General features: G+C 41.9%; 1 protein-coding gene across 1 annotated transcript; it reads left to right on the top strand.

The window, feature by feature from the left end:
• Window positions 1-13,928: 13,928 nt before the first annotated feature.
• On the top strand, window positions 13,929-62,170 carry LOC308382117 (Fc receptor-like protein 5; the record flags this gene model as incomplete). Its single annotated transcript, XM_080859810.1, has 21 exons — window positions 13,929-13,957; window positions 15,561-15,622; window positions 17,110-17,367; window positions 17,545-17,814; window positions 17,992-18,258; window positions 52,254-52,523; window positions 52,785-53,051; window positions 53,168-53,368; window positions 53,569-53,841; window positions 54,594-54,926; window positions 55,035-55,313; window positions 55,555-55,809; window positions 55,891-56,007; window positions 56,141-56,159; window positions 56,742-56,791; window positions 57,062-57,142; window positions 57,267-57,329; window positions 59,909-59,977; window positions 61,653-61,715; window positions 61,988-62,053; window positions 62,157-62,170. The coding sequence occupies 21 exons, from the start codon at window positions 13,929-13,931 to the stop codon at window positions 62,168-62,170; spliced, it is 3,306 nt and encodes a 1,101-aa protein (XP_080715936.1).
• Window positions 62,171-72,089: the final 9,919 nt, after the last annotated feature.

Below are 72,089 nucleotides of genomic sequence, written 5' to 3'. Positions count from 1 at the left end.
TATGAGGGGCCACCCCACAAAGCAGATTATTTTGTGGATTTTCTGTCATGAACATGACTCAAGATTATGCTGTAATGACCTCTGCCTTTTGCAACGGGGTTTGTGCTTCTAATTCACGTCTTTCATGTAATTCCACATAGCACTGCGCATCGAGGTCCTGTTCATCCTGTGGGGACTGGAGTGTGAATGGAGTACTGTACATTATTGCTTATTTATTCAACTGGTGACTAACATGTACACTAAGGAATGGTCATTCTTCTTTAGTCTGTTCACTTTGCAGTTGGATTGAGGTTTGAGAATGATTGTTGCATATACAGAAAACATAAAAAAGAAGAAATTAACTGTGTTCAAACTGTGCCGTTTTCAAATCAAAGAAAATATCATAACTTTGAGTTGTGTGACTCCAGGCCTATAGGGGGCAGGTGACCCAGAAAGTGAGAGAGTGAGGTATATAGTTTTGGCAAGAGGGGAAAATGTTGAATAAACATTTTGGCTGTATGTCCTGTGTCCTTTCCTAGCCTTGACCTCGATTGAAAACGTCATAGGGGAAAGAGATAAAGGAGAATTCTTAAGGACTTAGGTAAAGTTTTTGTCCCTAGTAAAAATTTGGACTGAAAAAGAGTGGGAAAATATAGCTCAGGCTATAAATACCCAAATTATGTTTTAAAAGTAAGGATGCCCTTTGTGTCCTATGTTATGTTTTGGAGGTAAGGAGAATGAAATGTTTCTCGGACTGTGTTTTAGTGTCACTGTCACGCCTGAGTGATTCTCTGTGTCATTAGCTAAATGACAAGGATAGCATTGTGATTCTCCTGACTGAGTGTGACCCATGTGGTGGGTCCAGTTATTCAAACCCCTTCCTGTAGTATAATACTTAAACTCTAACTCTCTCTGGTCTAAGCAGAGGGGCGGGGGTATCTTTAAGTGAAGCTTTTGGTGTGGAGGAATATAACTTTGTTCCTGATTTTTCAACTATTGTCTGACTGAAGTATCCACTAATCTGTGGCATAAAATTACCATTAAGGTGAATGGAAAATGTTGGTACTTACCAAAGAGATAAGGGCATATGGAGAAGGGGATGTGCACTGTGCAGATAGTTACTGTGTCTCTGTACTTACTGTGCTTTTAACATAATTTTTAACCTCTTTTAAATTTCTCAAATTTTTGTTTCAGCTATGAATGTCAGACAGTGAGGCTCATGTTTTCCTGATGGTTGTTTTTCATAACAAATGGTGCCCTCTACTGGACAAGTCTAATCACATCTTATCACGTCATATTTTCTATCATGTCTTTTTTCGGGGTTAAACTTCTACTTTTTAACTCTTGTACAAATGCAACAATAATTGTTGGTGACCAATACAGTGAGGTGATTGATAAGGCATCACTGCTCATTGAAGTCTGTGTCTCTTTATGTCGGACTGAATGTTTGACAGACTTATTGTCTGAAGGCTGTGATCATTGAAATCTGCCTCTCTGCATGTTTGAATGTTTGACAGACTTATTGTCTGAAGGCTGTGATCATTGAAATCTGCCTCTCTGCATGTTTGAATGTTTGACAGACTTATTGTCTGAAGGCTGTGATCATTGAAATCTGCCTCTCTGCATGTTTGAATGTTTGACAGACTTATTGTCTGAAGGCTGTGATCATTGAAATCTGCCTCTCTGCATGTTTGAATGTTTGACAGACTTATTGTCTGAAGGCTGTGATCATTGAAATCTGCCTCTCTGCATGTTTGAATGTTTGACAGACTAACTGTCTGAAGGCTGTGATCATTGAAATAAAACAGGCCTTAACTACTATTGTGTTCAATTCAAAACATCTACGACATAAAGTTAAATATTCTTTACCTTGAGTGTTTGATTCAAGACACCTACGACGACATACAGTTCACTATTCTGTACCTTGAGTGTTCAATTCAAGACATCTGCGACACAAAGTTAAATATTCTTTACCTTGAGTGTTCAATTCAAGACATCTACCACATAAAGTTAACTATTCTTTACCTTGAGAGTGCACAGAGTACAGTTGTGGAACCACGGCTGCAATATGAAAAATGCAAACTATACATTAGGTATCATTTAAGTCATAGCTTTTGACACACATCTCTCTTTCTCAGTTGTCTTCATCTGTCATGCAAAACACACAGCATAAATTGCATCATCAATACATATGGACCACATTGCTAATGTCTGCTATTCACCACCATATAATTTACATATAATACTTTTCACCTGCTTATTATTTACATCTAAAGCGCTTGTCTCCGGTCCAATTTACCACGTGACCCTATTGATGACAACACAGCTACTTATCATTCCTCTTGACCAGCCCTATGGGTCACAAAAGCATTCTCCCTCATTTTTCAAAGATTTTAAATTTTCCTGCAATGGTTTATGATATATACATACATTGTAATTTTAGGACAAAAGCATGCAAACAGATACACTGCTAAAACAGCTGTTGTTTTATAAGAACAGAAATTCAAATATACAGTACTGTGTCAAATAGAACTCCTGTACTGCAGTGTGAAGCATGTGTCATACCATATATCCACCACCAGGGTTCAGTATTTAACATTATATCACTACTAGTGATGGGAAGTTCGGATCATTTTACCGACTCGAATCTTTGAATCTCGTTCAGTAAAATGAACGAATCTTTTTTCGAGTCACTCGTTCATTTTAACGGGGGGGGGGGGTGCTACTCAACATTTTTAAATTTTATAGACAATTCACTGGCGTAAATACGTCCACTACAAATACGTATCATATTTTCATGGAGGTTACTACATGTAAACCAGCAGATACTAATTCCTGCATTCAAATAATATTATATGAAAGTTTGGATGAAATGGTCATTTATTATCACATAAGCATTTAATGATCACGGCAAACAATTACGCTGCACTGAACTGTAAGTAAAGTTTTAAAAAGTTAAAATAACTAAACCTGTAATTATTTCTTGTGAACGAATATCATTCACGTCTTACTAACCATAGACACTCGGAAGTTAACTAGGTTAATAAGTCCTTTCTGTTTCCTCTTCTGAGCCTATGCAGGTTACGTGAAAAAATATCCAGAGCCCAGTCAAAATGAACGAAACATTTCGGTTTTCTCTAGCTTCCCATGCTGAGCCTATGCAGATCACGTGAAAAATGATCCAAATAGGCCCCTACTTGTATCCGGCAGATGACCTAATCGTTCACCTCCCGACCGTCTTTGGATCAACGTTTCGTTCATCTGCCGGATATCGTTCAATGATTCGTTCTTTTGCCGGATATCAGTCTTTCGTTCAATGATTCGTTCTTTCGCCAACCGTGTCTTTGGATCTATGATTCGTTCATCTGCCGGATATGGGTATTTCGTTCAATGATTCGTTCTTTTGCCGGATCGTTCAATGATTCGTTCTTTTGCCGGATCGTTCAATGTTTCGTTCTTTTGCCAAACGTGTCTGTTTCGTTCAATGATTCGTTCTTTTGACAACCGTGTCTTTGGATCTATGATTCGTTCATCTGCCGGATATGGATCGTTGGATCCTTTTCCACGTGACCTGCATAGGCTCAGTACAGTCAGCTAGAGGAAACAGAAATGATTCGTTCTTTTTCCGACTGGGTCTCTTGGATACGGGTTTTTGGACCTTTTTACGTGACCTGCATTCAACAAATCATTTCTGTTTCCTTGGCTTAGCCAATGCAACAGTCCCAGTTGTCCCGATGCGCGGTCATGAACGAGAAAAAGAACGAATCTTTTTTTGAGAGGACTCGTTACTCTCGAGTCGTTGTAAGGATTCGTTCAAAATGAACGAATCGTTCACGAACGACACATCACTAATCACTACAGTTTCTCAACCCCTCAACAAAAGCCCCATAACGGATGAACTGTGCAATATGTTTAAATCCCTGATTGTAACCCTACTGACAAACATAGAAGTAATCAGCAGTGATCATCTGACTAACCTTAAGGTCTTGCTTTCTCAGTAATCTATTTGTAACACTGTCAAAAATGTGTGGTGAACTCCTATGCAAGGTAAACAGCAGAGTAGGTTAGAGTCAAATGATAGTTCATATCTGTTCCGGATATTTTCTGATAAAAAGAAACATATACATGCAGGGGGAACCTTCATATACTTTAATGTGATATCAGTCATTATTTTATCTGTCATCTGTACAATTGGAGAATTGATAAAATATGAAGTAAAGCAAGAAAAAAAGGATCCCCATGGTGTCCTATTTGCAGAAGAAGTGGTTTTTAAAAAAAAACTAAAAAACGTGTATGTTTTTTTTAAAACCTAGTAGGACTGCTTACCATCTGCTTCCTCTCTGGCAATGTAGGCCTTATCCTGCTTTCTAACTGTCACCTAGCCCAATGTAGCCTTATCCCATGCTTTCAAACTGTAACCTAGCCCAATGTAGCTTTAGCCCATGCTTTCCAACTGTCACCTAGCCCAAACCCTGCTCTTCCTCTCTGTACCTGCCCAGCGATATCCCTGTGCTGTAATGTGCCTTGTGCGTGACAGTCATCTCCAGGCTAGTCTTTTGGACACAGAGAAACACACAAAGGAAAATGGAACGGGACATACAGTATGACACATGGAAGGGTCGCCTATAGCAGCAGTGCTAAGAGAGAAAACTGCAATGCCACCCCTTGCCACCAGGGGCTCTGAAATGAGTACCAGATCTCAATGCAGCAGCAGCATGGAGTATTTTGTATAGTAGTGCATCTTTTATTCATTTATTTTGTCACCCTCTCTGTTTTCTTATATATTTTTTCTTTATTTCACAGTTTTATTTTCCCCTGTGGAGTATCTTCTGTTCACTGCCCTAGCAATGACGTTTAAGTTACATTATATAGTTTAAGTATAATGATAGAACAAGTAGTCTGATGTTGAGCTGTCCTACCATGACAGGAGGATAATAAGGGGGGTAATAGTTTAGTGTTTTGACACATGCATGAAAACACTTCCCAAAATGTGCTGTGGGCTACAGTGCACTTTTTTTTTTACAAGGATAAACAAACCACTCTTTCACATGTCCGAATAGTCCCATGTTAGATTTTGAAATATGTTTAATGGCCCATAAAAAAGATTCTTAAATATTACCAAAAGCAAATTCACAGCTTGTTGCCTATGCAGTTCATCAAGTTGAACTGATGTTCTAATCTTACAAAAAAGAACCCAAAACAGCAGTTGGGAGGGGGGATATATAGTCCACATTTATTTCTGGATACTTGAAATCCTGCATAAAATGAACAGCAATTGTGCTCTGCCCCTTATCTACTGCACGTGAGAACTTCGACATTGATGTGTGGCTGAGATGGCCGTCGTTAATGGCGGTAGATCACATTCACTTGTTCCCATGTTGCTGAGTGAGATGACACACCTGGGCCCCTGTTTTGAGGATGATAACAGCTGTTTGAGAGGACGGCTGCACACACACTCACACACTCACACACTCACGTACAGACATACACACACACAAGCACACGCATAAACACACACACAGTGGCCATGCCTGCTGTTTGAGAGATATCCTAGTTCCTGATGTTCAGTCTGTGTTGTAAAAACAAAAAAACTCTTACTTCACACACTCAGTCAATCACACACACACACACACACACACACACACACACACACACACACACACACACACACACACACACACACAAACACACACACAGACACACACACACAAACACACGCATAAATACACACAGAGTGGCCATGCCTGCTGTTTGAGAGATATCCTAGTTCCTGATGTTCAGTTTGTGTTGTAAAAACAAAAAACTGCTACTTATTCTCACACACTCAGTCAATCACACACACACACACACACACAAACACACACACACACACACACACACACAAGTAGCCTGTAGCAGGCCCTCAAATACACACATGCATGCGTGCACGCACACATACACACTTACAGCAGGCCCACTCACAAACACGTGCGCACGTACACACACACACACAACCACACACACACACACACACACACACACACACACAAAACACACACACACACACACACAAACAAAACAGACACACACACACACACACACACACACACAAACACACTCAAAAACACAAACAAAAATACACACGTAGCCTACAGCATGTCCACAAACACACACACACACAAACACACACACACACACACAAACACACACAAAAATACACACACACACACACAAACACACACACACACACACACACACACACACACACACACACACACACAAACAAACACACGCACACAAACACCTACAATTTCCACACTTTTATTTGCCCCGGGTCGAGTGGACCTATATGTAATATAAATGTGTAGGGGGGGTTATGGTGTGCGGCCAATGAAAATGTGGTCTGAAAATGAGCGAAGGCCAATGAGTATGAGTTTGAACAAATAATGAATCGTATTATTTTTGTTTTGATAAAAAATTCAAACGGACCTGAACACCATAAAAGGGTTAAAACATATGTGAATTAACCTTGAAACCAATGAACCGAAGGCCATCTGAACCTGTCATAGTTAACATTCAATTTACACCACATACCTCAGAGACTTCAAACGCCGTCACCATTCGTTTTCTTCTTCTTAAAGGGACAGTGCTCACTTCCCCTTTAGCCCTGGCACTGTATGTCCTTTATTCATCACAATGTCTCCAATTGCATCATGGAAAACGCGACACACAAAATAACTGAGCACAACTGAACACTGCTTAACAGAACAGATGCATACACAGACACACAAAGGAGAAGAGGAACGCTGCCAAAGATGGTTATGGCCGGTCAGCTGTCAAATGGGGCTCAAAAATCCAATGTGTGATACCAAATGTGATAGCTTTACAGCAACTCAACGCAACTTACTTGTTTCAGTAATACAATACAGCACTTTTTGGAGGATAGGATTGCTATAATTTACACAGCATAACAAACTAAAAATATTTCCCAACCGGCTGGCTGGCTATTTATGCACATAGAGTACACTGTGAGAATCATCAAGAGAACTAAATACAATGCAGTTTGTCAATCTATTATATTACTGTCTTTCTCTTTGTCTGAATGTCTCTCTTACTCTACTTCTTGCATGTTTTCTTCTCTCTCTCCATCTCTTTATCACTCTCTATCTTGTCTATTGCTCTGCAAAAGTTATAATGAGCACAGTGATAGGAGGTGAGAGACTGTGGCTTTGGTCTGGTGTCCTGTCCATGCTGTGAGCTGTAGAAAGGGCACACAGACCATCTAGGGTAGAATACATGAGCAGAGGGGTTGCACTTGCAGTGGAAAAACTCTATTCATCACAATACTTATTATAATTATATATGATTCATAAAATTAACACAGTGACTTGAACTTTAAAGGAAATCTACTTATGAATCCAGACCAAATATTTAATTCTTTGAATCTGTTTCTTTGGTCCTTAAGGCCTTGTTCATTATTCACCACCACTGGTACCCTACTCTGATCCATCACTGCTCAAACTAAAATAACAAGGAGGCATTCGTGTGTTAAATACATCAAGCTTGTTTATCTCCAACTCCAACAGTTGATACTATAGACAAGGCAACTGAAAACAACAACACTCAAACCACACCAGGGGTATTTCATGAGAAAAGCCTGTAGTTTGCTCTTTTGATGTTCACACTTGTGCCACACCTTGTTTTAACTCTGTGGCTTTTGTCAGAACACAGCAGCTGTCAAACTGTCTCTTCTCTCTGCTTCCTCTTTCACAGAAGTAGGCTTGTCCATAATGTAACACATACAAAACACACAAAAGATACATTAAAAAAATACACAAGAACTCCACAACAGACTGCATGTTTTATTTATTGCTGTTTCTTTGTCATAAAAACAATGGGCCTCATTCTCGACAGCAGTTGGGAAGACTTTCCGAAGGATTTCAGAAGGAACTCCACTTCGGAAACATTTATGAAAACATTTGCATTCTCGTTATTTTCTTCTTCTGTGCTTTCTTCTGAACTTCAGACAACTTTCAGAACTCGAAATAGCAGTCGTAACTCTACCGGAATCTTCTCAAATGGGATTCCACGGGCCATCTTGTGGTTATTTGAGGAATCGCGTTGAGGAATGACATTTGAAAAAACTCCGTATTACAGTAAAAGGGTTAACGGGCGAATTTGTGAGAACCCGTTTGTGATTGCGTTCACGTCAACTCTACAGACATCCTCGGATTAAAATAATTATGATAATAATAAATACGAGAATATTTGTATCATTAACAATTACGTTTCACATTTATAGTCATAATTATATGAGGTAGTGTTTATTGTTACACTAGGTCTATATGGCTCGTAGCTTGACTGTTCTCTCCCTTGTACGTCACTTTGGACAAAGGCTGCGTCTGCTAAGAGCCTGATTGTGAATGACATGAACACTGCAAATGTAAGTGAATAAATAAATAAACACTAAACTCAATCTCTAAGAATTCAGGCATGCATTTATTGCAATTTTTACTACTACTGGTGGCCAGTCTTCACCCCTATGGTGGCCATTTCGAAGGACAGGACGGACTACAATTTATACTCGTAGGGACCGGTCTTCACAGCTATTGTGCCTATTTTTCGATTAAAAAAAAGAAAGTGACTACTTAAATGTGTTTTACGGACTTCGGACGTTCAACGTTATACAATATCTCCACCTTATTAATGAAAACCTGTTACGAGGTGGATTCGGGAGATTGCGACAGCACACGTTTCTAAAATTGCGTCTCCTAATAAGGAGCTGGCAGGGCGTGTATGTATGCAAATCCACTTTCACGAGAACGCGCATCAATCTAAGAAGCTAATCGGAAGGAACCCAGCTGAGAAGACTTCGGCTGCTTATGAACACATTTTCAAGCGTGCGGGAATGCAGCGGAAGCGTTTCTCTTACGTTGTTTTTGCGAAGTCGTGTAAGAAACATTTCTGAAGAATTACAGAAAAAGGTCGAGAATGAGGCCCAATGTGTTTCTTAGATGATCTGGAAGAGACATACCAGTGGTGTAGAATAAAAGTGGCAACAAGCTGAAGACCAGTCAGAGGAAGCCCATCTGCCTCTGTCTGACATGAGGGATGCAGGCCTTCCTCTTCTCCACCCCAACCACACAGAAGACAAACACCTTGTAGAACCTGATAATGTAATAATTTCCTGATAACGTAATAACCCTGATAATGTAATAAAAAATCCCTCATAAGTCCCTAAAAGATGTAATAAAACCTGATAATGTAATAATATCCCAATAATGTAATGAAGTGCATTTCCCAATAATGTAACAATCGCCTTACCAATAATGTAATAAAATGTTACATTAATTGGAAGTTATTACATTATCAGGTTAGCCTCAATTTTGCAGAACCTGATAATGTAATAAATTCCTGATATTGTAAAAACTTTGGTCAGTGCTGAAATGTTGGGACACCAGTTATTCAGACCAAGTAGTAATGCTGTGTAGACAACCACCCACTATTGTTTTGCTCATATTGCCACACAAAATCAAAAGAGAATTTGATATAAATCAAATAGCGAAATGTCAGCTATTGATGATCAATGAGGACTTAGAAACTCAATGTTCTATGTGCACGTTAGCTGCCGGTCTATAACATACCAAAATGTTCTTATTTTTTCTCTATTAGTTGATTACCACTGAATATCCCTTTCACCATTGTAAAAATTGTGCATTCGCAATCATATAAAATATATACTGTATCTGCTTATAGTGAAGCAGCAGGTCTCTGGACAGCTTCACTGTTTGGACCTCTGAAACTGGAGACCTGATGCTACAGCACCAACCAAAGTTATTACAATATCAGGTAATTATTACATTATCAGGTTCTGCAAAATTGAGGCTATCCTGCACTTTATTACATTATCGGGGTATTATTACATTATCAGGTTTTATTACATGTTTTAGGGACTTATGAAGGAATTTGTATTACATTATCGGGAGTTATTACATTATCGGGAAATTATTACATTATCAGGTTCTACACACCTTCCTTTCATCAGAGCTGAAGAAGTATGAATCTATCCACTGCTATAGTGACATATTCACAAATCAGCTGTTGTTAGAGTCTGATATGATCATCTGCATGTATAAATGTTATCACAGTAGGGGGTACCTCTAGTACCTCTAGTGCAATGCAACCCTCACTATTAACTCTCAAGCACGTCGTTCACATTCATAGGTATTTGTGTGTTCTCCTGTTTCAGTTCCTTCTTCTGCATGACTTCTAGAGGTTAAAAGAAATGGACATTTAGAGGCTGACACTCACTGGAGAAAACAAGTTGAGTATTTGTCCAACCTGCTTTGTCTGTTGTACATCTAACTATTTAATCACTCAGTCAAACAGGCATATACATAAATAAATAAATAAATAAATACATATGTCATCACCACCTTTCTCACTTTCTGTACAACTTTAATCCTCCCATGTTCTGTCAGTGTGTGTGGGGGCGGGGTGTGTGGGTGTGGAGGTGTTGTCTGTCTCTTGTTCGTCTCTTTATCCTGCATCTCACTCAGTAACTGAAAGGCACACAGTATGGAGCTCTCTCCTCTAGGCCTGCTGTTCGGTGAGTTATGCCTGTCTATGTTTGGGTTCTGGAAGTTTCTCTGTACCTTTCTCTGTATGAGTGTGCATATGTAGGCCTAGTTAGACCACATTATTTGTTTTACAGTTTACTGCTCTTACAGTGTGACATCAGGCAAAATACATTTACAAAATAGATGATTATCCTCTTCTTTACCGTATGGCTCTCACAGAGTGTTACGGCCAAAAAGAAAGCATATCTGTAGTGTTTGGGAATTTAAAGTTGCCCATTGCAGACATTTCTACAGTTTCTAAAGGTGTGAGCACAAACACCTGTAGATGTGCCTGCATTTGGATGTGTGCATGCATATGTTCTTAAGAGTGTCTGTGCTGTAAAGAAAGTGCATGGAAGTGCAAAACCTCATTGCAGCAAAATGTTCCTGTTTCTTTTTGACAATGAAATGTTACCCTTTCATACAGATATTCTTTCATCACCTCAAGGCTTTTGGGCTTGTTTCTGTATGTCATATGATCACAGTGATTACTGTAAGTGGAGTTTGCCTGAATCTGAATTTTGAATGTTGTAATAATATGCATGTGAGTCTTCCAGTGCTAATATTACAATTCTAAAACTTAGACAGGAAGAATGGTTTCAACCACAAGTCACATGTTTGCAAACGTTATGATTTCTTTCATGTCTGGATGCCTGTTAGAAATGCTGTTTAAGTTTTCTGCTGTACTTTATTAATCCTGAGGGAAATTAAGGTTATCCATAGTAGCTTATACACTTCCTCACAGACATACATACAGAAATCAGGGCTTATACACTACCTCACAGATATACATACACAAATCACATACACATAGGGCTTATACACTACCTCACAGACATGCAAACATAAATCATATACACATGTGCTTGTATCATAGTGCAACGTTCTTGTGCTTGTGTGTGTGTGTGTGTGTGTTGATGGTGCAAAGAGATATAAGTTGTTCAGTCTGTGCAAGGGGCTAGTATAGCCAGTAGAGGGATGGATGGACAGTGGGATGGTAATTAATAGAAGAGATTAGAATAGAAGGGCAGACTGAGGTAGACTCATGCAGATAAGTCCATCTCCCTCCCCCTCCCCTTCTGCGTGGCGCTATGCAGCTGAATGGCCCTGGGGACAAAGGACTTCCTCAGCCTGTCCGATGAGCTTGACAGTGACAGGAGTCTGCCACTGAATATGCTCTTCTGTCTGTTAAGGGTACTGTGTAGTGGGTGGTTGACATTGTCCAAGATAGACAGCAACCTACTCAGGGTCCTTCTCTACGCCACCGTTGTAAGGCAGTCCAGTTTGGTGCCCACAACAGCTCCCGCCTTCCTCACCAGCCTGTCTAGTTGCCCCGCATCCCTCTTCTTTATGCTGCCTCCCCAGCACACCACAGCATAAAAGAGGACGCTGGCAACCACAGACTGGAAAAACATGCGCAGAAGTTTGTTGCAGACATTGAAGGACCTCAACCTCCGGAGGAAGTACAGCCAACTCTGACCCTTCTTGTAGAGTGCATCTATGTTGGCTGACCAGTCCAGTTTATTGTCTAGATGCATTCCTAGGTATTTGTAAGTGTTGACCACCTTCTCACTGACCCCCTCGATGGAGACTGGTAGCAGAGGAGGCTGAGACCTCCTAAAGGTGTTCAGCTGCAGGTGGTTGTGCCTGCACCACTGCACAAAGTTGTCCACCAGGCTCCAGTACTCACCCGCCTGTCCATCCCTGATATATCCCACAACAGCAGAGTCATCAGAGAACTTCTGTACGTGGCATAACTCCGTGTTGTAGGTGAAGTCTGATGTGTACAGGGTGAACAGGAATGGTGAGAGCACCGTCCCCTGTGGAGCCCCGGTGCTGCACAACACAGTCTCAGATATGCAGTCTTTTAGCCTGACAAACTGTGGCCTCTCCGTCAGGTATTCGGTGATCCAGGATACCAGCTGGACATTCACACCCATCTGCACAAGCTTGTCACTAAAGGCACTGTGTGGTCGCCTGGGGGAGGGGTGCAGCTGTGGAGAGTGGCAGAGGGCTGGAAGCTGGATGGAGTGGGGCCACACTGGCTGTGGTCAGAGCAGGGGGGAGGGATGGGGCGGTTGTGGCATGCAGTGAGCAGTTAGCAGCACCTGATGGGGGGGATGCAGGAGTAGGTCATTTAAGCCTAGAGCTGGGTTGTCAAACCTGTTGTAGAAAAGGTTAAACTGATCTGCCCTCACCACACCCCCCTCAACAGTGCTGCTGCTCTTTTTGCAGCCTGTGATGGTTTTCATGCCACACTTCTCTCATGTTGTTCTCCTGCAGCTTCTGCTCCACCTTCCTTCTGTATTCCATTCTGTATGTAAACAGGACAAACAAACTTAAAAAAACTAAAAAAGACACATGACAACGGATCTGCTTGGAAAAGCTGCCACTTGCGTCGGCACGTTGCTAGGAGACGTGTCTGAGTGTATCTGAGTGCTAACTGATGTATCTGAGTGCTCTAAAACAGAAAAAAACATCACTTAAAAATGTTTACTCAAAACTACAGAAAATGAAAGTCAAATCATCCTTTGGCTTACACATTGCTTTAAACTACCATAAAGGTAGCAAAGTCATATAGTAAGATGCCATCTGGTACTGCCAACCTATTCAATCATTTTGGACCATTGTTATTGAGACAATATCCACCATCCTAGAATGCAGAGTCCCCATGTCTCCGACACTTTGCCTCTTAGGAAAAACTTCAGAAATCCCCGTCCTGTCAAAACACAAAATCCCAGTACTCGTCTCTCTAGCTATCATTAAGAAAGCCTCATATTTGGCTATTATATGCATAATCACAAACACACACACAAACACATACACACACATATACACACGCTCAATTACACCTCTTCTCTCTCTCTCTCTCTCTCTCTTTCTCTCTCCAGCTTATACCTCCCTTTTCTCACAAACACCCACACGCAGTCTTCAACATAATCCCTATTAATGCAGGCACATCTCATCTCCCTTAATTCACACAGATTTCCTCCATCAATTAATTATCTTCCCCTGTCGACTCTTATCTTTCCCATTGTCATGGGTTGGTAAAGTAGTACCCTCAACAATCCCACCGCAACTATAGAATGTCTTGTGTATTTGTTTGTTGGCCTTTCCGCTTGCCTGTCTGTTGTTGTGTCTACTTGTCTGTCTGTTGGTCTGTCTGTGTGTCTGCTTGTCTGTCTGCTTGCTTGTCTGTTTGTTGTGTCTACTTGTCTGTCTGTTGGTCTGTCTGTGTGTCTGCTTGTCTGTCTGCTTGCTTGTCTGTTTGTTGCTTTATGCAAAACAAAGGAAATGGGGCTTGTCACACTGTCCCATGGTCCAGGCGCTTTCATTCGCTTCTGTTAATAGATGGAAGATGAGCTGCTGCCAGTTAGCTTGTGAGTGGCACACTCTATGGTAGCACATCTTTCTTGAATGTACAGTATGTACTATACACAAGAATCCTGCAGGGCCCCTGGTCATAATGGTGTGTTCACTAAACCTCAGCCTTCAAATATTAAACTCCTAGCTTTAAAGCAACACTATGCAACAATTTGACACTTTTTGAAGTATGGTTTCATACACAACCAGTTTTGGTACCATTCTCAAATTAATTTTGATGGCATATTGACATGTGAAAGACAGATAAACATCTGTGACTTTCCCACTAGCCATCCAGGATATGCCCTATGCAGTGTTGTACCTGAACGCGTTCATTGAACGAAAGTTCATGAACTCGTTCATAATTTAAGCGTGAACTGAACGTACAGTATTACTGCCTGATGAACGATACTATGAACACGTTCATTCTGGTGTCTGTGAACGGCACGTTCACTCTTTTAAATTTCGTTCAATAAGGAGCCAGAAGAGACTTTCAGGCGGAAAATACACCGTTAATAGTCTTGGATGCAATCGCTGCGTGGGCTTTCCTGTCTAAGCCTGGCAAGTGTGACAGCGCCAAAGTTGCGTAGATGCCGAGAGCGGTACTGCAGACATATAGAGCTTTACAAAAATTATAGCTCGCAACATATTGAAAAAAATAACTGAACTAGTTCATTTTTTGGAGCTGTGAACTTAGTTCAAAATTTTGAATTATGAACTATGAACTGAACTAGTTCTTTTAAAAGTTGTGAACTATGAACAGAACTAGTTAATGCAGAAAGTGAACTTCCCAACACTGGCCCTATGTAGTTCAATGTTCCAGCCTGGAAGGCCCTGCAAAAATGGAAGAAAAGCTTTCACATCATGACATTGCCAGCTATACAGCCAAAAGACACCCGTTAGTGTGTAGGCACGCTTCTATAAGTGCCAGCTGGGCTGTAAGTGGTGTCTTTGTCTTACTATTTACAGTTGTACTTATTTATTTGGGTTTTACATTACATCCAGTTTGACTGAGACTTCTAACATTTAAGCTTTCTGTTTATTGTATTAATAAACTCTGAACTGTGCCATTACATCAAGCAATTGGCTTTTGTTTATTATTATTATAATTTGGTAGTTTGCACACATGGTAATATTTCACTTGAAAGTGGAAGTATAGCTGATAAAATCGCTATTCAAAGGAAGCAGGTGCAAACTTTGCTGGGTGCAGAATATAAATGCTTGCAGAAAAAAGAAACAAACACATTCAAATGCATCACCTCCCACATCAGTGGTGTGTAAGGGTGGCAACAGATTACACTTAGGGAAATAATGATGTCTAATTTAAAATAAGCTCCTATCTTTAGCTTCAATGGGGAATGTAATCAATTGGATCCTCCAGTATTTGTCTATGATGTCTGTGTTCACTATGCATATACAGCTTAAATCTGTGCTCTATGAACTTAATGCCTTTGATCAGAGATGTGTGAGTCATTGGCACTGATAGATGAGATGTTGAAACATTAAGGAAGGATATTTATGATCACTTGGCTTTGTTTTGGAACAGACATGTGGCTATTGACTTGTTGGATTGTGGTGTATTTGATGATTGTGCTTACTTTGATCTGTGTATGGATTGAGGATCTCTCTGTGTCTTTGTGTTCCAGTGCTGATCTTGTATTCCTACTCTGCACATGCTGAAGGTGAGATTAATTCATTTTAGTAAATTGCTTTCAAGATTCACACATTACAATGAGTATGTATTTTACAATTAGAGCTGTCAATAGATTAAAAATTAACTAATTAAACTTATTGAAATGCATTAATCTCGATTAATCTTGATTCAAAGTTTGTTTCTCTTCTTAAAACTAAATCTTATAGGTTAACGAGTAATCACTTCAGACAGCGTGTATTTTAGTATTTTAATTGTATTTTTTGGAAAACACAATGGTGCCCCTCGAAAGTAAATCGTAAGAATAGTCCCCTGAAGCATTTTGAATCAGCCCACCGTCCTCAACTATGTTGATAGGCCGACAGTCACTGGCTACCCAAGCTGCTAAAGCGTTGGTAACCTTTTATCGAACCGGTCTGGCCTAGTTATTTTCCTAAAGAAGTCGTAGAGTGTGGGTTGGTGACTATCTAACCTGGGACTGCTTTCTGTCGGGTGCTTATTATTAAGGTGATAACTTAAAGACGAGCTGCCTCCGTGATAGCAAAATTCAGCTTGATAAATGCTACATACCACTTTAGTTTTGTCGATTGTTCCGTCATTTTGCCTCTTAAACAGAAACTTTCCGCTCAACAATCCCTCAGCTCTCTCCATCTTCAACTAAACCGTATCGGTCTCTCCTATATAACTGACTGCGGTTTGGTGTTGGAGGTCAACGTACACTGGAAGTAAACAAAGTTGCGTTAACTGCGTTAAAATAATTTCTTGCATTAATCTCGGCCACAATAATCTCATAGATTAACGCGTTAACTTTGACAGCACTAAAAATAAAATTATTCTTTTAAATTAGAATTGTGATAATGGTTTGAATTCATACTGACTGCAGTCTCTGCCTCCTGTCCATCCAACTGATTTATTAGAAATACATATTTGCCACTGACACATGTAGGCTGCAAAGCCAGTTCAGGGGGAAAGGCTCTGTATACTTTGATCAGAGAGAGACATCTGAATTATTTCCAGTGTGACTGACTGTAAACCCACGTAGTGCTGTTGTCATTTGGGAGGGTGATACGTTTGGATGTTACATACTCACCATTATGTTTCTGCAAACACATCAGAATATGCAATGTGTGGGTGTGTGTGTGTGCTAGCAAGTGTCTCAAATAGCAAGTTTTATATCATCTGTTGCAACAGTGTATCCTGCTTTCTGTGATGTTCAGAAATCAATGATCTACTTACTGCCACAAACCCTGAGCAATATAAAGTTAAATGACAGTGATGACATAATAATGACTCAGCAATGAATGTGTCAACATCATGTGTGCATCATATCTTTATTTCTTTCCATGTTATATGGTCAGTCTTATTACAATTAAATAGTCTATAATTAAATTCTGCCATATTTCATTCAGAAGCATTTGGTATATCTTCAGAGCTAAAACTATTTCTTCAGCATTTGATTTGAAGAACTACGATAATCTCTTCACATCTCCACATCATTTTTGTCATGTGATTTAACAGAGACTCCCAAAGCTGTTCTTGTACTGGACCCTGGCCAATCACAGTTCTACAGTGGAGAGACTGTCACTCTCAGATGCAGCATAGAGGGACAGGACACCTCAAGATGGTACCGCTGGCTTAGAGATGGTCATGTGGTTCGGGAATGGAGTAACAATAATGAATATACAATACAGTCTCTGGTTGTGTCCGATAGCGGTAACTATACCTGCACTGATGGTCAAAATGTCCAGAGTGAGACTGTAAAACTGCACGTATCTGGTATGTGAGCACCACTGAATTTGAACCCTATCACTTTTTCTGAACTGAAATGACATCTTATCAGCAATAATTATACCTCACAAGACATTTGTGTAACTTCTTTGGAGGTCAGTCTGGATACATAAAAAAAAAGCAGAATTATGGGTTGATTTTCACCTTTTTGCTTTACTTCAATAGCCCTGCCCACAGCTACACTGACTGTAGAGCCACAGAGTCCAGTGTTCACTGGAGAGACAGTCACTCTGAAGTGTGCGATAGAGCCTGAGGGTGTCTGGAAGTATAAGTGGTATAAAGACAGAAACAGTAATCTCCTTCTTCAGTCTGACACCAGCACACACACCATCACAGTGTCTGAGTCTGATGCGGGTCAATACTGGTGTCAGGGAGAGAAGAGAGACAGGCCTGTATCATCACAGATGAGTGGAAGTGTTTATCTTACTGTTAAAGGTGAGTTACATCTTTAGAGTGTGATTATTTATAGTCTCCATTTGGTCTTTTTCCATTGCAGGAAGTACTCAGTGGTGGCAGTGTTGATGAGGATGTGTTTTTCTTTTTTTGCTTCAACCTCATCTGACATTTAAAAATCTGTGATCTTGATGTGTTTCATGTGATTTGCCTCCACAGCTCTGCCTGAAGCTACACTGGCTGTAGTGTCTCCTCACAGTCCATACTACCCTGGAGAGACAGTCACTCTGAGGTGTGACATAGCAGGGTACAGAGATTGGGATCAGTATGACTGGTATAAAGACAATAATCCAATAACCGGCCAGAATATGAAGACCATCATCATCTCTCCTCCCGATCAAGCTGTCCAGTACACATGTGAGGGACGTAGAGGAGGTCAACCAAAGAAGTCTCAGTGCAGTGACCCCGTCTCTATCATTCACACAGGTGAATACAGTCTACTTAAAATAGCTGAAATGAATGCAAGATCAGTTAACATAACAAAGTGTGTGTGTGTGTGTGTGTGTGTGTGTGTGTGTGAAAGAGTGTTACACCATATCTCACTTTATTTAGATGTGTTTGACAATGACTATATTTTATGCTCTTCAGCATCAAAGCCCAAACTCACATTAAGTCCAGCTCACCAGCTCCTCACAGGAGACTCAGTGACTCTGACATGTGAGTTGGGTGTTTCCTCTGGTTTGGTGTTCTACTGGTACAGAGACACACAGACCTCTGATCCTATGACCCAGACTGATGGAAACTCCTACAGCATCAACTCTGTTAAAGTCTATGATGGAGGACAGTACTGGTGCAGAGCTGGGAGAGGAGACCCAGTCTATCACACACAGTATAGTGATGCAGTTGAGATAAAGGTTACAGGTTAGTTTGGTTCATTACAGGATATATAGAGATTATTCATAGCCTGACTGTATTCTTAAAATCAGTGTAGTATAATGTATATGATTCAATGTATGTTATGATATTCATACTTTTAATGTGCAGAATGTTTCAAAATGAAGTTGGATTAGTGGTCCAGTGGTTACCTATACAATTATAATGTATGTATATGTTTAATTCAAAAAACAAATAAAAAGTAATTCAGAATTGTAATTCTTCTTTGACAGAAAGACCAAAAGCTTCTGTTACCCTTAAATCAAACTGGACAGATTTCTTCAGTGGAGAAAAGGTCTCTCTCAGATGTGACATAAAGAGTGGGGAGAGCAGTGACTGGGGGTACAGCTGGTTTAGAAATGGAGAGACACTCTACAGGGATGGAGTCTATACGCCTGAAAAGGTATATGAAATCAATCCATCACAAAGTGGTAACTACACTTGTAAAGGACAAAGGAAACGTGATGAAAAAGAATCAGAAGAAAGTGCTGCTGTTGATATTACAGTTTCTTCAGGTCAGTATGTGATCATTGAATTTCCATTTACTCTCTATATTAAATGTGTATTTAATTGACACATGTTGAAAGTGTGTTTGCAAACTGTATTGGAATACGAATTGTCAGGTGACAAAGACATTTTTTTTACACTGATTGCTGCATCATTTGTTGATGTATCATATCTGAAGGCCGTACCTGTGGAAGCTGTTGTGTTGCACTTCACAACTTTCGATTCTTCTTAAACAGAAAAAGCCCAGGCAGTTCTGGGTTCCCTTTCACAGATGTGGCTGACTGAAGGAGACTCAGTGACTCTGAGCTGTGAGGTTACAGGCTCCACTACAGGCTGGAGATTCCACTGGTACAAGACTGCCCCCTACAGTCCTGAGTTGGTATATATGAAACATGAGAGCAAGGTGTATTATCTACAGCTGGTCTCAGACAGAATCAGTGGAGCTGGAGGCTCCTACACTCTTAGCCCAGCTGCTCTTAGACACACAGGGGTTTTTGTGTGCAGAGCAGAGAGAGGAGAGCCGGCCTATCACACAGAGTTCAGCCACCTTCAGCCCCTCTGGGTCACAGGTGAGATAAACACTCTCTATGTGTAGAACCAGGTATCCAGTTTCAGGACGTAGAGTGTCTCTTGGGGACTTTTATTTCTACCTGTTTGTTTTTACTGTCTGTCTCAGGTGTGTCTCCTCCAGCTTCTGTGATCATCCACTCAAACTGGACCCAGATCTTTGCAGGCGAGTCTCTCTCACTGAGCTGTGGGGTTCAGGGCAACTCTACTGGATGGAGACTGAGGTGGTTCACAGGCATAGGAGGGATATCAAAGTGTCCCACTCTCTGGATATCAGAAACAGGATCCACCTGCAGCACCAGCTCAGTATATACATATGATAGTGGAGTTTACTGGTGTCAGTCTGAGTCTGGAGAGCAGAGTAATCCTGTCAACATCACAGTGCATGGTGAGTGTAATCAGGCATCATTTGATAATGTCTGAACATGTGTAGCATTGCTTCTTTTTAGTATAATTAATTCTGTTATTTTAAATATAATTTATCTGATATAAATTTCCTCACGGTGGTTTGGCAGTGAAGGAATTGTTTGTAATTTGTCAGATCCCTTTTGAATCATCTGAAATTTGAAACTTTAAGTGCTGTTGGTAGGCTTACTATGTTAATAAATTAACCAACTGATCTTCTGTGTACAGCTGGTGATGTGATCCTGGAGAGTCCTGCCCATCCTGTGACTGAGGGAGATCCTCTGACCCTGCGCTGTAGATATCGCCGTCAGCCATCAAACATCAGTGCTGACTTCTATAAAGATGGGACACTCCTCCAGACCTCCACCACAGGGGAGATGACCATCCCTGCAGTTTCAGAGTCACATGAAGGAGTCTATAGGTGCAGGTACCCAGAGAAAGGAGATTCACCAGAGAGTTGGGTCACAGTCAGAGGTTGGAAAGGTTAGTAGTTATGTATTGGTTTTTATCAGTGGAATTAGATTTTCAGTGACGGCCATGTTGATGTGCGTTGTTGTGTTATAAGTTTCAGATTCTGAGTCCTCTAGTGTGGTGGTAGCAGTGGGCGTAGTGGTGGGACTGCTTATAGCCTTTGCTCTGGTCATTTTACTAGTCCTACTGTATCGCTCACGCAAGGTCAAAGGTAAGAGAAGAGCAATACGTTCATCTGGAAATCAGTGATGCACCTGAGATATTGAATGTATTCAATGCAAATTAACAGTCTCTTTTTAGTTTAAATTAATGTAAAAAGAAGAATACTTGACATAACAATGTCATCTGAAATTTTGTCTCCTAAGATTCAGGTTCAGTTTCAGTGACACCAAACCCGTAAGTTTTTTGTTCTTTACAATGCTACATTTTTAAAATGGGAAGCTGAGACTTGTTCTGAAATTCAGGTCATGGATTGTCTGTGTGTATGTGTGTGTGCGTGTGTGTGCGTGTGTGTGTGTGTGTGTGTGTGTGTGTGTGTGCGTGCGCGGGCGCGTGCGTGTGCGTGTGCATGTGCGTGTGTGTGTGTTTAGCTGTGGGCATGGCTGTGGAGGAAAACATCATTAACAGACAAAGACAATTTACTGATTGACTCCTACTGTGTGAATCAAGAAACAGGCTTCTGGTGTCACAGAACACCTAGAACATATTTAACAGGAAAGAGTTATATATTAATTAACATTATACTATAAATATAAATATATATATCCCTCTATGGTACGCATTATGATCCCAATGGCAAAAAAAATGTTGCATAGTTTTTCTAGCTTAAAATGGACTCTAATAACAAAATCAACAAAGTTTTTAAAAAAATATGTTTTTATTTAAGTTTTATAAATGTGTTGCCTCAAGGCAACTCTGTACCATCGTGGTACAAAAAACAATATTTCATCTAATAACACAAAAGATACATCAAATCTCCTAAAAAACACTTTACAATTCAACAAAACACTTAAACAAAGATAGGTTTGAGGTGCCTGACATAAAATAAATGTCATTCTTCCTTAGAAAGCATTTACAAATATGAGCCGTTGCCCTCAGGCAACATTGTATTATTACGGAAGAGTAAGATATGTATTGATTAAAACTGGCAGAAACTCAAAAATGATTCCGTAATGATACAGTGTTGCTTCAGGGCAACATACCCTTTTTTCGTTATTTACTAAATAATGAATGTTTATAGTTTTCCTGAAATGGTTGAAAATACTTCTCTTCATCAGTGAATGATGTTCAGATTTCTTTGAGGGGGTTGGATTGGTGAAAAATGGTGAAAAACACTAGCCTGACGATGTCATACTCATAATTCTAGTCAGAATATGAGTCTGATACTGAACCATTGGGCTGTGATTATGGGGCGTGTTTCAACAAACCAGGAAAGAAAATGCCTCTTCGCTGAATTGTATACCTAGAACCAATCAGAGCAACGTAGTATTACCATCTGATAGATTAAACTTTTACCTGATCCCGTAGGAAGGACGTCAAAAACATATTTTCAATCGACAAATGCCTTGATCGTGTTTCTCTGTTCCTCTTTCAAAATGAATGCGCTGTCATGTCTGTTGAGATATGCCTGCTCACGTTACTTAATTAGCACTCAAGGCTAGAAGCTACCATTTGTTTCAATGTTTTTTTTGTCTACGCGTTAGCATAACCTATCAATAATGGTCTAGAGTGCTTCAGTTAAGACCTACAATCCTCGGCAACATTCGTGTTGCACATACACAACTAACCGAGTAAATGTAGACATAAAAAAAAGTCGTGTAGATAGCTTAAATCATATAAAATATGTCCCACTAAGCTCCCGAGACGGCGCCATCTTTGTTCGATGTATATTCTATCTATCTAATCAACTCAAGTGTTGGTTGGTCATCTGTCCATCAACGTATAAAGCCCGCCCTTACAATTTGATTGGTTTAGATTGCTTTCTCAACTTTTTCGAAAACTTAAATCTCTCCCAACTAGCTCAAGTCCAGACTGAATCTCCCAGACCAAAAATTTTGTGGGCGGAGTTTAGGCTGGTATCCAGGCTAGAAAAACACACTTTCAGACAGGAGAAATATGACGATCTGACATGTGGCCGCATGGGCAGTAAGAGAACTCAAAATCTGTTCCTGTAGAGCACGTGACCACCAATCTGCATTTTCATTGGTTTCTCAAGGGTATAGACCACCTTTAAAAATGCCTCCTTTTTTTCTTACAAGGTCAAAAAGTCCATGTTGCTTCAAGGCAACACCTTGCCATAGAGGGATATAGGACCATATCACAGAAAGATTGTCATAAACTATAGGTCCACCAAAACTACCATGACCCCTGAATGAATCTTTTATTTACTTCTTTACAGAGTAACACATGATAAAAAAAATATCCTACAATCACACACAGAGACACACACATACACAATGATCATTTCATATATTTACTTATACATTTTAATATGGCTATGAATATTGTCTATGAGGTAAAGAAAAAGTAAAACTGAAGCTTATAAACATCTCAAGTCTTAAACAGATAGATGGCAAGATTCATGACAATGAAAATGTGAAGTGTCAAAAGTGATTGTTAAAGTACAATACAGTTTTATTTCAAAGGTGTCACCTCAACATCATTCATCATCACTTTGACAGACATTATAGACAGATCTGTGTGTCCCTGTAGAGACCAGCAGCAGCAGCAGATGAGGACCAATCAGAGTTCAGACCAGGACCAGAGTCAGTCTGCAGGAAGAGGGGGATCTGAGTCAGAGTATATGCCTCTGCAGAGCAGTAAGATTCACTCTTTTGGTACAGTGTATGGTGTATGTGTTATATATGTTAATATATTGGGTTTCTTACTTATTAGAGACTTCCTTGTTATAACAATTATGGCAAACTGCAATTGTGGGATGAACAGTTGTCACAGGATGGTGAGGTGAGGTATGGTTACTGGAGCATCTTAGTTATAGGAATGAATCCCTCTCAGTGTAATCATTTCAATCTTTTTCTCTCCATAGGAAGTACTGATGTCTATGACACTATCACCCCCCTATATATGCCACTGCAGAGAGGTTAGTGCGTTCATATGTTAAAATATCTGGACAGATTCATTGAACTCTTTGTGCACTATTATGGGTTCATTTCTATAACCCATTTCAATCTGAGACAGGTGCTACAGATGTCTACGAAACTATTCAATCATCCAAGGACTCTCAAGAAGGTATACATATTGTTCAACTAAAAATGTATATACTATCTTTCTACCATCTGCAGAAGCATTCACACTGACAAACTACTGGTACTACTACTACTACTACTACTAATAATAATAATAAGAATAAGAATAATAATAAAGCTGTATTTGTATAGCACCTTTCATACAAAAAAATGCGGCTCAAAGTGCTTTACATAGAGACACAATCAGGAGCATTCACAAAATAAAAGAATCCAACACAAACAGTAACATTTCACACATTTCAAATATGTAAAGATGTAAAAGATCTAAAACAATCAGGGACACATCACACAATAAAAGATATAAAAGAGAAAAAGAGAAAAAATATATAAGAGATATAAAATAATCTAAAAGATCATAACTGGTTTGTATAATGAAAATGCATAGAATATTTCAAAAGTTATTATTGTTGTTATGTGTTATGGACCTGACATTGATAATCTTACAAAAAGATAGATGTGGAGTGTATGAAGACAATCCTCCTAGCTTCTGTCTTCTTCTCTAGATGATGAGGAAGAATATGATGATGTGGTTCCCTCCGACACTAGAGCAGAGGAACACGTGTAACTGAGGAAAAGAAAGGGAGAGGTCAGAGCAGGCCACCGTAGGCCTGAACAAAATGAATATCAGACAGTTGAGTGATGAATAATAACACATCAGTATTGGTATTTGCTGAAACAGTAATTATACAAGCAGTGTGTATATTGTGTACCTTATATCAGTTATTTTGGAGGCAATGAAACTCTATTTTTCCCCTTTTAGATGATTTAACATCCATAAAGCTTCTTGTATCTGTTACAAAGGCTAAGGATTTCCCAAACGTTCAAGAGGGACGGCTGTTTTTCGCTTCTATTTTTTCATGCCTTTGAGCAACTATTTGAAATAGAGCATTTGTGCTCTCTATGTTTTTTCTAAAACAATGTTTTTTCCTCAAATGTGTAACTTATAAATGTAAACAGCCACATACCTCTATGAATATGTTTGGAAAGGACAGAATAACAACAATGGTCTAATCAATCCACAGTTGCCTTAAAACTGTGAAGGGCTCAAAGAGTTCAACTCCCATAAGGTACGCTAGGTGTCAGCCAATTAGCCTCTGTGTTACTGTAAGTATTTACATATATATCTCAACATCATAACCCCTTTTTTTATTTTAATGCATTTTTACAAGTTCACTTTATTGTCTGTAGACTTATAAGATGTGTCATATAATTTATTTTGGAGACAATCAAACTCTTTTCCTTTAAGATGATATGCTATAACATCCATAATGCCCCATGTGCCTGTTACCAAGGCTTAGGACTTCCCTAACATCCAAGAGACTCACGGCTGGATTTGATTCTACTTTTTACTTATGTGCTTTCGAGCATTTATTTTACAGTAAATCTATACGTTTGTGTTCTCATTGTGTTTTCTAAAGCGATGTAATTTTTTCACGTGTGTGTTATTTGTAAAATGCCTTTACTGTTGAATTGTATTTATTTCTCTCTATGGGAAATCACCACAGAATGACCATGTACAGAATTGGTGTGTGTTTATAAAAATGAGTAACACAACTTGTTGCAACTTGTATGTAATGTGACATAATGAATATGCTTGGAAAAGAACAGAATAAGGGCAATCACTCCTTAATTTGAGTTGTTTCAAGACGGTATAAAACTTTAAGTTCATGTCCCATAACATACAATAGGTGGCAGCCATTTAACTCATGTGTTACTGGAGTTACTTATTGCTCAACATCATAACACCTTTCCATTCTAATGCATTTTTCCAAGGTCATTTTATCTGCTGTAGACTTATTTAGCAAATTATAGGCATTGTTGATTGCTTATTACTAAATTATCTTTATATATTTTATTAAACCTTTATTCATTAAAAATAAATTACTTTGAACAGTATGACTGTCTCATATGCTTGTTTTTATTACACATAGTATATTTGTATATATTTTGTATTCAAATTTACATTTTATTGTCTGTTTTCATTAAATATGTATTTTGTATATTGGAAATAAACGTAATTCATTAATACTCTCTTGTGTTTTTTTTACCTGGGGTAGGCAGAAATAAATAGTCCCTGTTGGTGGAAAACAATGGGCCCCTCATTCTCGATCATTTTCTGAAATTCTTCTGAAATGTGTCCTACACGACTTCGTAAAAACGACGTAAGGGAAACACTTACGCCGCATTCCTGCACCCTTGAAAATGCATTCATAAGCAGCCGAAGTCTTCTCAACTGCGTTCCCCCCGGATTAGTTTCTTAAATTGATGCGCATTCTCGTGAAAGTGGATTTGCATAAATACACGCCTCGCCAGTTCTTTATTAGGGCACGCAACCGTAGAAATGTATGCGTTCGGAATCCACGAATCCACACAAAAGCACCTCGTAAGGCAAGTCATGTCTAAGCAGAAAGGGAGCAAAAAACGCAGATTTAACTTAACCGGTGCAGACATGGAGGTACTGCAGGACGTTATGTGTCGATTCTATTCCACTATTTAACGCAATTGGGGATAGTATTTATTCACTTACATTTGCTGTGTTTGTGTACATTTACATTCACATTCAGTCATTTAGCAGGCGACTTTGTCCAAAGCGACGTACAAGGGAAAAACAGTCAAGCTACAAGCAATAGAGACCTAGTGTAACAATAAATACTACTTTACATAAGAAATAGAAAAACGAGGTAGAAAAGAAAAAAGAAGTGCAGGAATGCAACTGCTGTAAGTGCAGGTGAAGCACTAATCGAAGTGTCAGTTAGGAAGGGAGGTGCTCTCTGAAGAGTTAGGTCTTCAAAAGCTTCTTAAAGGTAGTCTGGTAGTGCTAGCTAGGCAGTTCATTCCACCAACGTGGATCTACAAATGAGAATAGTCTGGATAAGCATCCTGGTGTAGTTCTTTTATTTATTTAATGACATCACAATGCCTCGTAGAATCATGACTATGTGACAATGTGAAACGCTATTGTTAATGATACACATATTTTCGTATTTATTATTATTATTATAATTATTTTAATCCGAGGATAGCTGTAGAGTTAATGTGACCGCAATCACCAACAGTTTCTCACAAATTCAACCATTAACCTTTTTAACACAGACTATTTTTTCAAATGCGATTCCCCGCGGGCCATCTTGTAGTTACTTGAGGAAACGCATTGAGGAATCGCATTTGAGAAGACTCCGGCAAACTTACGACAGCTATTTCGCGTTCTGAAAGTCTTCTGAAGTTCAGAAAAAATCCCAGATGAGAAAACTATCGAGAATGGCAAATGTTTTCCTAAATCCACCGAAGTGGAGTTTAGAAGAAAGTCCTTAAATTCTTCTCAACTGCGTTCGAGAATGAGGCCCAATGTCTTTTTTTATCATATGGACTTTGGCTTTAAGACACCTGGGGGTCAGTCAGAATGTGCTTGATTACAGATGAGGAACATGGTTAGAGATGGCTGCATCAGTCAGATCTCACATCACAGCTAAAACCAAAGAACTAGCATGAATGAGAAGTGTGACGGCCCGCCTCTTTTGGGTTGCTGGGTGGGCTGTTTGGCTGTCTCTTGTATTACAGATGACCCGCAGGTCAGCTATTGGGAACACCTGGGACTGGGGTCACTGCCAGTCACACTGATTCATTGGGAGATTGCCCCGGAGATCCTGACGGATATTGAGAGCGAAAGAGAGATTGAGAGAGAGAGAGAGAGATTGAGAGAGAGAGAGATGGTTATTGTTCTCGTGGCGGCTGGGCCCGAGTTGAAAAACAACTGGACCAGAGAAAGGTAAGTGAACGACGTACTGGTGTTATTGTGTCGGAGCTACGGAAATTGTTCCCCTGTTAGGCACAGCAGCGTTACTCCTTTGAATTCTGCTGTTTTTTTTGTTTTTAGGCACGCTGGAGTAATTTTTGGTCTTCCCTCTTTTATTGAATTTTGCTTCTTTTGTTGGTCGGCTGTTCTTTCCAACTGAGATACCTTTTGTTAAGAGCAAGCACAATGGTGACAGGGGCAAGAAAAAAAACTGTAAATCATGAAGGAACCGTAAGCAGAACCTGGGCACAAAAGGGGGGCCTATATGCTTGAGGTTGGCCGGAAAGAGTTTCAAAGTGTGTGTGTTGGGGGGAAAGGGGTTGAGTGTACTCATAGGGCTACTGTTACGGGTAAGAAGAGTAGGAACAGTAAAAACATGTTGGTGGTGAGAGATCAGATGCATAGACAGACTCACAAAGGAGGAAATTAACGCTGTCAAAGATGGTTATGGCCTCCTGTGGTGGGCAGGTTTACCAACTACCAGGCTGACCTTGTTGTATGTGCTGCACTTATAGCCAAATGTCAGATACTGCTAAGTGGTAGAGTCCTAAACCTCCGGGCACAACCTCCTGGTTAAAATATTAATGTAATTTCTGCATCTTGAAATAATTAAAAACACAGTCAGGGGATCCATGAAGAAATTGAACAGAACCTGGGATCCCTTCTTATTGCTCATGAACCGTCTAACATTAATTGACACTGGCTAATACACCCCCCCCCCCCCCCCCCCCCCCTTTCATCTTCCCATCTTTTTTATTTATTTAATTTAACCTATAAAAATCTGTTTGATACACTGATCAATTTTATATTTGTATGTTCTCAATAGGACACGGGTGGTTGGCAGGTACCACATTTGTTTCCTGTTCATGTGTGGTCACTCCTATTTTGAGAAAAATGCAAGACCCCTCCCTTTATGTGGTCAATTCCTTAACAGTCAGTTTGTAATATGCTTTGTGGTTTGACCAATAAACACATTATTTAAAAAAGATGGTTAGTTGTCAAAATGGGGCTTAAACATCCAATAAATGATAATTTGTCAGCAACGGTAAATCAATTGTGGCTTTGTCAAAATGTACACTGTTATAATGAGCACAGTGGGAGGAGGTGAGATATTGTGGTTTTGGTCTGGTATCCTGTCCGTGCTGTGAGCTGTGGTTCGAAAGGACACACACCAGCTACTTCATGGAATAGATGAGCAGAGCGGTTGCACATGCAGTGGAAAAACACTGTTCATCACAATCATAATTCTAATTAAATATGATTCATATAATTTACACCATGACTTTGAACTGTAAAGAAAATCTACTTATGAATCCAGACCAAATATGTAATACTGTGTGAGGAGGTGACCAGGCTGGCCACTCCCCCAACACATCCTGGGTGATGTGTGCGGGGTACGGGTTGACTGGATAGACATAGCCCGAATCAGTTCTGTCAGCTCAGATGCCCATACTGGCTTCTCCAGGCTAGCGTTGGTGCCTACTGCCAATCTTGTTATGGGCATGCTCTCACTGTGGCTACCTCCAGCTGGTGCACCACACACAAACTCCATCTCCACTGCCAACTCCAATGCAGCCTGCAGAGATTGAGGGTGCTCCAGCTGTACGTGCACAACTGCTCAGTGGTGGACAGAGCTCTGATCTCTTTGTAACAGGTGGAACCAACCATAGGAAAAAGTTATATTAAATGTATTATTTAATTAAAGCTTCAAACAATTATTTCACACTGAAACACTTTCCACCCTGTTCATGACAATATTCTTAACACAGATACCTGTCCTACTCACCGGTGAGTTCTTCTAACTGAAACAAAAGGCACAATAGCCGGAACACAAAATATCATTTCCCCGTATCGACACGCACCAAATCCACTGTGTGTTAATAACACTAGCAAATATATTCATAAATGCATTAAACCTATACATAAATGCAACAAAAGAACGTTTTGCCCATTAAACACATTCCACAATCAAAATTCAATGTTTTTCACATTCAGTATGCTGTTCGTTGCAATTCACTGTTCTGTTCAACGTATAGTTCAAAATGGTCGAGCCACGGTCATCAAAGTGTATGGAAATGTTCCTAAGATGGATATTACCGTCCCGGACACTTTGCAGCTCATTGACAATGTGGAGTCACATGTGGCAGGGTACTACTTACAAACCACACCATCAATCAGTGGCGTGGGAGAGGGAGGGAGAGGGAGAGCGAGAGCGAGTGTGCTGCAGGCACATCAGGGGCTGTAGTCGTGGAAACGGCTAGCTGTCCTCGTTCGCTGGCGTGGTGTAGTCTCCGATGTTGGCGACGAGCTAGTTTCTAATATAAAAACACTTTGCTCACTAGCTAGGACATTCCACCTCACACTACAACGTGCTATACTTCTTAGCATTAACACCGGGCGATCTTCAGAGCTGGTGATGTAGATTATTGCTTCCTCCACACGGCCACTCTACCGTAATTCATCCGTAACACGGACACGAACAAACCTAACAAACTTGGAGCTAAACTTGCAATTAACTGACTTATCCTACCGTCACTCTTTCTCAATCACATGTGGGCTCTCCGGGCACCGCCATCTTCTCTCTTAACTTTCTCCGTCTGCCCCTTGTCCCGCCCCCTCCGCTCTCTCCATTGGCCAGTGCACCAACTCTCCAGTCCCTGATTGGCTGGGCCTTTGGCCAAGTTCTGTGGTTCTATTGGGTGCAGGGGCTGAATATAATTATGTCCACACTCTGGCTGTACCCCTACATCTTGCCAGTTCGCTCTGCACATCAGGTGGCATGTGTGCGTATGCCCGCCGAGTGAGGCTCTTAATGTCATTTGCTAATGCCCGCAGGGGCTCCCCTGGGAGTTTGTGCCTGTTGCTGAGTTAAGTTTTTAGCAGGCCAGTTGCGGTTGCGTATTTATCGGATCAAAAAAATTGCGGAATACCGGAAATCACACGACGTCATAATAACAGGTTAGAACTAAAGGTTATACTGAATAACCCCTGTTCTCTGATTCATTGAGTGGAGAGATCCACCTATGGGAGGGACATCCGTACCCGACCTCTGCAGAAGCAACCAATTGCACCAAGTCTGGCTTTGACAGACAGCAGCGCGAATCCGATGACACAGGTAGCTCCGCCCCGCTACCGTGATATAAATTCTGAGGTAGCGCTGCACTTCTTCAGTAGACAATTCGCTTCTCGTGAAGCAAGCGGGGCATACTCGGTGGATCTCTCCACTCAATGAATCAGAGAACAGGGGTTATTCAGTATAACCTTTAGTTCTCTTTCATCATCTCGTGTTCGAGATCCACCTATGGGAGAGATCTGGACAGCTCCCCGATTGCCCTTTGCCTACCAAGACACTGTCAGCCTCAGATGGTCTCCACGCCGAGGCGTCCCCTCGGCGCAGTGGTGCCAGACACATCCAAAGTGATAGCACAATCACAATACTGTCCCAGCAGATAATGGGATGTTGTTTATGACAATAATATTGTTTATGTCAGTGGGGGAAATGCAGTAGCGTAACGAACGTGGGGGTGCGACTCAAGCCGATCCCACGCTCAGAACAGAATGAGAAACCGGCGTTCTTGTAACATCCAGCCGGTAAAATCTCACAAAGGTATCCGGACTAGTCCAGCTAGCTGCGGAACATACCTGTTGCACGGAAATCCCCTGAAACACAGCCCATGAAGCAGCCATCCCTCGCGTAGAGTGAGCTCTCAAGCCCGCTGGAGGTTGCAGCCCCTTTGAATCGTACGCGCTCGTTATGGCTTCGACAAGCCAGTGAGACAGGCGCTGCTTAGAAATGGGCATCCCTTTCCGCGGGGGGGCCCAGGAGACAAAGAGCTGGTCGCTCTGCCTAAAACTCCTGGTTCTGTCCATGTACGTTCTTAAGGCACGAACGGGGCATAAGTTGTTCAACCTTCGCTCTTCCGCTGATGCAAAAGGGGGCGGGTGAAAGGCTATGAGCTCTATCACCTCGCAAGAGAACGTAGGGAAGCATTTCGGTACAAATGCCGGGTTAGGCTTAAGAAAAACCTTATCCCCATTGGGCGAGAACTGAGTGCATGAGGTGTGCACCGAAAATGCATGCAAGTCACTAACACGTTTGGCCGAGGCCAGTGCTAGCAATAGGGCCGTCTTGAGTGACAGCAATTTCAAGCTTATATCCCCAATAGGTTCAAATGGCTGTCGTGACAGCGCATCCAGAACCAAAGGGAGATCCCATGACGGGACGAGCTTTTTCGAGATTGGCAACGAGCGTCGCACACCCTTCATGTACCTGCGTACTAACGGGTGCCGACCTACCGTGTCATCATTGAAACCAAAGTGACACGCAGATATAGCCGCCAAATACACCTTAATGGTGGAGAAAGATTTCCCTTCCTCTTTAAGGTCTTGTAGAAAGCTGAGAATATCAGAGACAGAGCACTGATATGACACCAAATGACGCACGTCACACCACTTTTCAAAGACTCGCCACTTATAGTCGTACAGAGACCTAGTGGAGAAAGCCCTTGCGCTCTGAATGGTGGCTACTACGTTGGGCGTTAATCCCAACGCAGACAGGTTTAGCCTTTCACGGGCCAGGCCCAGAGCGCCACCCGGTCTGGGTGGTTGTGGTGAATTTCCCCTTTCGCCTGCGATAGCAGGTCCGAACGTATTGGGAGCGCCATCGGGTGCGCGTACAGCAGGGTTACTATCTCCGCCATCCATGGGGCTTTGTGCCATCTGGGTGCTACCAGAATTAACATTAGACCCTGTTCCCTCACTCGGGCGAGAGTGGGAAGAATCAGACACAGAGGGGGGAAGGCATAGAGGAGCACTTTGGGCCACTGGTGAGCTAGTGCGTCTACGCCGAGGGGCGCGTCCTTGTCCTGAAGCGAGAAGTACATAGGACAATGGGCGTTTTCGCGCGAGGCGAAGAGATCTACGGCTGCTCTGCCGTATCTCACCCAAATCATTTCCACTATCTGAGGGTGGAGGCGCCACTCTCCGAACAGTGGGTTCCCCCTCGATAGCAGATCTGCCCCGGTGTTCATTATCCCTGGGACGTGTGTTGCGCGTAACGACAGAAAGTGCGGACTGCTCCACAGCAGCAGGTCGCGTGCCAGGCAGTGTAGAGCAGAGGAGCGCATTCCTCCTTGTCGATTGATATAGGCCACCGCAGTGGTATTGTCGCAGCGGATCAATACATGGTGGCCCTGTAGGCGGGGCAGAAAATGTTTGAGAGCTAACCAAACAGTCAGGAGCTCCAGGTAATTTATGTGATACGAGTTTAACCAATCCGGCCAAACACCGTTCACCGTCCTGCCCTCCTGGGTTGCACCCCAGCCCGTCAGGGAGGCGTCTGTCGTCATGACTTTCCTCACGTTCACTGCCCCCAGGGGAGTGCCGTGGGAATAAAACTCCGCGGATTTCCAGTGGCGCAGTGATGCAGTGCATTTGTGCGATACCTTCACATCGCGACGGAGATCGCGCATTGGGTCGAGGCGGAGAGATGCAATCCATTTCATGAATTCTCTCATTCTCAATAGCCCCAACGGCAGGACCTGTATAGCGGAAGCCATCAGGCCCTGTAGTCTCAGGCATGTGCGGAACTTCACCTTTGTTCCCTCTCTGAACAGTGTGAGACAGTTCATTAGAGAACGAATGCGTTCTTGTGACAAGCGAGCTTGCATAGACACCGAATTCAGCTCCAGCCCTATGAATGTGACCATCTGGGAGGGAGTGAAGTTGCTCTTGGCATAGTTCACCATGAAGCCTAAGGAGTCTATGTGTGTCCGCACCTGTTGTGTGTCCCGTAACACCTGGTCTCTGGAGCTGGCTAGTATGAGCCAGTCGTCCAAATACGTCAATATTCTTATCCCCGCAAGACGTAGGGGGGCTAGCCCCGCTTCCACACACAGACAGAATGTTCTGGGGCTGAGGGCAAGCCCGAAAGGAAGAACCGTGCATTCGTAGCATTTGCCTTGGTAAGCAAAGCGTAGAAACTTTCTGTGGGGGGGATAGACGCGAATGTGGTGAAAAGCGTCTGTCAAATCGATCGATGTAAACCAATCGTTTTGTTGTATTGAGCGTGATAGAGTGTTGAACATTAACATCTTGAAATGATATCGTCTCAAATGTTTGTTTAACACCCTCAGGTCCAGAATAGGACGGAGTGAACCGTCTTTCTTCGGAATCAAAAAGTAACGGGAAAAGAAACCCTGATTTGCTTCGCTTAGGGGAACCTCCCGAATTGCTCCTTTTAATAAAAGGGAGTTGATTTCCTCCTCTAGGAAGTGGCCTGAGCCCTCTTCCGTCTGAGAGAAAATTATACCGTTGAAAAGTGGGGGTCTTTTGCAAAACTGTAGGCGGTAGCCTTTCTCTATAGTTCTGACAACCCACTCGGGGGCGGCCGTGGCTTTCCACGCGGTGACGTGTAGTGAAAGCCTGCCCGCCGACTCCGTCGGCACCTGAGCGTGAGGAGTGAGCGCTCTCATGTGCGCTGCAATGTCGCCATCTGGTGGCTGAGTCATTGACAGCGTTGGCTTTGGCCTCATAGTGCCTGTTTTCTGATACATTTCGTTCAAACACACGGCCGTAGCCTTTATTGGGAATGTGAACGTGGTGTAGTGCAAACGGTGTGGTAACCCTTTCAAAGCACTGGACATTCCCCCATCCCCCTTCTTTAACGCGCTCTGGCGTGGGGATAACGGGCTCTCTCCTCTCAGCACGGAGAACGGTGCTGGAATTTTTGTGAACACTGGGGAGGTGGAACACTCCCCACCCGCTTCAAGTCTTCTCCTCTTCAGCGGGGGAACACTTAGGTGCGAGTCCAATGGGCTGGCAGCCCAAGAACCTGGACGGAGCCCCGAGAGTAGGCGGTCAGGTAAACCGCTTCCTCTTGGGATCGTTAGGGGTGGGTGGCTTCTTAGCCGCGGCTGCAGCAAAAGACGCCTTGCCCCACGGCTTAGCCTGCTGCTGCTGCTGCTGCTGCTGCTGCTGCTGGGGCTGTTGTGGTCCCGGGCGGGGACCGCCACCGCGAGGTCTGTAGCCCCTATTGGGACCTTGTTGCGGGCGGTTAAATGGCGCCTGCTGGGGTCGGGGAGACGGCGGTGGGCGAGGGGCTATTTTCCTCGGCAAGCAAAGTTTAAACGCCTCGTCCTCCTTCCTCTTGTCGTCGCAGCGTTGCTGCATGAGTGCGACTGCTGGACCAAAAAGAGCCTGGCCTGACTCCACGGCAGCCCCTGCAATGCGCCTCTTCTCGTTGTCGGGTAGACCAGAGAGGTTGAGCCATAACGCCCGTTCACCCACGACGGACAGGGCCATGGAGCGCCCACAGGCTTGGACTGCCTGGCGGGCATTTCGCAGGACCAGATCATTCACTGTGACAATCTCCTTCCACAGGGCTGGTGTGGCGCTGCCGTCCTGGAGCATCCTGCTCATGTCCTCCATTAGTTCAGCTTGGTAAGCTGACAAGAGGGAGGAAACATTCAGCGCTCTTACGGCGAGCGAGTTAGCTCGGTAAGAGCTCTGAAAAATGGACGCTGAAAACCGATCCATTTTGTTAGGGAGGGTAGGCTTAGGCGGGGCGAGCAGCCCTCCCTGAGAAGGGGTGAGATGCCTGGCAATCGACGGCTCGATTGTAGGTGGCTCACCCATGCCAAGGGTGGACATGTCCTTCACGTCCAATCCCGTGAGACCGTGCTTCAGGTCAAGCGGGTCTCCCCAGTGGTGCTTCATATGTTTTGCACACGCGGGAAGAACCGGCAAGAGCTGTCTCTTAGGACCTGGAGGTAAGCACAAGAGTTTGCCGTCGTAGACGTCTCTCTCCTGGTCAGCCGGGTTAATGAGAGCCGGCCACTCGACATTTAGACGGGAGGCAGCCCGTTCACACACCTCCATTAGCACCTGATGAGGCAGGGTGGAAGACTGTGGGTACTGGGCTGGAGCGAGGGGTTCATCCTCCTCCGAGGCCTCTGATTCGTCCATCAGACTAACCTCCTCAGCCGCGCCGGGCAGTTCGAGCTGGGGCGGTGGGGGAAGGTCCAAACTGAATTCGGACGCGTTCTGCTCGGACTGGTCAGCCCAACTGAGCAGAGCCGGGCCCTGGAGGGTATCCGGGGCCTTCATTACTTCGTCGTCTCCCTCTTGGTCAGACCAATGCTGGTCTTCGACGCTCTGAGTAGTTGCAATTTTAAGCCTCCGGCATAGGAGCTTTCTAGGCAGAGCCATGCAGTCACTACAACTCTCAGGGAGAGAAAGCGCCTCTTGGGCGTGCTTATAGCCCATACAAACTACACAGAAGGGATGGGCATCCCTGGCCGCAATGAGGGCACCACATGCGGCCGGGCAGGCACGCGATGTGGGCTCCTGGGCGAGAGCTGGTGTAGCGGGCTTCGAGAGAGACATGAGGTTGGGCAACCTGATGGCAAGCTCGACGAAGAAAGTATTAGCTTTCAAGCAGTAAGCTGGAGAGCTTCTGGAAAACTTTTTTTTTTTTTTTTTTTTTTTTTACAGTAAACTGACCGAAAACGTCGTCAATCACGCCCGGCGGAGGCGAATCCGGTGGGCTACTGGATATGTCCTCCTGCGGGCAGTTCAGTGAAAGCGAGCAAATTACGGTCAATTTGCGCAGAGTAGTTAAGGGTCTCGATCCGCGAGAAGCGAATGTCATCTGAAGAAGTGCAGCGCTACCTCAGAATTTATATCACGGTAGCGGGGCGGAGCTACCTGTGTCATCGGATTCGCGCTGCTGTCTGTCAAAGCCAGACTTGGTGCAATTGGTTGCTTCTGCAGAGGTCGGGTACGGATGTCCCTCCCATAGGTGGATCTCGAACACGAGATGATGAAAGAGAACTACGTTGTACGGTGAGCAGGCTTTGGGAGCGCTAATATTTTACATATTTTATTACGTTTTATTAAGTATTGATTGTATATAAATTTATATAGTTTGTAATAACTGAGTTTTGTTGGTAAAAAACGGTAGTGGGTTGACGATGGAGGTTGATTTGTAAATGATTTAACTAACATAAATTATATTTTAGCTGCAACCAGTTGGATTTTATGCTATTTTTCAGAGTTGAATGCAGTCGTTGTTGCAGCATAGCTTTTTGGATAGTAATTGTTTTCATTTGTGAATGCAGGTATGTGGTTTGTACATAATGTACATTTTTAAGAATGTGTATGTATATATGTATGTATATATATTGCAAGTTTTCAGAAATGTTCAAACTATACGATCATGCAGTGCGCTATGCCAGTGCTGTCTGTCTTGGTTTTGATAAAATGCTATGCAACGCATAAATACCTGTTTATTATTTGTTGTATTGAGTGGGGGTGGGGAGTGAGAGAGGGGTCTGTATAAGATAGATATATAGATAGGCCATTTACTTGAGGACATTTGTGAACCATAAATCAACACAGTACCATGTTTTACTAGAAACACACATGTTCAAGAATTTCAAACTGTACAGCAAGTATACTCATTCCTTCATGTGTTTATGTGTTATGGCAGTGCCTAAAATGAATTAACTGTCCTTGCTAGCTAAGTACCATTAGGTTGACAAGCAAAAGTGCCACTGCATTAACTTAGCACAAACAAAAGCATTCATTATAAAGCAACATGGGTATCTTGTTTTACTTCAACATCATTGGAAATATTATAGTTGACTCGAAAAGTTGTTTTTATGATTTCAGCATGACGGCCTACTCTATTTGATGATCTGTGTTTGCTAGTTGTTGGTAATTGTTGATAGTTCATGATTGTTGGTTGATTAATTTTTCTTTTCTTTGTTGGGGGGCTTCTGACTCGGAGGGTCCCATCATGGGTTGAGTGTCCGGTCATTTCCTCCAACTTGAGTCCGAGTTGCTCCTTCATGGACGTGAGGTATTGTTCATCCTGGAGGTTGTAGGTCATGTTTGACATTTCTTTGAGCAGGCTGGCACATTCCCTCTGCAGGTTTCTCACTCTCTTCTTCTGCTTTTCAGGGAGATCACCGTATACTGGTGGTGATGTTGTGGGTGAGGGTGACGGTGGATCTTCTGTGGATGGTATCTCTTCTGTGGATGGTGAGCTGCTGTTGACGTCTCCCTCACTTGGACTGCAGGTACTTTCAGACAGGAGTACACTATCAAGGGAGAAGAGGGGATTGTCCCTATATACTGCTGAGAGCTTCTCCCAGCCCCATTCTGGTTTAATGTTGAATACAGAGCAGAAATGCTTACATGGCAACTTGTGCCTTACCCAATCTCTGCATGTGCAGGATGGCATGCTGGTATAGGCTCCGAAGTTGACCGTGTGCTGTAGGCCGCGCTCGCTGCTGCTCTTAACATGGAAGATTCCCGGGCCAATGGGGATGATGTCATTTTCCTCATAGGCGCGTGCTTCCTGCAGCCTTGCCATGATGTGGAGCACTATCCCTCTCGGCCTGTCCTTTAGGTAGGTGGGTAAGCTGGTATGGTATTTTCGAAAGTAAGAACTATAAGAAACATTCAGTTGAACGTACCTAGGATGATAGAAGAAAGAACCAGATAAACGGCAAGGAAATAAACATTTACACTCAAGACACTCATAAATTCATAGTCACTTGTACAAGTAATGTGTCATTATGGAGGAAAATCTAAATGTTTCTCAATGAATAAGATCAGTAACAATACGTTTAGATAAAGAATATTGATCACACATTTACATTGTTTTGACCAACTCAAATGATGATGCAAGATCATTTTAAAATTTCTACTTCAGCTTACTTCCGATATGCCGTTGGCAGGAAGTCTGTGATAACTGCTGTCAGCATTTCACTTAGGCTTCTTTTGTTTCGGCCATCAAGGTGCGAGTACTTTAATGTTTCATTTTGCCTCTCCACCCCGTTGTTAGTGTAGATGGCCACCTTAAGGTCTTCATCCTTAAAAGCTTGCACCCACCTCTGTACAGTGGCGGCGCCAGAGATTTTTTTCTGGTGGTGCTATGGGGGTGCTCGGCGTTTTACTGAGGGTGCTATGAAATTAGGGTGATAGCATATGAGTCTCATTTTTCTCTACTACAACACCTCCCCACCATATCGTCACATATGTGTACACGTTTGATCTCTAATGCGTCTTTGAGGTACATAAAAAGCGTCATTCAAATCAATCGTATTATTATTATCATTAGGCTACTTCTGACGGACGCGTACAAAGCTGCGTTCCTCTCCGACGGTCAAAATGGATGCAGCATGTTATAGATAAGGTAATCCCAAATACTTCACTTACTTCAGTGTGGATTAAAGTTTGCGATGACTACCAGGTCACCACTACCATGTGCGACAAATTAAACTAAACATACCAAGTTCAATATACTTCTAACTAAAGACGGCAGATTAGAATATCAGATAGAATTAACTTAAACAGGCAAAGAGTCAGAAATGCTTTCAAAAAGTGTATATTATTTTAGGTCACAATCAATAAAAACATGAATGAGACCAAACAGTAGGCACTCAAAACCACAATAATAAGAGATCAAAAAGTGTATCAAAAAGTGCACACAAAACGATGCTTAAAACATCCCTTAATTGTTTCCTAATCATTTTTTGCCATTACATTGATGATCTCATTCTGCACGTCATGGTGCACATACTTTGCATTTGACGGGTTGTTATCTAACTTTTTCTGAACGGTTTTATCAAATTTTCAAATTACAGATAGCAACTCGCGGACATTACCCCTGTTTGCTGAATCCTCATCTTCAATGTGGCCTCGCTGTGAGATCCCCTGACAAGCAGTGTAGCGCAAGCTTTCCACAACATTTTTGTAATATTGGTCTTTTCGGACCATCCTGGGCGTTCATGCGTTAGTCACCCAGGGTGCTAGCAGCATGGCTAGCAGCGCCCTCAGTAGAGGTGAAGGGTTGACTTGGACCAGGACGTTCCTCTTCTTCTACATCAGAATCAGAATCCAATACCTCTTGCATTTTTTCTTCCTCTTGAACATCTTATTCAACTCGAGGAAATTTGCGGATCAAATACCGATCCATTTTCGTGATTTTGTGAACGCTTGACTTAGAATTGACCGATCGCGAGGATTACTGTCACTTAGCCTACTACTCATTGAACAATCACGTTCACGCGCAAAGTGTCTGTGTCGTGCTACGTGAACAATCTGTTTATTTCAATCTGTTATTTTCTTTTGTGATTAAAATATTATTATCACACAATACATTTTATTAAGAACTCAGAATGAAATTAAATAACAATAATAGGCCTAAATAAACCATTATTTTCTTGGGGGTGCTATGGGGGTGCTATGGCCAATCTAGGGGGTGCTCTAGCACCCCCTAGCCCCCCCCCGGCGCCGCCACTGCCTCTGTATACGACAGAAAAGATGGCACAAACACTTAAATGATTAGGGGTTAGGATAAGCAGTTTTACGTAAAAAAATAAGTATAATTTTACATGTTTTATGGTTAGGGTAACGTTGGGGGGGCGGGGCACCACCCTAATATCATTGGCCGTTGGGGGGGCGGGGCGCCACACTAATATCATTGTAGGGGAAACACTGATATTAGCCTTACAATACACACCTTAATACAGGTATCGTCGAGCCACTTGTTGGAAAACCATTTCTGCAACCTCCCGTTGTTCTTCCAGACTTCTGCCTCGTGAAGCTGGGACAGGCATCTCTGGTACTCCTCGGGTGTGGTGGCAGCTGCAACGTCCCTCAGGAGGTTGAGCACCTCGTGCTGCACGTGACTCACACCATGGTCTTTCTTTCTCACCCATTCCCAGGGGCGCAGATAGGTTTTTGAAACTGGGGGGGACGAGGGGGGCGCTATTACACTCAGCCATGACATAACCTATCAAACATAATTGCCCATCATTGCAAGAAAATAAAGCGTATTGGTACTACTGCTTCTAATCACTCACCAAGCATGCCACATGACGGATGCAAAAATGGTTTTATTTAAACAGGAATTGACTTTAAGTACACAGATTCTTTAAGCAAACCAAAAGAGCAGGCTGTAAACACACACAAACACGAACAGCAAAGCCTACGTATATACAAAAATACAATTGTAAATAAGTACTCTACATGACTTTTCAATAAGGGGCAGTCATGGGTAAGTGGAGTGCTGTGTCACAATGACAATGGGAGTTGGAGTTTCCCAATGGGGCTTACACTTCAATAAATGGCCTCAAATGCAGAAACAGATTATAGGAAGGATCCAAAAACCTCCCTCCTCCGATCCTTGCCCTGAATATATTGCTGGGCAATGTCTTTCTTGTTCAGACTGTCCAGCCTCTCTTGGTGGATGTGGCACACTGCCATTCCATTAAGCCTTTTTTGGGTCGTGGTGGACCGCAACCACGTTTTAAGTCTGCGTAGGCCACTGAAACTCCTTTCTGCCTCAGCAGATGATGCAGGCACAACCATCAATAGTCGGACCACTGTCTCAACTTGCGGAAAAAGGGCGCGAACTTCCACAGGCATTGCTCTTAAGGTCTGTGCAGCATCTGCAGTGGTTTTGCAATTGTATTTGTTCTTGAACATAGCCAATTGAATCTTCAAATCTTCCCACTGGAGCTCAGGATATTTCTCTGCATTTCTCTGGGTATCTCCTCCTATATTGCTTGCAGTGGGGGTCAGCAGCAAGGTCTCCAATTCCTTCAGTGATTCTATCCCAGGCTGCATAAACCTGTCTGTAAGTTGTGTGTCTACTTTGTCCAGGACTTTGTAGAACTCCACTCTGTGGTACTCCACAGCAGATGCTGGCCTGTGTGCAGGTGCTGTTCCAGAATACCTCTTAGGGGGCCTATGTGTTCGAGGTAGAGCAATGGGATCTAGAGATAGCTTCTCAGCCATATCCTCTGCTTCCTTGAAGATTGCCTCAAAGTGGTCTGGCTTTCTTTTGGCTCGTAAACTCTCTTGGACAACAGAGACTGCAGAGACCATGCCCTCCACTGTCTGGGTGCTTTTCTGGAGAGATTTATTCAGCACTTCCAGTTCACTGACCACATCTAAGGCCAGCATGAGCCCCAGTACAACATTGCCTTGCTGCAGCCTAACATGCAGGCCCTCTGCCCGACTTGCAGATTCCGAATTGCTTAAAGACATCTGATCTAGTGATTGCAGCACTGTGCCATATTGCCCGAGAGCAGCACGGATAGCAGGGGCGCGCACTGTCCACCTTGTGGGACATAAAGGCCTGATAGACTGCACTGGCCCTTCTCCTTCAGATGCGGCAATGGCTTTGAATTGGTCTTTCAGTTTGCCAGACTGACCAAAAAATGTGCCAAGATCATGAATCCAGTCAAGGGCATTTCTTATGAAAGGGGAGGCTGAGCAAGCTTGTTGTGTAACTAAATTCACACAGTGTGCACCACAATGTATAAATGGTGCTAATGGCTGGCTTCTTTGGATCACTGCTTGTGCGCCTGCATATTTGCCAGACATATTAGAAGCACCATCGTATGCCTGACCTCTAAGGCTTGATATTGGTAGGTTTAATCTCACCAGCACATCCAAAATTATTCTGGCAAGATTTTCACCTGTTGTAGACGTTACCTCATACAACCCGATGAATTCTTCGTGCACCATCAAATCTTTGTCAACATAACGTAGACACAGGGCCTCCTGCTCCACACCTGAGATATCCCTTGTCCCGTCCATTATGATGGCATACTGTAACACTGGGAGGGAATGGATCTCCTCTGCAATTTCCCTGATGATGGATGAACTCATCAAGTCTAACATCTCATTTTGGCAATCCCAAGATGTGTGCACTCCCCTCTTTCCAGACAACCATCTTGTTAAAGCGGGATCCCCCTCAGCTTTGTATTTCAGGAGCTGGTTAAGGTTGCCTTGATGATGTTCATGCCCCCTAAAGGCCATTCCCTGCCTTGCCAGGAGCATAACACCCCCTATTATTTTTAACAGATTTTCTCTGCTTTCTGCCTGTTGCACACTGACTGCACTGCTCAACTGTGTAGTTACAGGTGTACTCTCATATGCAGCTGTTGTGACAGCCACTTTGTGACCAGCTGATTTCTCGTGGGCAGAGAATCTTTCCAGAGCTTTTCTCCAGTTTTTAAAGCCGGCGCTTACAAAAGCTGGGTCTATACACTTGGCTTGAGCTGGTTTTCCACTTTTGTGATATTTAGAGCACTGAAAACAGAGAACGCCATCAATGCCCGGATTGACATGCAGCCAGGGATGCTTTTCATACCATCCTTTCTGGAATGACAGAGTACGGTCCTTCCACACTTGCTTTTTCACAAATTTAGGGTCAGGTTGATTTGGTTTTGTATATGTAATTATGTCAACCTCCTCTCCCTTTCCTCCATCTGCCTCTGGCCTTGCCATCTCATCTCCTGTACATCCTTCTTCTGACCCTCCCTCTCTCTCACCTTCTTCTGTCCCTCCCTCTTCCCCCTCTCTTCCTTCTGCCTCTTCCAGCTGTAGGCCTAATGCACTACTACTGCTGCTTCCTTCCGGAGGATCACTTTCAGTTTCATCTGTCTTACTGCTATCTTCAGGAACTACCTGCAGGCCAGGACCATGATAACATTTTAATATACTATAAACATTATAACTGGTTTAAAGCAGCACCATTAACAGTAACTTAACGTGGACATACAAGCTACCACAGAGGCTACCAGTCCCAGACGGGATATCTCTAGAAGAGATTGTAATATGCCAACATATTGTGTTGCTATGGAGGCCAAACTTCCTGTCTGTACTAAAAATTAGTGTGTCAACCAGCATCATAGTAGAAACATTTTATTTTCAAAAGCTTCAAAATAATAAAATGTATGTAATTTTGTGTAGTCATTTTTGTCTACAGGGTTAGTAATGCCTACAAAGATCGATTCTGGACTCAAAATAATTTACTGTGTCTGGCAAGATAACAAGCCAACAGGCTCACTCATTAAAATTCAATGGAGGCTCAATAGGTAGGCTATACTAAACGCAAACACTGATTCACCTTAAATTGAATACATTGCGCCAGTCTAAATGATTTTATATTAACCACGTCCAGTTCAGCTAATATCAGTCAGTCACGATATCTGACTGAGTGTTAGTAATTCAAATTACTGTTCGTAGTAAATTGATCACGTTAGCGCCACTGCAGTGGCATTTTTCTAGCTCTAAAGTTCGTTTTTCTCATGATTCAACCTGTAACAACTTACACGCACCATGAGGCTTGGCATTGGTACAATCAAATAGGCCTACTGTACACATTTCCGAAAGACCCCCGACAACTCCAGAAAGTTGCAATTGCCGAAAAATGGATAATAAATAATGAATGTCGAGTCCCCCTTCCCCCTTGGGAAATTAGCACCTCTCTTCACGCTATTCTCAATGACCGTCTCTGCTCTTTTTTTCTTCGACGGCGACATTACTCTGAACAGACAACCGAAAAAATGCAAAGTGATATGATACCGTAATGCACAGTTTACCTACAGTTGATGCCTTTTTAAAAAAGGATGCAATTGTTTTCTGCTTTTTCGGTTTGGATGGCTTCATCATGCATGTGTCGGTTGGTTGTTGGATCCTGAATTACGAGCTGTCCCACTGATGATTCTGGGTAACCATGGAAACCAGGCTCGAGACGTAAACGCCAGAGAGACCGGTTACTTTTAGATTAGAATCTGACGACGCAGGCAGCCTGCCCAGCTCAACACAATGATTGTCCGTCTTTGATCTGACAGCTTTGTGAGAGTTGTTGCAAAGCAGTAAATTAGAACTAGTCTTTTGATTTTCTGTGAGTTTAGCCTTATGCAAAGACAGAACGCATTCTTTTTTTCAAATAAAAGTGAGGGGGACGGATTGAGGGTCATTCGAATGTGTGTACGTCAGAACCCCCCTGACGTACACACTATCTGCGCCCATGCCCATTCCACCCATGCCTTCTCACGATGGAAGTCGCACAGTAGCACCTTGGCATCTGCATAAAACACAAGAGAAACATATACAATAGATAACATATATGAATGTGGCAATACAGGACACTGTACATGTATGTCTGCAAGCAATGTCTTTGACCGCATTACCCTTATTTGCTACCAGCTCTCTATCAATCTCTCTCTAACTCCCTCTCTACTTTATCTCTCACTCCTCTACCACTCCCTTGTCCATCCCATCTCCCACTTCCTCCCTCCTTCTCCTTGTCTGGCCTGTTTCAACACCTTGGAACTCTGCTTCCAGGGCACCAATTTCTGCTTGGCAGAAATCCACCATAAAGTGGGAGGGGTTCCACTCAGGGTTCCATTCCTTGAAGACCTGCAACGCTTCTCTGATGTCCACTGTCCTCTCACTGTGTGAAACAAATATTCCTACTACAGTGTAACACACATTTGTGCGCACACATAAGAAGAACAATGGCAAATCGTATCGACATGTGCGATATGTCGCATCTAACAGGCACATCTGCTGGCCATAGAGATGAAGCAGTCTTTGTTGCCATGCCGTTTGGTAACAAAACAGAAACTTAGTCTTGCTACCATCTTCGAGGACTTCACTAGGACGAAACTTGATGATTGATTCTTGACTGGACCATCTAGTGGACAGAACCTGGAAATTAAAGCATAAAGGAAATTAATGTCTGCAGGAACCTAAAATCAAAAATATATGGTCTATATGATATTGAGGCCAAATGTTACTGACTCACTGTATTATTTTGCTCCTTACCTGCAGGTTGGCTTGGTCCTGTGTAGAATTGCTTGATGCGTCCTTGACTCTCGCCATGATGTTCCATATGTCCCTGTCAGTCGGATAGTACTTCCGCTGTGTTGAGGAAGGTGGAGTCTCTCCTCTGAACAACTCGTCGGTGACGAATGTCCGTAGATGGCGCTTGATCTCACTCACCTTTCTGGCACCAGCCAAGGTGAGTGTCTCAACCTGCTTTCTCACTCTTGGGTCCACAGGTTGACTCAGATCAGCAATCTATAAAATTATGGTTTTTGAAAGTTATGATAATGTGTTTAATTACATTTCACTTCCTACAGCATGCATCATTTTTGTATCCTCTTCTAATGGCCATGTAAATCAAGTCTTTGCATACTTACTTGACCAACAGTTGGATGGTTCCTATGGTCACCCATGGTTGGAAAGCGTGTTTGAAACTCCACAACGGCTTTAACTGCTGAAGGATGTTTTTCTAGTGCATCCTTCAATGCCGCCAAACCTTTTTTTTTGGCTAATGTTGTGTCCTCTTCAATCTAAAAAATGACACGGTCATAAACAGTTACAATTGTCATTAGGTCTGTTGTGTTATACAATTTCAAAATACTGACCACTAGAGGGAGAAAGAGATCTTTTCTTGAGGGCAACCGGAAATGTTTTGCTGACTTCTGGCATGGATGTAGAGTGTTTCTGATATATGTATTTCAAGTACAAAACAGTATTTAGGAAATGAGAAGAGAGGAGAGGAGAGGAGAGGAGAGGAGACGAGACGAGACGAGACGAGACGAGACGAGACGAGACGAGAGGAGACGAGACGAGACGAGACGAGACGAGACGAGACGAGACGAGACGAGACGAGACGAGACGAGACGAGACGAGACGAGACGAGACGAGACGAGACGAGACGAGACGAGACGAGACGAGACGAGACGAGACGAGACGAGACGAGACGAGACGAGACGAGACGAGACGAGACGAGACGAGACGAGACGAGAAGAGGATGGATGGACATGATGGAGCTTCATCTCTGCTCGGGACTGAGAAAAGAACAGAACGCAACTGACCACAACAGATAGATAAACACCGCATGTCCTCTTTTCTTCACAAAGCCTCAATTTATGCATCACTACCTGTATATGCAGACCTGTGCCTTCAACAGTGCATTAAAACACATGTGAATTAACTTTGAAACCAATGAACCGCAAGCCATCTGAAACTGACATAGTTAACATTCAATAAACAGACTCATACCTCAGTGACTTCAACCACTGTCCTCATTAGTTTTCTTCTTCTTAAAGGGACAGTGCTCACTTCCCCTTTAGCTCTGCTACTGGCTGCACTACCATGATGGAGCTTCATCTCTGCTCGGGACACAGAAAAGAACTCAACTGACCACAACAGATGCATAGACAGCCATGGTTATGGCCTCCTGTGCTGTGCACTGTGTGTAGTAAGGACACACTAACCATCTACTTTGTCAGTTGTCAAAATGGAGCTCAACCATCAAACTACAAAGCAAAAGATGATAGTTTGTCAGCCCCCTACATCATAATAACAATTATAAGTATAAGTAAATATGATTCATATAAGTTACACAGTGGCTTCTTCTTACAAAGGAAATATACGTATTGATCAAGACCAAATATTTAACATTTTCGAACTGCAGACTGCAGACTGCAGACTGCTCCTCTGGTGCCTTTAAGGCCTTGTTCACTATTCATCACCACTGGTACACGACTCTGATCTGCTCATACTAAAATAACAAGGAGGCATTCTGTCATAAATACAGCAAGCTTGTTTATCTCCAACTCTAACAGTTGATACTAAAGGCAAGGCAACTGAAAACAACACTCAGGGGTATTTCATGAGAAAAGCCGCACTGCGCTCTTTTGAAGTTCACACTTGTGCCATACCTTGTTTTTTTTAACTCTGTGGCTTTCGTCAGAACTCAGCAGCTCTCAAACGGTCTCTTTTCTCTATTTCCTCTTTCACAGAAGCAGGATTGTACAGAATGTAACACATACAAAAAACACACAAATTAAATTGAAAAACTACACTAGAACTCCACAACAGAATGAATGTTTTAGTTATTGCTGTTTCTTTGTCATAAAAACAAATGTGTTTCTCAGATGATCTGGAAGTGACATTACCAGTGGTGTAGAATAAAAGTGGCAACAAGCAGAAGACTTTGAGCAGAAGGCCAGTCAGGGGAAGCCCGTCTGTCTCTGTGTGACATGAGGATTTCAGGCCTTCCTCTTCACCACCCCAACCACACAGAAGTCAAACACCTGACTTTCAGAAGAGCTGTAGAAGTATGAATCTATCCACTGCTATAGTGACATATTCACAAATCCGCTGTTGTTAGAGTCTGATATGATCATCTGCATGTATACATTTTAATAGAGTAGAGGGTACTTCTTGTACCTCTAGTGCAATGCAACCCTCACTAATAACTCTCAAACACTTCCTCTGTCACTCACATTCATGTGTATTTGTGTTTTCTCCTGTTTCAGTTCCTTGTTCTGCATGACTTCGAAAGAGCAATCAACATTTAGAGTCTGACACTCACTTTAGAAATCAAGTTTAATCTAAGTCCAAAATGCTTTGTCTGTTATCCATCTAACTGTTTAATCAGTCAGTCAAACTATAATGAATAAATAAATATATATGTCATCACTGTCCCTCTCTCTCACACTCTGTACAACTTCAATCCTCCCATGTTCTGTCTGTGTGTGTGTGGGGGCGGGGTGTGTGGTTGTGGAGGTGCGGTCTGTCTCTTTTGCATCTCTGTATCTTGCATTTCACTCAATGACTCAGTAACTGGACGGCACACAGTAGCACACAGTATGGAGATCTCTCCTCTAGGCCTGCTGTTAGGTGAGTTATGCCTGTTTGTGTGTGGGTTCTGGAAGTTTCTCTGTAACTTTCTCTGTATGAGTGTGCATACTGTATGTAGGCCTAGTTAGAACACATTATTTGTTTCTCAGTTTACTGCTCTTACAGTGAGACATCAGGCAACATACATTTACAAAAGAAATGATTAGCCACTTCTTTACCTTATGGCTCGTACAGAGTGTTAATGTCAGAAGGAATGCATATCTGTAGTGTTTAGGCATTTAAAGTAGCCCACTGCTGACGTTACTTTCTACAGTCTCTAAAGGTGTGAGCACAAACACCTGTAGCTGTGCCTGCATTTGGATGTGTGCATGCATATGTTCTTTTGAGTGTCTGTGCTGTAAAGAAAGTGCATGACAGTGCAAGAACTCAGTCCATTAAAATATATCTGTTTCTTTCTGTCATTGAAATGTAATTGTTTATACAAATGCTTTTCCATTGCTACAAGACCTTTTGGCTTTATGACCTTTATGTCATATATATGATCACAGTGATTACTGTAAGTGGAGTTTGCTTGAACCTGAATGTTGAATGACACAATAATATGCATAAGAATCCTCCACTGCTAATATTAGAATTCTAGTAAGAAGACAGGAAGCATGGTTTCAACCACAAGTCACATGTCTGCAAACGTTATGATTTCTTTCATGTCTGGATGCCTGTTAGAAATGCTGTTTAAGTCTTCTGCTGTACTTATCTGTGTCATGCCTGTGCAAAGGCAAGTGACTATCAGACAGAAAACTCAATATGACTAAAGTGACTGGCCATACTGGTCAAGAACACTAACATATAGGAATTACCAAATATTCTGCTGTTGACTACAACTCTTTATGCTGAATTGATAAATAGCTGTAGACATTCATAAACAGTGTGACTGCATGTAATTGGGCATATCTGTAGAGCACAGAGATGAGTGATGAAAGACCTGCTACTGTGTCCCTGATGGAGTTAGATGCACACTGCATCTCCTGTGTTGTTTTAGAACAGCACACCCTAGCGGTGAGAAAGAATACATGGTTAGTTAAATGGACAGTCAGGCTTAGTTGTTGCCGCTCTTACTTGCTTGTAGTTGTTCTGCTCTTGGACTTTGGTTTTAGAACTGATCAAACGGCACACAGATTCAGCATTATACCATGTACTCAAAACTGTCACTAGAAGACGGAAGTGGTTTATATGAGTTCAATTCTAAGCATGGACATATGGGAAATGTATTAAAATTCAGTTCACATTCTGGCATGTGTCCTGAAAAACTGTAAAACCTTTCACATTCACAATGACACTGAATTAAGTAATGTAATATATGATATTTAGTGTTTTTTTCAAATGTAACCACAATGCTCTCTTTCTCTTGGTCAGCGTGTGCTTTCATGTGTGAGCCTGTAAGCATCTTTGTATGTGACTGAGTGAGTGAGAATGTGAGAGTGCATTTATGTATGTGTATATGTTCCTTGGTGATACTATATTTCTAAAGCTACTGCATGGTAGTGTGGAAACAAAACAAACGGATTGATCACGCCAAATTGATCTGGTTGATCACTCATTATTGATCTGATTGATCACACCTTACTGATTAGATTGATCTTGCCTTATTGTTCTGATTGATCATGCCATACTGATCTGGTGCTCTAAAACAGAAAGAAAACGTATTAGAAAGAACATTTATTCAAAATGTACGTCTGAGTTTACTCAAAACTACAGAAAACAAGAGTCATCCTTTGGCTTACACATTGCTTTAAACAACCATAAAGGTAGCAATGTTATAAGATGATGTTTCAATCAACCAATTTCTTTTAAAAATGAGGCTTGCCACACTGTCCAATGCTCCAAGCAATCTCATTCACTTCTGTTAATGTCAATAGATGTTTTCTCTACGTTTACTGAAAATTAGCTGAGGCCATTTAGGTTGTGCGTGGCACACTCTATGGTGGCACTATTTTCTTGAGTGTGTTAACCATAAACTAGAAACCTGCAGGGCCCCTGGTCATAATGGTCGGTTCACTAAACCTCAGCCACTGATGATAGGTAAGCTTTCAAATCTTAAGCTGCTAGCTTTAAAGCAACACTATGCAACAATTTGACACTTTTTGAGGTATGGTTTTATACTCAACCAGTTTTGGTACCCTCCTCAAATTCATTTTGATAGCATGTGGTCATGTGAAGGACAGATAAACCCACTGGCCATCCAGGATATGCCCTATGTAGTTCTGTTTTAGGGGCTGGAGCACCCTGCAACAATGGAAGAAAAGCTTTCACAGCTTGACATTGCCAGCTATAAAAGACACCAGTTAGTGTGTTGGCAAGCTTCTATCAGTGCCAGCTGGGCTGTTGGTGGTGTCTTTGTCTCACTATTTACATGTTGTGCTTATTTATTTGGGTTTTATATAACATCCAGTTTGACTGATACTCCTAACATTTAAGCTTTCTGTGTAGTGTATTAATAAACTATCTACTATGCCATTACATCTAACAATTGGCTTATGTGTATTAGAGTTTGGTAGTTTGCACACATGGCGATTTCGAATCAGAGCTAGCCATCTTTCTGCTGGATTACTAAACGTTTATTTGCTGTCCTGCTTTGTCTTGTCTTGCACTTGCTTGATGTTTGACTGTGTTAGCAAAGTTGTTGACTCGCTAGTTTGTCATGAATGAGGAAAGCAGATTTCAAAAGGTTTTGCCGCTAGGGGGAGCTCCAAGCCAAAAACTCCGTAGGGCTACTTTACTGTAATGCCTTTGGTCAGAGATGTGTGAGTCATTGGCACTGATAGATGAGATGTTGAAACATTAAAGAGGGATATTTATGATCACGTGGCTTTGTCTTGGAACAGACATGTGGCTTTTGACTTGTTGGAGTTGTAGAGTATTTGATGATTGTGCTAACATGGATTTGTGTATGGATTGAGGATATCTCTGTGTCTTTGTGTTCCAGTGCTGATCTTGTATTCCTACTCTGGACATGCTGAAGGTGAGATTCATTCATGTTAGTAAATTGCTTTCAAGATTCACACATTAGAATGAGTATGTATTCACTCATTCCTTGCTTTGCAAAATAATATTATTCTTTTAAATTAAAAAAGTACTTGTCCCTGGAACATGTATGTGTTCCCCAAAATAGGGGGAACAGGCTCTATATACTTTGATCAGAGAGATACATCTGAAATATTTATTTAAGTGTAACTGACTGTATATTCAGATAGTGCTGTTGGGAAGGTGATATATATTACATACTCACCATTTGTCTGCCAACAAATCAAACTATGCAGTGTGTACGTATGCAAGCAAGTGTCTCAAATCAAATCAAAAGTTTTATATCATCTGTTGCAAAAATGTATCCTGCTTTCTGTGATGATGAGAAGATAATGATCTATTTACTGCCACAAACCCTGAGCAATATGAGTTAAATGACCGTGATGACATTATGATGAGTCTGTAATTCCATTCTATCATATTTCATTCAGGAACATTTGGTGTATCTCCAGAGCTAAAACAATTTCTTCAGCATTTTAATTTGAAGAACTATGATCTTTCCATTGCTCTAGTCTACATCATGTTTATCCTCTGATTTAAAAGAGACTCCCAAAGCTGTTCTGGAACTGGATCCTGACCAATCACAGTTCTACAGTGGAGAGACTGTCACTCTCAGATGCAGCATAGAGGGACAGGACACCTCAGGATGGTACAGCTGGCATAGAGATGGTCATCTGGTTAACCCACATGAAGTCTGGACTAAGAGTGATGCATATAAAATATACCCTCTGGATGAGTCCCATAGTGGTACCTACACCTGCACTGGTCAAAACAATGGTGAAGATGTCCAGAGTGAGACTGTAGAACTGCACATATCTGGTATGTGAACATCACTGAATGTGAATCCTAATCACTTTTTCTTAACTTAAATTACTTTAACATCTCATCAGTTTAGCATTAATTGTTCATCCTTGGGGGTCAGTCTGGATACATCAAATAGTTAAGATGAACTATGGGGTGATTCTTACTTTGCTTAACTTCCATAGCCTTGCCCACAGCTACACTGAATGTAGTGCCACCGATTTCAGTGTTCACTGGAGAGACAGTCACTCTGAAGTGTGTGATAGAGCCTGAGAGAGTCTGGAAGTATAAGTGGTATAAAGACTGGAACCATTATCTCCTTTATCAGTCTGACACCAGCACTCACACCATCACAGTGGCTGAGACTGATAAGGGTTATTACTGGTGTCAGGGAGAGATGAGAGACAGGCCTGTATCATCACAGATGAGTGGAGATGCTTATCTTACTGTTAAAGGTGAGTACCATCTTTAGTGTTTGATTATATAGAGTCTTCATTTGGTCTTTTGGAATCTCAACCTATTTATTTGAAAAGTGTGACTATGACAGCCTCAGAATGTCTTGAGAGAAGTGGTAAGAGTAAGGAAACATTTAGGCTTCCATTGCAGGAAGTACTCAGTGGTGACAGTGTTGATGAGGGTGTGCATTATTTCGCTTGCACCCCATCTGACATAGGAATTCTGTGCCTTGATGTGTTTCATGTAATTTTCCTCCACAGCTCTGCCTAAAGCTATGGTGACTGTAGTGTCTCCTCAAAGTCCATACTACCCTCGAGATAAAGTCACTCTGAGGTGTGACATAGCAGAGTTCACAGATTGGTATCAGTATGACTGGTATAGAGACAATAATTATGTATCCGACCAGACCAAGAAGACCTTCAATATCCCTCTTCCTGATCATGCTGGCCAGTACACATGTGAGGGAGGTAGAGGAGATCGACCAAATGATTCTCAGCGCAGTGCCCCCGTCTCTATCTTTCACACAGGTGAATACAGCATGCTTAGTAGAATAGCTTAAATGAGTGTAAGATCAGTTAACATAACAATGTTTTTTATTATGTCATGGGTTTGATGTTCATCAGCTTTGTGTGTGTTTCTATAGCCCTGCCCACAGCTACACTGACTGTAGTGCCACAAAGTCCTGTGTTCACTGGAGAGACAGTCACTCTGAAGTGTGTGATAGAGCCTGAGAGAGTCTGGAAGTATAAATGGTATAAAGACGAGAGCAGAAACCTACCTGCTCAATCTGACACCAATACATACACCATCATAGCTGATCAGTCTCATAAGGACCAGTACTGGTGTCAGGGAGAGAGAAAATACAGACCCACATCATCACAACCAAGCAGAAGAATAACTCTTGATGTAAAAAGTAAGTCTTGTGTGTGTGTGTGTGTGTGTGTGTGTGTGTGTGTGTGTGTGGGGTTGCTTTTATCATATGTTACTCTGTAACCTTTAACTAAGAGGACCTGTTTGACAATGCCTCTGTTTCATTCTCTTCAGCATCAAAGCCCAAACTAACATTAAGTCCAGGCAACCATCTCCTCACAGGAGACTCAGTGACTCTGACATGTAAGTTCGGTGTTTCCTCTGGTTTGGTGTTCTACTGGTACAGAAACACAAAGACCTCTGATCCTGTGGCCCAGACTGATGGAAACTCCTTCAGCATCAGCTCTGTTAAAGTCTCTGATGGAGGACAGTACTGGTGCAGAGCTGGGAGAGGAGACCCAGTCTATCAAACACAGTATAGTGATGCAGTTGAGATAAAGGTTACAGGTTAGTTTGGTTCATTACAGGATATATAGAGATTATTCATAGCCTGACTGTATTCTTAAAATCAGTGTAGTATAATGTATATGATTCAATGTATGTTATGATATTCATACTTTTAATCTGCCGAATGTTTCAAAATGAAGTTGGATTAGTGGTCCAGTGGTTACCTATACAAATAATGTATGTATATGTTTTATTCAAAAAACAAATAAAAAGTAATTCAGAATTCTAATTCTTCTTTGACAGAAAGACCAAAAGCTTCTGTTACCCTTAAATCAAACTGGACAGATTTCTTCAGTGGAGAAAAGGTCCCTCTCAGATGTGACATAAAGAGTGGGGAGAGCAGTGACTGGGGGTACAGCTGGTTTAGAAATGGAGAGACACTCTACAGGGATGGAGTCTATACGCCTGAAAAGGTACATGAAATCAATCCATCACAAAGTGGTCACTACACTTGTAAAGGACAAAGGAAACGTGATGAACAAGAATCAGAAGAAAGTGCTGCTGTTGATATTACAGTTTCTTCAGGTCAGTATGTGATAATTGAATTTCCATTTACTCTCTACATTAAATGTGTATTTAATTGATACATGCTGAAAGTGTGTTTGCAAACTGTATTGGAATACGAATTGTCAGGTGACAAAGACATTTTTTTACACTGATTGCTGCATCATTTGTTGATGTATCATATCTGAAGGCCGTATCTGTGGAAGCTGTTGTGTTGCACTTCACAACTTTCGATTCTTCTTAAACAGAAAAAGCCCAGGCAGTTCTGGGTTCCCTTTCACAGATGTGGCTGACTGAAGGAGACGCAGTGACTCTGAGCTGTGAGGTTAGAGGCTCCACTACAGGCTGGAGATTCCATTGGTACAAGACTGCCCCCTACAGTCCTGAGTTGGTACATGTGTTACATAAGAGCAGGAGATATTATCTACAGCTGGTCTCAGACAGCATCAGTGGAGCTGGAGGCTCCTACACTCTCAGCCCAGCTGCTCTTAGACACACAGGGGTTTTTGTGTGCAGAGCAGAGAGAGGAGAGCCGGCCTATCACACAGAGTTCAGCCACCTTCAGCCCCTCTGGGTCACAGGTGAGATAAACACTCTCTATGTGCAGAACCAGGTATCCAGTTTCAGGAATGCAGAGTGTCTCTTGGGGACTTTTATTTCTACCTGTTTGTTTTTACTGTCTGTCTCAGGTGTGTCTCCTCCAGCTTCTGTGATCATCCACTCAAACTGGACCCAGATCTTTACATACAAGTCTCTCTCACTGAGCTGTGGGGTTCAGGGCAACTCTAGTGGATGGAGACTGAGGTGGCTCACAGGCAGAGAAGGGGAATCAAAATGTCCAACTTACTGGAGATCAGAAACAGGATCCACCTGCAGCACCAGCTCAGCATCATCATCAGACAGTGGAGTTTACTGGTGTCTATCTGAGTCTGGAGAGCAGAGTAATCCTGTGAACATCACAGTGTACGGTGAGTGTTATCAGGCATCATTTAATAATGTCTGACCATTTGTAGTATTGCTTTTGTTAAGTATCTGATTTTCTCTGTTATTTTGAAATGGCTAATATGTCTGATTAATTTCCATGTGGTGGTGCAGTAAAGAAGGACACTTTGATAATTTGTTGTGAATCATCTGAAATTTGAAACTTTGAGTGCTGTTGGTAGGCTGAATTTTTTAATAAACAGTCACCAACTAAGCTTCTGTGTGCAGCTGGTGATGTGATCCTGGAGGTTCCTGCCCATCCTGTGACTGAAGGAGATCCTCTGACCCTGCGCTGTAGATATCGCTATAAGCCATCAAACATCAATGCTGACTTCTATAAAGATGGGACACTCCTCCAGACCTCCACGACAGGAGAGATGACCATCCCTGCAGTCTCAGAGTCAGATGAAGGAGTCTATAGGTGCAAGAACCCAGAGAAAGGAGATTCACCAGAGAGCTGGGTCACAGTCAGAGGTCGGAAAGGTTAGTGGATATGTATTGTTTTTATCAATGGAATTAGATTTTCAGCGACAACCATTTTGATGTGAGTTGTTGTGTTTGAAGTTTCAGATTCGGAGTCCTCTAGTTTGGGGGTAGCAGTGGGCGCAGTGGTGGGACTGCTTCTAGCCTTTGCTCTGGTCATTCTACTAGTCCTGCTGTATCGCTCACGCAAGGTCAAAGGTAAGAGAAGAGCAATACATTAATCTGGAAATAATTTCAGTGATGCAGTAGACAAATGTGGCGTTTTAAGATTGTTTTAGTTTTTAAAAGAACACGTGACATAACAATGTCTTCTAAAACTCTCTTTCCTCAGATTCAGTGACACCAAACCTGTAAGTGTTTTGTTCTTTACAATGTTACATTTGAAAAATGGGTAGTCACTTGTCGTTGTGTTTTGTGTGTGTGTGTGTGTGTGTGTGTGTGTGTGTGTGTGTGTGTGTGTGTGTGTGTGTGTGTGTGTGATGGGGGTATGGTTTTTTGCAGATCCCTACCAGACACAAATGTAGTCCCATTTATGTCAGTTTTTGTTGAGCTGCTCTTGTTGCCTGTACTATAAATTGGCCTTAACACTGAATCCCATCATTCGACATCGATCTCTCACTTTCTCAAGAGAGGAGTCTTAATCAAGCCTGGGCAAAGTGCTCCACACACCGTTATGTCTCCCAAAGATGCACGCAGATGCATAAATGTGACAACTTGATGTATAGACAGTTTTAGAGAAAGTGTTATCTTTGTTTTTAAAATGCAAAATTGCTGAACACTATACTTTAAAAAAAATACTATCATTAAATACAAATTAGAAAATACTATTTTGTACTTCATAAATACATATGTCAAAAACACTGTCCATCCATGCCAGAAGTAAGCAAATAATTTCCTGTTTTCCTCATGATAAGGTATCGTTCTCCCTCTAGTGGTCAGCAGCAGAGCAACAGCCTCAGTTCAACCTCCAGACCAGTTTTAGGTAAGAGAGTGTGATCAGTTTTTACATGTCTCTTATTCTTTGTTGGTTCATTTTAAGTTATGATAGTTCTCCTGAGGAAGGAAACGCATCATATATGGAGCAGAGTTGGTGTATAAATGAAGTGAATAAGGCAAAAAAAAGGGAAAAACGTGTTTTGGTATTGTCCCATGACTCCTGTATCAACCAGTTGGAATTTTAGGTGATAAAGGACAGTAAAGTAAAACTGCAAACACAGACAGATTATTTTGTATTTTTTGTATCTTTAACTAGGTGGAGCTGTGGCTGGAAGCAGTGATGGGGTCTACGCTGAGATTGAGCTAAGGGAGACAGATGCAGAGAGAATAAAGAAAGGTCTGTTTGTTTAACATATGCTTTGTGCTTGGTAAAGAAAGCTGATTGGTATTGAGCCAGTGAGACAGCAGCTAACTCATCCGTTGTGTAGTTATGCCTGTTTTTTTTTTTTTACTTGTGCCAGGCAAGACAGGTTCGGCTAAGTCAGACACCCTGTATTCACTCCTGATGCCAGTGAAGAAACCAGGTATAATTAAAAGCATTATTTGAGTTTAATGTCTGAGCCAGTGCAATGTCATACCGCAAAATTGGTATTAATAAAAAAAGAAACTAAACTGAAAATTAGAACATTGCCATTGAAACACTTGTATTGAAATTAACTTGGGACACTGAAAAGATCTTTTGTTATCTTTTAATGCTTCAAGTTTTTTTTCGATATCAGAGTGTATTCACCTTCACCCCTCTATCCAGCTTGCTTATGTTATGATAGCAGACTGACGTTAGCTTTTTAAAGATTGCCTTTGGTCACTATGAGGTAACACTAGCCTTCTTTACTGGTGTATTTCTGGTATGGTGCCTGGTTAGCTGCAACAGTACCTTCCCTACTTAATTTCACATGAAATCTACTTGAATCATTTTATTATCTAGTCTTGCCTGTAGTGCCTAGCATAGCATATGTCCTGTTGGCAAACCGATAGACACCACTTCGGTCTCTTAAGGAGAGAAAAAGTGCAGAGTTGTTTCTTTAAAAAAAAATCTGGCCCTATATAATTTAAGATCACATCAGATTTGTGTCTCTCTTCATCGCTATGATTCAGATATCCTCGCAAATACAGTTGCCAAGCAATAGAGATGCCTGAGTGTAGAACTTGTGCACTCATACTTACGCTCTGTGCTAATGCAGAGGGCTGAGTGTAGAACTTGTGCACTCACATACGCACTGTGCGAATGCAGGGGGCTTGCCCGACCTTCCTGGGCGTGTTGATAATGCAGACATTTAGGGCAAGATTGACAGGTCAACAACCAATCACACCCTTATAAATTGATTGGCTAGTGAATGTGGTTGAAGTTTTCCATAAACACAATTTGAGTACCTCGTGTCTGCGATGCCGCTTTAAAACCTTCTAATGCCAACAACACAAGAAAGCTGATGCAAAGTCACCCCATGATTGGGAAATGTCTCCGTTGAAGACTCCAACGTGTACTGTGTGAGTGCCCCACTGGTTCTTTTTAACAAGGCAAAGCCCAATAGTGGCATCTGGCGCATGAGGATGCCAACATTTAAAACATGGTCCGTACCAATGGCTAGATTTTCAATTGATTCCACCTATTCTACTCCAGAAATATACTCCAGTTAAGGCTTAACCTCAAAATGTTAGCTAGTCCATAACAAGCTCATGTTAGTTAACACTAGACAGAAAAGTAACGGTGCAAACCCATAACACCGTTATGAGCGACGCGATTTCTAAACCCAATGCATTTCAACGGGAGCCAATCCATTGTGACGTAGACCAGCGATTTGGGCAACGGGACCGATGAAAATTCGAACATGTTGAAACGTATGCAAATGAGGAGCGATTTTTCCCGGCAGCGGCCAATGAGATTGTTTGGCGTCGTCTTTGACGGTTTGAAAATTGTAGGACTGTGGCATCGGTTGGTCGTTTATGCTATTTCCACACGCTACACCACGCCCACTCAAAGCGATTGAACTTGGACGCGTCGCTTTCATGGGTTTGCACCGTAAAGGGCATTTGACATAAAATTAAGGCAATCTTTCATCAAGTATACACAATATCTGGACACTAATCCATCCTTAACTCTCCTATTATGTTCACATTTTACTCACATCTCTTATGCTTGGGGTCCAAAAAATGTATAATTATAATTGTTTTACCTAAGTTTATGTGTCAGGTACTTTAGGTTTGTTTGTTAACTACCTAAATAGCCCTTAAAATAAAACAATACACCCACCCATCATCCTTATACATCCAAAATACATGTTACGCGACTATGGAGAAATATGCAGATCACCATAAAATCTCACTGATTGACCTAAAATTGGACAGAGATATCTTTCTGGTGTTTTTATGGCTTCATATTATTTCTATGTACATATTGTTTTTATCTATACATTATCGAATAAAAAACGATTTCTGTAATCATGGATAGTAACAATTTGATGAAAAAAGGTGATAAATTCGTATTATTATTATTTTATACAATTAAAACAGCATGGGGTCAAATTGACCCCAAACAACACCTATACGTAAAGCATGTTTAAAGGCCATTGGAAACATATCATCATGATCATTTTGTGTTTACCCAGTTGTCCTAATTGAATAAGGAAAATGTCATGTCAATCATTCATTTAGAGCCGTTAAACATTGAATGGGTAAAATTGACCCCACACATAATAGGAGGGTTAAAGCATCCAGTTTATCTAGGTATGGTAGTTTCTCATCAGGTGTTGTATTATTGATGTAGATTCATTGTGGATGAGAATCTGATTTAACTGCATGGCAATGGCTTCTGTGGGATTTTGCCTTTTTTTCTGCATACATCCGGCCACTTTCCTTCTTCAGAGATGCCCACAGGATCTAGCGCTGAAAAGGGGCTGACATGAAGAAACAAAGAAAAGATTGTCATTGAAAAAGCACATCAGAATAGACAAAAACAAAACACCTAAACTTTTCAGTGCCTATTGTTTTTAAGTTTTATGTTCTATCTTTCAGTTTAGGTTTTATTTTTTAATCAATGCAGACTTAAGACTCTTTTAAGATCCGTATTTTAAGCTATACTAATGAGGCTTTCTTCTCTAATATGAAGACTTGGCTGGACCCAGTGATGTCACATATGCTGATGTACAGATTAAGATGAAGCCACCGGGGAATAGAGGTAAGTCAGATCTCTGATGTTTAAAGCAACAGTGTGCATCAATTTACCACTTTTCGAGTGCTATTATTGGCATCTCATTTCAAATTCAAATTCAAGGGCAGACAAACATGCCTATTGTTCCAAGTGGCCCCCATGCTATGCATTATGTAGTTCTGTGGTGCAAGTCAGAAACCACTCAAAAACTGAAGAAAAGCCTTCACAGCACAAGAGACCAGGGGCCGTATTCACAAAGAATCTTAGGGCTAAAAGTAGCTCATAAGTGGCGAATTTAGGAGAAACTCCTAAAAATAATGGGCGTGTCAGTCTTAAATTTAGGACTCCTATTTTTTTTTACTAAGAGCAATTCACAAAGTATTTTATCCCTAAAAGTAGCACCTGAGGACTCCTAAGTCACTAAGACTTATTCACAAAAAATCGTAAGATGGCTGCAGCCGACTTGGAATTGATAAAAGACATTGCTTAAACCGTGAAGGTATTAATATTGTCGTAGAATTAGCGCGGGATGCAATGACGCTTTTAAACAACGAAGTGAAATGTTTAAAGATAGCCTATTTGGCTTCGCGGAAAACGCAAATGACGACACTGGGAATCATCAGTCAGCCGTTTAATTCATCAAACTATCAACGCACTGTAGACCCCACATCATCCAACAGTTTATCCAGTTGCCTTTGGACAATCGCCAATTACACAAAGTAAATTCCATGGAATGTCCAGTGACGGGACACACATTACAATAATTGCCCCATCAAAAGATGAGGACGTTTTCGCCCACCGTGGCCTGGATGTACCGATGACTCGTGCATTTCAACAGAGAGCGGTCTGCAGCAGGTTTTTGAGAACTTACCAGCTGGATGCCGCTGGGGTGACAGTGGCTATTGGTCCTGGGACCAGTAGGCTTTCGCTTAGGCTACGTTTCACGTTCGTTTCGCTTGAAGGGCCGTATGTGCTGATATTTGAAGTGGTCAAGGGCTGGAAATATAATAGCCTAACAGTTTGCTGGGTGCTTTAATTATTACTGCCTTGATTACATGCAATTGCCATATTTTATATTGATCGCTTTCGTGCAAAGTGTCATTCCCGTTGGATGCACAAACTTGTCATCATGCGTGTGCATTCTGTTAACTGCACTGTCCATAACTATTTAATATGACTTAATTTGAAGCCTAGCTTATTCTCTTATTTTCAGTTGATATAGTGGGATTGTTAGAGGGACGCCACAAATGAGTTTTTAATGAGAGAGCCTGTCAACAACCAATCACCGTCCTCACCCCTTCTAAACTCGTGCATGAGAATCGACGTCATCCATAGCAACGGTGCTTTTATCTTAAGCTTAGGAGTTTGTATTATCCTTAGTATGAGTAGGTCTCAGAGGCGTTGTGAATCACTTTTAAGAAATTACTCCTACATAAAATGTTTTAGCGCGAGTTAGGAGCACTCTTAGTGGTAAGATAAAATGCTTTGTGAATACGGCCCCAGTTAGTATGTTAGGAAGCTTTTATCAGTTGCAGCTGTGCAGTTGTGTGCAGTGCAGGTTTTTTATATGCCTTTTAGGTTATCTTGCTACTTCTAGACCAAACCTCCTTACTGTTGCGTTAACATGAAGCTCTGACATACATGCTTTGCTGCAGGCATGATGACTACAAGTAGGTAACAGCTGGTATCTCTTCTTTTTAAGCCAAACCCACAACCTCTAAAGAAGAATGTTTGTACTCTTCTGTCCAGCCCGGGTGCTCATCAGGTAATGTAGTGTGTGTCCTAAACTCTCATGATAGTGGTTGAAAGATGTGTTGTGATCGTGGCACAAAAGAACAAAGATGTGTTGTGATGGTGGCAAAATAAGAGCAAGGCAAATGACAATTTGAAGATACATTTAATAGAAAGTAATAAGGAGGGAATTGAAAATGTCTGTGGATGGAAGTATCCCATCATAATTTAGGAATATTTAACGTCATTTAGGAAATGTTTCTGAAAATGACCCACTCACTTATTATTATATTAATTATGTTTCAGATGGAGGGTCCAGTTATGCAACTTATGCTCAAGTTAAAAAGGGAGCCAAAAAACCTGGAAACAAAAGTAAATATATATCTTATTCTTTTGTGGTTTTAGTTTAAAGTGACCTATATTGACATTAGAAGTGCATGTCTCTTTACCTTTTCTCAATGTATCATGTTCACAGATGCTTGGCAATAACACAGGTGCTCTTCATGCAAACGGATGAAGTAGCAAGGCCTGGATGTATGAGATCATCATCATGATCAAGAGCCATGCACTCATGAATATCATTTCACCAGAAGTAACGAGTATCAAGAGGTTGTGTTAGTGAGATGCACAGTGACTGCACTGCCAGAGTTATTCTTTCCCTGTGCTGAGTGTTCAGATGAGCGTGACAAAGAGTGATGTTTTTTAAAACTGCTGAAGCTTATATGCATATGAAGTGTAAGTACAGCCACAAAGTGTGTAGAACAAAGATTTCCTATGTAGAGATCACTGTGTTTTCATTCAACAGTTAAGGAGGCAGCTTGATCAAAATATTTTTCAATTTTTTTTTCAAATATGTTCACATGTGTGTGTGTGTGTGTGTGTGTGTGTGTGTGTGTGTGTGTGTGTGTGTGTGTGTGTGTGTTTGTGTGTGTCTGTATATAGTATATACCTGTATATATATATATATATATATACATACGTATATTAATGTGATTTAATGTGTCTATCAGTGCTTGTTGTTATTTGAAAGTGAAAGTGTTTTTCTCGAATTTGGTGCAAGTGTGTGTGTCTATAGTGTGTGTGTGTATTGTTTAATATGATATTATATTATTCCAATATTTGGGCTCATATGCAGATTTATATTCAAATATAAAATCAGAGTGTATTTTTGTATGCTGAATTTTCACTTGGATTCAATAAACTTTCTTTCTAAAAATCATGAAATCAATGAACTGAAACAGTCACACTTGAACACATGTTAAGGATGATAGGTTTTCATTGTACCTCTGTGGTTAACCCAGAAGTGGTTGAAAAGAAGAAAAGGATCCACCGCACAAACAGGAAGTGAAAGGTCAGGTGTTTTCTTCAGACTCCTTCCTTTGGCAATGTGGGTTTGCTCAAAGGTGAACGTCAAACCACATCCTCTTGGGGTTACGCCTCAAGAGATCTTTAAGTCTTTTGTCATTCATTGATTTTGGCTTAATTTGAACAGTTCAAATCAGAGTGTTTATTGGAGACGACGGAATACATATCAACATAGGTGCCATGTCAAGTTTGGGTAAAACAAAAACATAGTTGGATATAAAATGTAATACACACAGTGAGAAACTTTGTCCATGGATTTGTCCAGAGTCTGGCCACATTTTCTAAAACATGTCTGGAAATGTTGTCTTTTTGGACCGCCTGAGTACATTTTCCAGGCCTGTTTGTTTAGTAGCTCAATGCCAAAAATGCTGCTCTCTTACACAGAAGCCAAACAAAGCAATCATTTCATTCCATTCATGACATTGCAGATGTGGTTGCAAACAATACTTCTGTTGTGTCACTGTGGCAAGCGATGAGCTAAGCCTCTGGACACACACACACACACACACACACACACACACACACACACACACACGCACACACACAGACACACACACATACACACACACACACACACACACACACACACACACACACACACACACACACACACGCGCGCATACATACGCACACACACACGCACACACACACACACTCACAGAGAGAAGGTGTCAGAGAGCTACAGGGACTGGATCAGTCACAGGGCAACATGGCACCGACTGCTCTATCTCTCCTAACGTGTAAGTATATTATATTACTCTATTTAGGTCTACAATATTACTCCATTAAGGTCTATATCGCATTAGGATTGGTAATTCTAAGTATATGACTCTATTCAGTTCTATATCTTATTAGGATTGATAATTACATCCATGTTGCTGCAAAATAAAACAATTGTAGCTGACATAAAACAAGAAATCATTTAAGATCACATTTAGACCACATGCTCATATGAATTTGATAGTGTTTTCCTGAAATATCCCACTTGATTCAGGTACAACTCCAAATCTTAAAACAATTATGTTTTAAACATTTTAGACATGCTGACTTTGGGGTATCTAAGGGGTAGATCCCCGACACAGTAGTCCTTGTTCAGTTTATTCAGATTCCTTTATCAGTGATGTGATAGAGCTTTGTAACAGCAACACACATTTTCTCTCTTTTTATCCTTTTTGATTTGTGATTCAGTGTTCAGTTCAGTGTTACAGTATGGGAACATGGAAGGTCAGTGAAAGATGAAAGATGAATGAATGAATGATCTCTGAAATATCTACTATTGATTCATTCCATAGTATCAGTCTTAGTTCCTCATTGTCATCTGCATTTTGTCTTAATAACATTCCATACATTACTTACATTGGAGTTAAAATGTTACATTTTAACACCTTGTTGCTTACATCAGACCAGCATTTTTGAATTATTCTCACCCTTTTCAGAATTGTTTTCATGCCTGTTTCAGAACATTTACCAAGTCATATATCTATATTAACAAATGTAAACAGTCGCCGTCACAGTATAACCGCCTGGTTTACTTTTCTGTGTGTTTTGAGTGACAGCTCATCTCTCTTCATTTGCACAGTGAGACAAAAGGCTGTTGTCATCCTCAAGCCGAACTGGACAAAGCTATTCAGAGGAGACACAGTTTTGTTCAGATGCCACATCCCAGGAGAGCCATCCACCGACTGGGAGTACATCTGGTACAAAGACGAGGAGGAGCTGAACCCGTACAAGTCCTGGAGCGAGAGTAACGAGTATAAGAACGTGGGTCCTGTGGATGAATCTGACAGTGGCGAGTATGCCTGTTTGGGCATGAGGAAAGTTGACTCTGTGTTCTCGGAGATAAGCGATGCTGTAATACTAACTGTGTCAGGTCAGTGTGTATACCTTTCATGAAAATACTTAAAATACCTTTCACTTGCCCACTACCACCAATACCACTTGCAGGCTGTAGTATTGAACACGGTTGTTTTAAATTGCTACAGTGCATTTGGCTACTTTCTTCAACTTTTTTCAAAATCTTTCTGAAACACTCAAAGGTATAACAAGTTCTGTGCATGCTGATGAATGCTTAATTGTCTATATGGTTTATTTTTTATCACTGTGTATGCTAATCCAGAGAGACCCAAGGCGGTCATCCTCCCGAGGCCTGACTGGCCACAGATCTTCAGTGGAGAGACCGTCACATTCAGGTGTGACATCCCAGGGGAGCTGCCATCTGAGTGGAGGTACCGGTGGCGGAAGGATGGACAGAAGGTGAAACCCGACGTGGCCGGAGAGATGAACATCTACAGGATAACGGCCGCGGAGCAAACCCACAGTGGCAAGTACACCTGCACCGGTCTGAGGAAAAGTGACTACAAGTTCTCCCAAGCCAGTGAATCAGTGACCCTGACTGTCACAGGTGAGTTCAGTTTATTTTGCTGGCGTTATATCTGCTATGTTTCTAGTCTGTGCATGAACCATGAGATCAAAATAGAAGCCTGACCCTGATATGAGCATATAATAACTGGTATGAGCGATAGCTACATACACATACATTCAGCTTCATATAATTCCTACATCATAAATAACGGTCTTTTGGCCAAGCTGTGAAACAAAGTGTAGTAACTTTCTGTCTATGTAGATTTTGTAAACTTATGTCTTGTAATATTTGTTTTGTGTTCAATATTGTTTATATTTAGTTTTATTAATATATGAGTTGAAATGCCCTGAAATGTGATGGCTGTGTTCTGTTTAACAGAGCGACCCCAGGCTGTAGCGATTCTTACACCTAAAGACATGGAGATCTTCAGTGGAGAGGTGGTCTCTCTGCGGTGTCACATCCAGGATGGAGAGGCCACAGCAGAGTGGAGGTACAGCTGGTACAAGAGGGGCTACGTGGGCCACAACCAGATCAGCGACGAGCAGGAGCACAGCATCAGCCCTGCCTCGGAGGCTGACAGCGGAGACTACACCTGCAGGGGAACACGCAAGAGTGACTCCCAACACTCACAGACCAGTGAGGCAATCAAGCTGACTGTGTCAGGTGGGCTGGGCCATTTCCTTACATCTCTCCAGCTGAACTGAAACAACACAGTGTGCTAGTATATTGTGTAGGTTCAGTCATGTCTGTTTCTGATAATGTTATTGTATAGGTCTGATATCTTTTTGTTCAATTTCTTTCTTGGACTTACTGTTTATTTTAATACTTTCTATGTGTTCTTTAACAATCTGATATACACAAATGTGCTTATGAAGTCTTTCCACCCCTGTTTTGCTGCGTCTTTGTCTTTCACAGGCCTGCCCAAAGTATCAATCTCTATCAAACCAGACAGCCCCATATTCATCGGAGAGACGGTCACTCTGGAGTGTGTGACTGCCTCTCACAGTGACTGGAACTACACGTGGTTTAAAGACAGCCCACAGACTGAGACATTTCTCTCAGACCACGAGAGCAAAGGTGGGAACACCCTCACCATCAGAGGGGCCACAGAGTCTGACCAGGCTGAGTACTGGTGTCAGGGGGAGAGATGGAACAGCACCACGGCTTCGCTCATGAGCGACCCAGTTTACCTGACAGTGTCAGGTGAGATTGAAGACTTTCAGTAGGTGCACTGAAGTACATCTTAACAAGTAGATACTGATGTTTTGCTTTCATGGAATCACAAACATCACAACAAAGTCAATATTATAGTGAATGCTGACCTGGACACGTTCTTTTACTGGATGTGGAAAACAGGAACAGAACTGAGGATTAGTGCTTTGGGAATTTGCAAGTAGAAAGTTGAAAAGGAGTTCCAAACTGTGTTTTGACGTATGCTGTCAAATGAGTTGAGCACTTGATTTTGATTTTGATTCTTTGCGTATCACTTTGTAATGTTCTTATAGGGACATTTTCCCATCGGGACTTTGTGATGCATTTTGCAATATCCCCCTTAAACCGTTCTCATCTCATCCCAGACTTGCCGACAGGATCACTAACTGCAGAGCCTCAGAACCCTGTGTTCACTGGAGAGACAGTCACCCTGACATGTGTGATAGCGTCTTACAGTGACTGGTCATATCAATGGTATAAAGGAAGCTCACAGAGCCCAGTGTCTCAGTCTGACCGGTACATCAGAGAGGGAAACACCCTCATCATCCAGGGAGCTGTTGAATCGGATCAGGACCACTACTGGTGTCAGGGAGAAAAAGACACCAGACCCACGTCCTCACATATCAGCACTTATGTCTACTTATCTGTGACAGGTGGGTTGGTTCTGTGCAACATCTGTTTTATGTGACATTCATTTGCCTACAAGCACACGTTGTTATGATTGGAGACAATCTTTACAAGCACACATTGTTATACATTCTGAAATAAGTACAGTGAAAGTGATTATATTTCATTTAATTTAATTTTCACATAATGAAAGTCATACATGCAAAGAAGCTGTGGATGATGGAATAGATAAGATTTCAGGTGCATTAATGGATGATATACCTACACTTCCCTCCAGCCTTGCCCTCCGCCACCCTGACTGTTCAGCCCCCCAGCCCCGTCTTCAGTGGGGAGATGGTGACATTCACGTGTGCAATACAGTATCTCAGAGACTGGGCATACAAGTGGTACCGACGCAACTCCCAGGATGCAGTGTCTCAGTCTGGCCGCTTCAGCAGAGAGGCGAACACGCTCACCATCAGAGGAGCTGCTGAGTCAGACGAGGACCAGTACTGGTGTCAGGGGGAGAGAGACACCAGACCCTCAGTATCCCAGATCAGCGACAGTGTCACACTGAATGTACTGGGTGAGATGGTGGAGGTCACGCTTATAGCAAAAGTAACAGTGCGCTCATTTGGCTTGTTTGGGCAAATTCACATACATTCTAGAGCCACTTAATCCTCTGATTTACAGTGACAAACAGTATGAAAAATAGTTAGGTTTCTGCTTAACCCCCATACATGGTAGAGGTGTTGGACATATGGCTACAATAGTACAGCACACAGATGAACTGTAGTTAAGGCAGCCTCATGCAGGTTCAAGTTGATTATGCATTGGTCTGTGTAAAACAAGTGCAATGAAAAATGACTAATGTGAGAGATGTTATATTTCTGTTTAACACCCCCACAGATTTAAAGCCACAGCCCAGAATAATGTCCAACAGGGCTGATCAGGTCTACACTGGTTCATCGGTCACTCTGACCTGTGAGGTGGACCCGTCCACTGCCACAGGGTGGACCTTCTACTGGTACCGGGACTCGCAGAACTCTGAACCAGTGGCCCAGTCTGACGTGAACTCCTACACCATAAACTTCATGAAGGTCTCTGATGAAGCTTCATATTTCTGTAGCGCTGGAAGAGGCAGCCCGATCTATTACACCCACTACAGCAATGCCACATGGATAAGAGTCACAGGTATGTGATCTATTACACACACTACAGCAATGCCACATGGATAAGAGTCGCAGGTACGTGGAAGACCTACAATATTACCATGAACATAGAAGTGCAGTGACCCCTAGGCGGTATACATGGTACTACAAGAAAATGTTCAAAATCTGGACAGCTCACCTGCGAGCTGCAGTGCAAGTCTTCCATGAAAGTCATTAGCATGTAAAGCCTACTGGCAAAACTCTCTCTAATTCGACAACTTCTGCACACATAAACTGCTCTTCTATACAATGTATTCACTACTATATATTATTGTAACTAAAATTGTAATTTAGTTGATTGAGACTTGATATATTTACATTGTGTTGTAGATTTCAACAGCGGTAACACATAACATAATCATAAAATGAAGGATTATACATATCATAATAATATTTATAATCTTAATTTAAATAGCACTTTTCATAATGTATGTGACAACGGGCTTCACAGAGGCAATATAATAAATCAGATTTTAAAGAGGTTTTAATTGCTGTCATTTCCATCATATTATGGTCTGTTTTCTATGTTATCTGTCCTGAACATAGAAAGACCAAAGGCTTTCATAACCCTGTTGTCTAACTGGACGCAAATCTTCAGCGGAGAGACCATCTCTCTCCACTGTGACATCCGCGGGACCACAGACACTGACTGGGAATACATCTGGTACAAGAACGGCTACCTGAACAACCCTGTGAACCGGGAAAAAGAGTACCGAGTCACCCTGGTGTACGGTCACCGCGGTGATGAGTACACCTGCATCGGGCGGAAGAGGAGGGAGCTCATGTACTCAGAGATGAGCGAACCCTACAGCGTGTCTGTGTTGGGTAAGTTTTAAACCCTACAGCGTGTCTGTGTTTGGTGAGTCTTAAACCCTACAGTATGTCTGTGTTGGGTGAGTCTTAAACCCTACAGCGTGTCTGTGTTGGGTGAGTCTTAAACCCTACAGCGTGTCTGTGTTGGGTGAGTCTTAAACCCTACAGCGTATCTGTGTTGGGTGAGTCTTAAACCCTACAGTATGTCTGTTTTGGCTGAGTCTTAAACCGTACAGCATGTCTGTGTTGGGTGAGTCTTAAACCTTACAGCGTGTCTGTTTTGGGTGAGTCTTAAACCCTACAGCGTGTCTGTGTTGGGTGAGTCTTAAACCCTACAGTATGTCTGTTTTGGCTGAGTCTTAAACCGTACAGCATGTCTGTGTTGGGTGAGTCTTAAACCCTACAGCGTGTCTGTGTTGGGTGAGTCTTAAACCTTACAGCGTGTCTGTGTTGGGCGAGTCTTAAACCCTACAGCGTGTCTGTGTTGGGTGAGTCTAAGGGATCATTAAACCCTACAGCATGTCTGTGTTTGGTGAGTCTTAAACCCAACAGCGTATCTGTGTTTGGTGAGTCTGAGAGATCAAAGGTAAACAATACAGCGTGTCTTGGATCAGTAGTAAATATTAAAGTGAAGTAGTGTGAATGATTATGAACCTTTATGATTTACGTACTGTTTTTACTGTCACAAGCCACAAGCCACAAGCACAAAATAGTGCCACAAGCACAAAATAGTGTATTCATTGTGAATTATAGTATTATAATAATAATAATAATAATTATTATTATTATTATTTGTATTGTTGTTATTAATAATTTAGACCTTTGTTATTGTCCTGCTGTAAATATCTGTTCTAATTGAGAAGATGCCACAGTGTTTCATCCCATAGGCCATATGAGCACATGCACCATTTTTCTTACATAATGTAACTCTTTTTACTGTGATTAATTATTTTCCTCCCCACAGAGAGACCTCTGGCTGTACTGAACGTCCCTGCACAGATCTGGGTGAATGAAGGCGACTCTGTGACTCTGAGCTGTGAGGTGAAGAGCTCCACCGCAGGCTGGAGGTTCCTCTGGTACAGAGCAGACTCTGCAGCCAAACAAACCCTGGTGTACAGCAACGGAGGCTCCTTCACCATCAGCCCAGCAGTGTTGTATCACACAGGCCTCTACAAGTGCCGAGCAGAGAGAGGAGAACCTCCGTACTACACCAAATACAGCGAACTTCAGCCTGTCTGGGTGACAGGTGAGTCAGTTACAATAATAATACAAATAATAATAATAATAATACAAATAATAATAATAATTATACTAATAATAAAAATAAGTATAATTATAATACTACTACTACTACTACTACTACTACTACTACTACTACTACTACTAATAATAATAATAATAATAACAATATTAATAATAATACTAATACTGATACTACTACTAATAATAATAATAATAATAATAATAACAATAATAATAATAATAATAATAATAATAATAATAATAATACAACTACCAAATGGAACATGAAACTATCCAAAGGCTTGGTTTCACAGTTCATTTTCACTGCATTGATTTAGACTGAGGCAATTTTTGTTTAGTCCCAGCGTTATCCATGGCCTTATGCTATCTCTGTGTCCATGTTTAAATCCTGACAGCTATTCTGTTGCTAACCCAGTATCTTAAAATTCCTCCCTACATTGTTGAAAATAACACACTGGTCCAAAACCCTACTAGACACAGACTGAACGGTGATACGTTTATTATGGGTCAGCCGGAAACAGTTCACATGCAAACGGAGTCAAACTGTAAGCAGAACAGACTGGATATAGAACTTAATTGTACAAGGTACTAAATACACAATGCTCAGAAACTCTTTGGAATAAACAGAAAAAGTAGGAATCAAACTTAGGAACAAAACTCTTGGAACTCCAAAATAACTAAACCTTGGGACACCTACTAACCTCAAAAGAGCAGGAATAAACACGGGAGCTAATAATCCGGGGCTTGAGCTCGACACAGAGCTGAGTCCAGACAAGATAAGACCAGACAACAAGTGAAGGGAGTGAGGAGACTAAATAGCGTGGTGGGGAAGTGAACGGTGTTGGTGATTAAGGAATCAGGGGACTGGGAATTTGACGGAGGCAGGTGAGTTGAATCAGGAGGGGGTGTGAATTTGACAGAGGGAGGTTAGTTGAATCAGGAGGGGGTGGGAATGTGACAGAGGAAGGTGAGTTGAGGGGGTGTGGCAGGAGTAGGACTCAGTGCCAGCGTGACACCTACTAACCTCATTGGCTTGTAACTGCTACGACATCATGCTATTTTTAGATTTGATCATATATAATATTCGTACATCACACACATACATATAAATATGTTTGAAATCTACGCAGGCTTATCTCCTCCTGCCTCCCTGGTCATCAGGCCCAACAGAACCCAGCATTTCATATATAAATCCCTGTCCTTGAGCTGTGAGATGCAGGGCAATCCTGCTGGGTGGAGGCTGAGGTGGTTCACGGACAAAGGGGAGTTAACAGAGTGCCCAGCAGGCTGGAGGTCAGTGGTAGGGTCCACCTGTACCCTTGTCCATCCGCACACGACAGACAGTGGGGTGTACTGGTGTCAGTCTGAGATGGGACTGCGCAGTAACCCTATCAATGTAACGTTTCATGGTAAGTGTCTGAAAGGTGAAAAAGAGTGTGGCACCCAGAAAAACGATAATAGATCTGGGAACAGCTTTGAAATGTCATGAATATTATGACTTTTATAGTAAATGTTACAATTTTAAACACACCACCCTCAAAGTATTATGTGTCTGTGGTGATATTGAAAATGCTGG

This window comes from Sprattus sprattus (assembly GCF_963457725.1).
Source record: "Sprattus sprattus genome assembly, chromosome: 21".
Taxonomy (NCBI): Eukaryota; Metazoa; Chordata; class Actinopteri; order Clupeiformes; family Clupeidae; genus Sprattus; species Sprattus sprattus.
The sequence above is the reverse complement of the archived record's forward strand: the minus strand, read 5'-3'. Positions and strand labels throughout refer to the sequence as shown.